The sequence below is a fragment of the Atractosteus spatula genome, chromosome 6 (assembly GCF_055471065.1).
Source record: "Atractosteus spatula isolate fAtrSpa1 chromosome 6, fAtrSpa1.hap1, whole genome shotgun sequence".
Classification (NCBI taxonomy): Eukaryota; Metazoa; Chordata; class Actinopteri; order Semionotiformes; family Lepisosteidae; genus Atractosteus; species Atractosteus spatula.
In genome coordinates, this window is record NC_142711.1 from 10630241 (window position 1) to 10702329 (window position 72089).

The 72089-nt window shown below is 37.7% G+C and overlaps 1 protein-coding gene across 1 annotated transcript; it reads left to right on the plus strand.

Annotated features, from left to right (window-relative positions):
* The first annotated feature begins 18161 nt into the window (after positions 1 to 18161).
* Positions 18162 to 46657, plus strand: ca8 (carbonic anhydrase 8 (inactive)). The gene is made up of 9 exons (XM_088918635.1): positions 18162 to 18687; positions 26025 to 26216; positions 28045 to 28169; positions 35847 to 35942; positions 36949 to 37011; positions 38535 to 38583; positions 38836 to 38948; positions 41260 to 41428; positions 45242 to 46657. The coding sequence occupies exons 1-8, from the start codon at positions 18615 to 18617 to the stop codon at positions 41392 to 41394; spliced, it is 846 nt and encodes a 281-aa protein (XP_088774761.1). The 5' UTR covers positions 18162 to 18614; the 3' UTR covers positions 41395 to 41428; positions 45242 to 46657.
* The last annotated feature ends 25432 nt before the right edge of the window (positions 46658 to 72089 follow it).

Sequence of the window (72089 nt, forward strand, 5' to 3'; positions counted from 1 at the left end):
TAAAAATAATTCTGTGATATTTGATCAAACGCTTCAAACTTTTAAAGAAGTTTCATAGGCTGACTGTCCTTAAGGGTGAGATTTACAGCTCCAAAGTGTGAGATTCTGTAGAAAAAGCTAGTGTTGAAAGCTATTCACCTCCTGGGGTGAAACAATGATTTCCTGTTCCAGTGCCCTGAGTATTAATGATTTTTTTAATATTCACTTTAATTTCACTTTACTTGCAGGAAATGTGTATATGAGTGCAATTTATGAAATTTAAAGTGCCAGCACTCTCATTTTTCATATATCCAGAATGAAACACACATTCTGATGTCATCTCACTATCACAGGCATAGGTCCTTAAGCTGTGCTTCTAGAGAAAATGGTAAACACATCCAGAACATGTATCTTATCTTATCTAAAGATGTAAGTTAGGATTTATTTGGGTTTTGAACCAGATACAAAGCGTTTGACCAGGAGATAAATGGTTTCACACACAAATGTAACTAAATAATTTAACCCAACTGCATTGCTGAAAAGCCTTTTATCACTCCAAATTTAGACACAATTTGACTATGCCTCTGATTCTCCACTGGTTTTCAGACTATACTAGCTTATCCTGCCCTGCTATGTTCTCGGGAACTTGGCAAAAACTGATCAAGTGCCTCACATATGTTTATCTCAGTTCAAAAATACCGAGAGCATGGCACACACGGACCATGTAAAACTTCTAATCAAGCTTGGCAGGCACAATATCATGTCATGGCACACATTATTCCATAAGCCTGTCTTACTATAAAAGTTTCCTCGGACCCCCATCCCCGTCCACCATTTTTCTGGGTGCTGCAACTTCCCAGACACCCTCAATAGCCGATTATCCCATTTTGGCTGCAACCTAAAACTGCCATTACTTGGGATCTTTGGAGTCTTTAATTAAGGCAACTGGAGTGTGATCCCAACTTGGGCACCACTCATTTATTGTGGCTGGGGACCCCGTCCATTGGAAAAAGCATCCCTGCATGCTCTTTATCCCACCCTCTGGCCCAATGCAGCCCATGTCCTGCCTGCCAGGGCTGTAGCTAATCCCTGTCATTGTAGCTCTGGCTGTTAGAGTTTGCACTGAGTCTCTGCACAACGAGCCTATCATGCGGGCTGCTTTGTTATATTACATGCCATTGCAATCAGTGTAGCAGCTGCTGTTTCGCCATGACTTCTCCTCACCCGTGGGCTACCATGTCTGATGCATCAGAAAGTGAAATGCTTGTAGTTCTCACAGGATACACCTTTAGCTGTATCCTTCTGTGGTATTGATCATGGCTGTCTGTACTATTCCTCTTTCCCTGAATCTCAGTTCTCTTTCAAAAGGATCTCTACTAGACTTTCTAATTTGTCTGTTTTTTTCATTTTTCTCGTCTTGGCTTGTAGTTCTTGACCCTGCCATTGGTCACCAGGGAGACGGAGGAAATGTAAGCAGACTCCTGTGACCCCGCCACCTTCGAGCCACTTGTCTTGTAGCACATCACAGGCTACACACAGACCCATACCAGATATCAACGCTATTCAGATGAGAGGTTCTGTCACGATTGTAGTCCCTCCTCCTTAAGGGCACTGCGGCTCTTTCACTTCTGAGTTGATTTTGTGCACCTGCCTCCTATTCAGCCCACCTTAAAAGCCAGACGCTCACTCTGTTCCGGGCTCTGCATTGGTCCCTGTACAAGGAGAGTCCAGGACCTGTAGCGCCTGGTCCCGTTCCCCACTTTTTCCCCCCGACCCTCCACCGGATCCCGTTCCGGTTTTTAATCTCGTTTGTCTCTGTCTCGGATGGACCGCCCAGCTCTGGACATTTGCTTCATCTTGGATTTCCCTTTGGACTCCCTTTTGAACGGTTTGCCTTGGATACACCCCCTAGAACACCTGCGCACCATGGACACGCCCCCTGTTTTCATTCCCGACTCCTGCATGCTTTTTTCCTTGTGTTTTCCTCACTCTTCCCCAGATTGTGTCGTCTGCATAGGGTCCTGAAAGAACGCTTTCGTTACAGGTTCATTCCTCATCAACAGTAGAGAGCTGAAAAAGCCCTGGCCAGCTAATCTCACCCTACTGTCATGGTCACACAGCTCCATGTGCATCACGCCTTGCAGAATCCCAGTTACAGTCCAGCCAGCAAGATAGAGAGAGTGACAGCCAATAAGGCCAACCGGAAGTGTAAGGCCTAATGTGATGGAGTTAGCAAACACAGTCTGGGCTGAGGCAGTCATGAGGAGTGAAGGGGACGGAAAGGGGATTGGCTTGGCACCTGTCCCAGCAGCGCTAAAAGTAGTGGGAAAGGCCATTGACGCCACAACCCTTCTCTTCACAAACCCCGAGGAGGAAGCCATTGCTCTGTCATTGATGACACCTGTCCCAGAGACTCCATAATGAAGTAAGTCACCTGCACAATGACACCATATTCCCCGTATTCTCTGTTTTACTGTGTATTACTCTATTCTCTGTATTGTTCTGTATTACTCTGTACATGCCAGCAGCCATATCACCCTGCAATTCACATCTGGCAACTCAGCAAGTGTAAACCTGGATGGGAGACTTCCTGGGAAAAACTAAGGTTGCTGCAGGAAGAGGTGTTAGTGGGGCCAGCAGGGAGCGCTCATCCTGCGGTTTACGTGGGTCTTAATGCCCCAGTATAGTGATGGGGAAAAGGCACCGTCCTTCGGATGAGATGTAAAACCGAGGTCCTGACTCTCTGTGGTCATTAAAAATCCCAGGGCGTTTCTTGAAAAGAGTAGGGGTGTAACCCCGGCGTTCTGGCCAAATTTCCCATTGGCCTTTAGCAATCATGGCCTCTTAATAATCCCCATCTATGAACTGGCTTCATCACACTATTCTCCTCAGTGTGTGGTGAGTGTTCTGGCACACTATGGCTGCCGTCGCATCATCTAGGCAGGGCTGGACATTGGTGGTGGTGGTTGAGGAGAGTACCCATTACCTGTAAAGCGCTTTGAGTGGAGTGTCAAGAAAAGTGCTATATAAGTGCAAGCAATTATTATTATAATTAAAGTCGGCTAGTGACACGACCCCGAACTGAATCCATGATCACAGAGCTCAGCTGTATTAAAAATAATGGAATTTCTTAGTGCCTTAAAAAGATTGTGTTGATTGGGAATGTACACGCATATTTGTATGTATTTCTGTTTCTATAGTATATTTTGTAATGTCTGTAATCACAGATAATCAGAGACCCAAAATAGAATTCTGGGTCACATTTTGCAGGGACCAAAATAGCAGGAAATACAGAATCAGTCTGCATGTGTGAGAAAAAAACACAAATGTGTTCCACGTTCCAGGACTAAGAGAAAATTCCAAAGCTGTAAAATGCAAATGGTATCAGAGAAAGCCTTCAGAGGACTTCCTCTCTTAACCTTAAGCTGTGGGTTAGTAGAGGAATGAGAAAATACAGGAAAGTAAGTGAAACATAAAAGGAAGATTTGAAAAGATGAAAGGACTCATAAAGTTAAAAGGAAAGTAAAGAAGCAGGTATAAGAGGAAACAGAAAAGGAAAGAAGAGGTATGATAACCAAACCATATAACAGTTATCTATTTATCATATTTTGGATACTGTATATTCAGAAGAAGAGACTTTTGATGTGTTAAAATCATTTAAGTAGTTAAATATGGACGTAAATGTAACTCAAATGTATTGTTCCGTGTTGTGTTGAACTAACACGTAAAGAATGTTTTGTGTTAATTGATATGAAAGTGTTAGGGCAGTTTTCAGAATGCCTGCCACTGGCTGTTAACAGAAGAAGGACACTAATCTTCAGCTAACACATCCAGAAATAGAAATTGGGGAATTTTCAGAATGAAGTAGACTTTGTATACAACATACACAGTAATGCTGGGATATGTGTTATGTTGTTTTTTTTTGCTGAACCCCAGATATTAACAAACTTCGATGCATCTATCAATCAGGAAATATAGATTACAAATGAAACATCCAGTGCTTCCGTTCCAAGGAAGACACCTCTAGCAAACTAACAGCTGTCGTGAAAACTGGGGTTTGTAATTTGAGATATTTGACTGGGCTGATATTTTGAAGTGAATGCAGGGATAACAGTTTTTTTTTTCTAATTTGCAATCAAATACAATTTCAGTTTAAGGTGGTGCTTCTCTCTCCCTAAAGGATTTTGCGAGTATTGTAGCCTTTTTTTATTGTATAGATTGTGTTATTTAAGGGGCTTACACGGATAACATTGCATAAAACACAAAATTTGCCTTTGCTTTTAAAAGCATCCTTGCTGTTGCATTTGATTGTGACATTTAAAAACTCATTATACAATATGCAAGTACACAAGGGAGAAAAATAACTCAGAACAGCTTTATTAAATTCTGGTGGCCACAGATGTTTCAGTCCTCTGAGCTACTGAAATGAGCGTCACGTGTTCGCATGCACAGATGTGCATTTCAGTATTAAGTGTGCTAAATGTTATCAGAATTGTTTTTAGGGAATTTCTGCATGCTTACCAGTTTAAATGTTCAAATGGTTCTGCAAGTCAAAAAGACTGCTGCACGACAGTAACGTTAGTAAATCAAAATCACCTGAAGCTACAGATTTTTTTGCAAAACATCAATGTTGCATTTTGTGCATAAAGTCTTGGATTTACTGATAACCTCTCTTGTTGCATTGCCTTGCTATATTAGTATTTTTGGTGCTGTATATACAGTATATTTATATCTTTGATCTATCATCAGCAGCAGATTCTAAGCAATAAATAAAATTATCAATAAAATGATTTTCATTTTGCAGTTTGACAACTTCCTGTAGCATACTGTACAGCAACATGACAATGCAGTCTCTGAGGTGTTAATCCAGAGTAGTATACAGTATAAAGAGATACTTCCCATCTGTCTATATAATACAGAGATTAAAAAATTGAGTGATCCATCCATTCATTTTCTAATCACTCTATCCAGTACAGGGTCACAGGGGAGCCCTAGGCTGTTGGATCCACCAGAGTCACCAGTGCACCCACAGACCAGCACAAGACAGTAAGATTACATAGTTACAGCTGTTATTCTGGTACTATAAATTACTGTAAGGTATCACTCTCTACTTCAAGAAAGGAACTTGAAAAAGAAACATATTCACAAGGGGCACACACACACACAAATTAACTCTACATTTCCAAGTAACCAAAAAGAAAGATTCCATGGGAATTCCGTCCAGGTCTCATACTCTCTCTGTAACGTTCCAAAACTTCCAACAGACCACTCTTCCGAATCAGACATAAACAAAAGGAGTTCAAGTAGGTAGCTGCGTCAGCATGCGCAGACTGCAAAGGAACAAGTAAAGGTTTATTCCATGCTGAAATGAGAAGAAAAGAAACACAACGTTTTGGCTGTGGAGCCTTCTTCAGGTACCTTGTCTCAGTCCCCAAGACGCTGGACAACCCAAGTTGACCTCAACTGCTTTTACTGCAGGATCTGGCTCGGAGCACATTTTACTGATGACTCTTCTTCAGTGGCAGCTGATAACAACCTGGTTAACAATGCCATTAAAATCAATCCTAAACAGAGCTGTTGGACTCCCCCCTCAGGCCGTTTTCTGTCAGTTGATTATTTCATTGATCAATGGAACAATCAAGCTCCCAAGACCCTTTCCACACCCAGAAATCACAGGTCTAACACCTGAAGAAGGGTCCACAGCTGAAACATTGTGTTACGTTTCTTCTCTTTTCAGCCTGGAATAAACCTTTACTTGCTCCTTCACAAACAAACGGGGCTCCACTTGAGTAACGGACTATATGCAAGTTAATCACTGTCCCTGCTTCCCTTTCTACTTTGTCTTTCCTGTCTGTCCCTTTGTTCCAGGCTCGGTTCCAGGCTCACCCACACATCTAAGGTATGACCTCTGATCGGCGGGTGTCTGGGCAAATAGTGTGTCTCTCAATCTCTGTTGTACTGTTTGTACTAGAAAGGCAGGAAGGAGAGGGAAGCAGACACACACACACACAAAAATCACCATACCTGACAAAAGCTCTGGCCAATGCATGCATACTGTAATGGATTGAACAGCCCCCAAGCCACTGCCCTACACCCTCCTTTGTCTCCCTTGAAGCACAGAACAGATTTGTCCTGTGAGTCAGTAAAGCAAAACAGGACCCTGAATGGTTGAACAAGACATTAACTGCCAATACAAGATAAAAGAACTTGAAATGAAATGATTAAAAATAGCACTTGTAACACGTTTCAGTTCAGCTCAGTTTGTCTGTCATTTGTACAAGTGCAATGCAATACTTACTTGCATCATTGTATTTGGATTGCTTTCCAATACAAAGACATTAAGGAAACACCATCTTAAACACAGAACAACAGCAGTAGCAACAACAAAGTAAAAAAAAAAAAACACTCAACTTAAATAAAACTCAGCACAAGCAGTAAATACTGTCTCTGAACGTTATGTGGGGGTTATGCAACTATTGTCCAAAAATTGGACAGTGGAAATGAACTTGAAATAAACAATGAAAAGTTTTTTCAGTACCAGAACAGCATAAAAACTGTAAAGGACAAATTACAGTGTGTCCTGGACAATAATGGAAATAGTCTAAAAACAATGAAAAGGAAAAGATCGAAGTACTAAATGAGTATTTCGCTCAGGATTCACTAAGAAAAAAAAGCATGTTATAGACTTTTTTTTAGAAAAAAGTCTATAACATGCTTCAGGCAGTGGAAGATCAACATTCTTCATTAAAGAGTATCAACATGGAAGAGACAGCAGTGTTTTAGGCACTAGAAGTACTCAAGATTAATAAATATCCAGAGTACATCAGTATCCTACTTATTGGACTTAAAGTAATAAGACATGTTACACAGTACATACTGCAGGCCATTTATGCAATGTTTCCATCGGTAAAGCGGAGCTCGTCCATAAATTGATTGACAAAACTAAACTTAGTAATTTTTTACCTATAGGCCATGCCAGCAGCCATAGTGCGCCAGTACTCTCCCCACACACCAGCTCTCATTGGGGAGGAGAACAGAGTGATGAAGCCAGTTCAGAGATGGGGATTATTAGGAGGGCATGATTGGTAAAAATTGGGAAATTTGGCCAGGACACCAGGGTGACACCCCAACTCTTTTCGAGAAATGCCCTGGGATTTTTAATGACCTCAAACAGTCAGGTCTCATCCGAAGGACAGCGCCTTTTTAAAGTATAGACTCTTAGGAAACGAGGAGCTAAAAGAGATGTTTATATTGATGCATCGTTTACATTTTCTTGACAATGTGGGGAAGCAATACAACAGGCAATGTTGAAATATATAGTAAAAAGTGTAATGTTTGAATCAGTGAACTGTTTGTTATGCTAAAATGGTAGAATGCACTAGTAAGCTCTTGTAATGGAGAAACTGTCTGAGTTGTCTTTGTCAGTTTACACCACTGGTGGGCAATTTAGACAGAAAAAAAGTGTGGGAATTTGCATGCAGGGTGAACAAGGGGATTTGATTGGATTAGTTAAGAGAAGAGCAACCAGTTAAATGCTGGGGCTCAGTGGAATGCCAACACTACACTGAACTGTATCGAGTCTAGTCTTTAGGGCCTGTGCCCAAAGATGACCTTTGTTGTTTCAATTTTGTCACTTTAGAGAGTGTATTGCATTATGCAGGCGAGCTTGGAATTCTTCTTTTATGCAGCATTAAATGATTATGCTGTCTGCTTTTCACAAAAAGACTTGTGCAATGTTTTCAGATATACTGTAAATGTAATTTTAGCTAAGTAAGTTGCATTCCAGAACACATTTGTACACACCTGGTTAAATTAAGAGAATGATCTTTTAATTGTCTTTGAGTGATGGGACTCATGTGCAGATCCAAGTCGATGATTTGATTGAGCACTTTTACAGTAATGGAATACACATGGAAATCAATTACTTGCTATAGAAATGAGTATCACATGGGAGTGAAACAATGAAAATAAATGATCACCCATTATGATATACATGCTTTGATAATAAAGTTACTTTATAATCCATGCCCCTGACAGCACTCGGCAATAAATTGTTCCATTATTCACCGTGGTTAATTGGCATCTTAAAAAATAGTTAATCTAAGGACTATCATTATTGATAGTCTTTATAGAGCAGATGATCAGCTGGTTGCCTTTTACTATGTATTACATTCTGTCTAATTTTCTTGATGCATAGCCCTACATTATTTTTTCTCTTTCAGTAAACTGTCAATGCTGCCTGTTTAAGGGCTTCTGTTTTTCTTTTTTTCAGAGGCTTAAAATTATCACAGAATAACTTTTTGAATTTTTGACACCTGAAGAAGGCTTCACAGCCGAAACGTTGTGTTTTCTCTCTTCTCTTTTCAGCATGGAATTAATTTATTACCTGTTCCTTTGCAGACTACGCATGCTGACGCAGCTACCCATCTGAACTTTTGAATGACGTATGGCTATGATTTCCCTAATCATTGCACCAGCAGACACACAACAAAAGTCAGCTGAAATTGATATTTAAACAGACTGAAAAAGAAAACTAAAAGCTATCCGAAAGCCTAATTGTCACAATGAAGAAGCATCCTGTGTAATCAATTCATCAATTTCATTTCGGGATCAATAAAGTCTTATCTATCTAATATAGCTATAGTTTCTAAAACGAGACGTAGACCCGGGATCTGTGAGTTCTAACTCTGGTTCTGGAGAGCTGCAGTCCAGCAGTTTGTTTATAAAGACAGCTTTAAAAGATCGACAAGCAGAGAGATGGAAATTACAGTATGTGTTTTCGCTAAATAAGAATAATACATAGTATCGATTACAATATAATTAATGCAAACAACGGGATATAAACACTCTAGCTCTTCTGTAAATTAATTGCTTTGAAGAAAAGGACATTTTTTTTATCAGCAACAAAAACTTTATATATGTCTCAATTTTCAGTAACGTTTTTGTTACCTTGAGAATGGGGTTTTGTCTTTGTCCCTGCTGGTACAGTGAAGCTAGCTTGCGGAAATGCACGGAAGCGTCACTAGGGGGAGCAATCTACCGAGAAGACAGAAATTTCCTCTAGCATTATTCAGTATTTCGCCAGGTGCCTAATTTCCCACAGCTCCCGATGTAACCGGTGCCAAGTGGCGGGCCTTCTGCTGAAAATAAAGACAAACAGCTTTACTGAAGTCAAATTAGCTCGCCATATATGGAACATAATTTCAACATACACAATTGTGTGCGTGTGTATTTACTCCAATATAAATACTTGCCAATGAACATAAAAAAAATAGTTTTGAAAAAGTCTTTTTCATAGCCGAGAACAGAGCAGATCTCTCATTGTTCAAATGCTCCTGTAATTATATACATTTTATTGTTTCGATTTCAGCTTTTCCCCCACCAATTCTTTTGCCAACGATTACCTACCCAGTTTGGAAATGCCAGTTTTGTTTTTTCAAGTCTTGGCTCAGAGGTTTAGACTCTTTGTTACCTTTGAGCCAATTATCTTTCCTAACAGGCCACAGGCAAGCACCTTTACTGTTAAGCCACCTGGAAGCCCCAGTTACTACTGCACTGGTTTGATCATGCTGCTCAGGTTGCTTTGAAACAAGAGACTTGTCTCATTCCAGCTCACCAACAATGGCAAATCTTAAATAAGTTTTGAAGAACTTCATCACAGTTTCGTACACTCACATACTTGGTATCCAGGTGGTGCTGTTATCCTTGGATGAGAATTTCCTATCAATATCCCACTATGATGTCAGGGGAAGCTGTAGGAAGTGCTGCCTTTTAAAAACGAATTGGATAATTTCTTATCCAATTCAGGGTCATTGTGGCATGGAGCCTATCCCAACAAGCACTGGGTGCAAAGCAGGATACACCCTGGATGGGACGCCAGTCTGTCACAGGACACACACAGACAGAAACGCACACACAATCACACCAGCGCAAATTTCCCAGAAGCCAGTTAACCTACCAGCATGTCTTTGGACTTTGGTGGTCTTTGGAGGATACCTAAGCACCCAGAAGAAACCCACCTGAACACGGGGAGAACATACAAACTCCACACAGATAGCACTCCACAAATGGAACCCAGGGCCGCAGTATTGTGAGGCAGCAATGCTAACCATTGTGCCACCCTGCCAACTGCTCTGTTACTATATTAAATCTTCCAGAACTTTACTAAAGTTATTTTAAATTGATAAAACTGTCCAACAGTATTACCATCCTTCAAAAGACAGGAAAGGAATGATTTTAAGTACTGACGATTGCTCATTGCTTGCTCAAAGGAACAAATGTGCTGCCGGCTTTGATGACTGTGGGAATAAAATAAATCTGAGAATGATTACATGTGATGTTTTCTTCTAGAATTATTCTCTCCATGTTCAGCTTCTTTTTTTTCCTGCCAGGAAAAATTTGCTCTCGAAAAACTACCAGGTTTATTAGTCCATAACAATAAAGATGCTTCCGTAAAGTTACCTTTTAGAACTTGTCTGTGTAATACAAAACTCAGAGTTGACCTACAAAACACTATCCATTGATTATATGATTTTTGTGTATTAAATATAATGCCTTTCCTTGTCCATGTTCAAAGCATCAGCATCTGATAAGCTGGGAGAAATTGTCAAATTAGTCCAGTTAATTTAATAATTAATGGGGCTTGCCAGATTTCATTGCAGGAATAGAAAAAGGTGTAGACAAGGATGTAGGCTGGAGACCCCTGTTTTTTGATGACATTCGGTTGCCAATGGTATGGCAGTTAGCGCTGCTGTCTCACTGCTCCAGACTCCTGGGTGTGATTCTGTCGGTCCGGGTTGTGTGGAGGCTGCATGTTCCTCCCAAGTTCACATGGTTTTATGATAGATGCTCCAGTGTCCTGCTTCTGCGAACACCTGCTGGCCCTGCTACAGCAGACTAGACGTCTGTGCATAGACAGGCCTTCTGTAAGCTGTCAGTCCTTCTGGGTTAAGCCCCGGCTTGATGATATTCTGAGTGTGTGATGATGGATGAGTGTGTGAGGATTTTGGAAAAAGCGAGACATCATCTTGCAAGATTGAAACTTATCAGTCTGTGTTTCATCAGTTTCATCTATGATAAAACCCATTTTATTCAATTGAGGACTAAACAAACCTTCCAAGCCTATTTGCTAAGTTCAACTCCAGTTTTGGAAAGGCCAAGCTTTTAATTGGTTAATTGATTGTAATGCGCTGGACCAATTTAACACTTTTTCACTATTCCCTCGGTATTGAGAATGCTATAAAAAGACAGTTAAAGCCTGGCCAGTTGTGGCCTAAGACTAGATCTGGGCTCCCACGTGCTCTGCTCTAGCTTAAATGTCATGATTTTTCATCCTATCATTTCATTTTTAAAGCCATAAGATATAGAGTACCTGACTTGCACTGTATAATCAAGATAAACCATATGATAGCACTACTGAATAAATGCCTTGAGTAAAAAGCAATGGAAACACTCTTTAAGCTCTGTATTATTACCATTACCACTTGGGGTTCTCCGCTGCAAAATCAATTACAAGTAAATTGTGTTTAAAGACTTTAATTAAACAACATTTGAAAAGATGTGGGTGAAAATTGACACTATATGCATAAAACCCACCAGAACACAGCCACATTGCAGTGATGCAGCCTCTGGAGAATGATAAACAATAACACTCAAAACATACATATACAGATAGATGCGAATGCTAGTAGAATTTTTAAAAAGCAAAGGGCTTAATTAGTAGAAGCAAAGATAAAAGCCATTTACAGGGGCTGTTTTAATGTGCCAGTGCCTTTCAAACAGCCTTGCACTTTCAATACCGCTGTTGAAATGCTGAGAATCTGAAATGCTGCTCTCTTATTTGCTTATACAGTAATTCATAGTAATAAAGCTTGGTATAGTCATATTAGCTTACAGAAGACAGAAAGAAATGGATGCAATCCTTACTGATGAAAATAATCCAATCTAATATTTTATACCCACTAAGATATGCATTTACTTTTGGAATAAATATGTGCATTTGTGACTATTATACATATAACACTGTACTCTATGTCTTACATTGGAAGATTCATATGGCCATTATTTAAAGTTGCCAACTCTGTCCATAGCCATGTATACATGTTCCTAATTAGGGTTAGAGTGGTTGAATTAACAATGTGAAACTGCCTTGGCCTGAAATCTGATATTCCTGGAAGACTTACATTGATGAGATGTGACTTCTTGTTTGATTTGTAAATTATGATAGAACAGTGATATTTATGCACTTGTACCAGTGAGTAGACATTTCATTTCATGGTGCTTATCAGGGCCATAAAACCCACAAGCAAAATTTACTATCACATTATAGTTTGAGTCCGATACCTTAAATAACACAATCTAGGTCTCTTCATCATGTCCAGAAAACAGCTCACTAAGTATATAAATGTAAAATCTGTGCACTGGGTTTTATTCTAAGAAGTGCAGTTCTCACAGTTTATCAAAATAGTCTCTTGTTGGTTGTTCTGGTTTTATTGTGGTTTGGTCTATTAAATATAGAAGTCTATGATATATGGAAGCATTACTGATTTTCTAATAATAAGTACGAATCATTACAGGTCTATTAGTAATATTGTAGTGTGCAGTAGAGAAATATTGAATCTGTGTCTTAAAGGAATTGACACAGAACCCCAGCACTAAATCATACAGAACAGGGAAAAGTTTTGTCTGATGTTTTTTTCTGGTCTTGGTATTTGCCAAGAAGAAACAAGTAAAATATAAATATTTTGTAATCAGACATAGAAAAAAGCTTTTAGAAGATGAAAAATAACAATATTTTAAGTAAAGAATAATATAATTGTATACCAGAGAAAATAGCACAATCCCAAAAACACATTAATATATGTCACAAAGAGCAAAGGTCAGGTCATTTTGAAACCGAATGTCCTTAGGATTGCTCCTATTTTTAGTGAACAGAGAGTCGAGAACAATGTGACCTAATTAAAACTATTTCAGCAGAGATTAAGCTTTTTAATATGCTTTCCTGTTTAAATTAACAAGATAACAGACTAAGAATGGCACATTTTAATTTCTTTCTGGGGTATTATTAGTCACTTCCTTGACTTTTAAACATTGAAAAGTTGACTTTTACACTTTTTCAGTAAAGCAGTTTGTATTCCAGGAATTGCATTTGAAAACAAAATCCAGTATTTTACACATACAGTCAATTAATGTTTATCTGTTCTCTGTCTTTTATTATAGTTTTATGACTTCATTGTTAATGGTACAGTTTCATACTTTTTCATACTTCATTAACTATTATCTATATAACAATTGATTTGCATACTCCTTGTCACCTGAGACAACATTGGTCTCTGTAACCAGGTTATAACATTTTTAAAAGTAATTTGAGTTAGTAAGTAATCTATTTTCTAACCACTTTATCCAGTACAGGGTCACGGAGCCTATCAGCAACAGTAACAAGGCAGGATACACCCTGGATGGGACACCAGTCCATCTCAGGGCATATGTAGACACACACCTACTCACACCATGGCCAGTTTTCCCAGAAGTCAATTATCCTACCAGTATGTCATTGGACTGTGAGAGGAATCTGCAGCATCCTGTATCATTTTAATAAAATATTATTATAATATTAAACTTAATTCAGATCAAGTATCGTTTTCTTTACATAATCCAGAGTCTTGTTCTTTCACGTGCCTTGGCATGGTTGTTACTGGTAAAAATCGGCATGAATTGTTTTCATTTCCTCTGGGAAAGGAGGGAATTTGGGAGGACCTGCTATGCACCCATTTGGCTTAAGCTACAAAGTCAGAGCATGCACCAACTGGGACTTGGTTTGGCAGCAGTCACTGAGTTATTCTGATGGCAGCAAATAGTGTCTCAGAAAAAATCAAAGGGCACTCATTGACTCAAGCCCTCCTCAACAGGCCAGTTTTGTAGGGATAATGCAAAGTGGAATTGGATTTGTGGAGAAAAACGAAACCAGCACAGGGAGGACCTGGAAGCAAAAAATCCCAAGGAGGAGGAGAAAACCGCAGCACTCAAAGGACACCCACGTGATCATGGGGGAAAACATACAAACTCCAAGTAGATAGCACTGCAGGTCTGGAATTGAACTCAGGGCTATAGCAATGCTAACCACTGTGCCACTGTGTCACCCTTGTTCCTAGTTCCTTGCTTTTCCATTAATTCTGTATTGTTTATTTACTCAATTTGTAATCAGCAGTTATTCTAAGACCCATCAATGACTCCTATGATGCTCAGGAGTGAATGAGACTCGCTGCAAATTCTATGGTGCCTGACTGGCGAGACAGTGCCAAGTGTAAGAGTGGCACCTCGGCTAGTGGTGTCACTGTTAGTCACAGTGGTCTGTTTGCTGAAAAGTCGAGAGAGACAATGAATCCCTCTCTTGCCCATGGAAGCACTCTGCTCGTTGTGTGCCGGTGAGTGGAGGATCCCTGTCAAAGTCAATGAGTAACACGGCCCCTGCTCAGACTTCTAACATACCCTGGCTCCAACTCACTATGTCTGGGCCATAGGGTTCAGGCTCTACTCTGAGTGGGCACTGTAATGGAGGCCAGTCCTGACTCCCGTGAAGCGCGTAGTTTAGGATGCTATGCAGATGGTATTATCCAGAACCGACTGGAGTAGGACACTGGGGAAAAAACGGCAGGATCAGGACGGGATGACAGGGATCCGGTGCTCAAGGGGCGTGGCGCAGACGAACAAGTCCAGAACAGTCCAAATAAGGAATCCAGGGCACAGTCCAGTATCCAAAACCGGGAGCTCCATCCAAGACCACGACAAGAATAAAAACAAGGAACGGGGACATGGAAACAGGAACATGGAAGCTAAAAGAAGAGTAACGAGGCCAGGTGCTCCGAGCCTCGGATTCAGCTGGTCAGGATGCCGTTCTGAAGCCTATGACCTCAAGCCATGGTCGTGGGGCGACTTGATGCTAGGTGGGCCTCCAGGCATCCGTCTTCCAATGCAGAGCCCCGAGCTTCGGAGGAACCAATAACAGATGGAACAAGGGGCAGGTAAATGTGATAATGAAACTAAAATACAAAAGGGTCGGAGCACCCTCTGGAGGAGGGATGACGATTGTGACAGGCACCTTTGCTCAATGCACATTTTGGTTTAATTCACTTTTCAGTGAGGAATGGCATGTGATGGCAACGTGCAGTTTGTATCTGGCTGGGATTCGTTCTGCCATCTCTTGGGCACCTTCCCTGGCGCGGGACTGACAGGCAGGCTAAGAAACCCAGTGAGCTGAAAGACGGACAGTGACATGTGGCCTGGCGAGTTGCACCACCTAACAAACTCCAGAGGATCACATCACTGTAACGGGTTAAAACTGAATGAGCCCTGTTACACAGTACCTCTGCTTACCTAGGCTACTTCAAAGATGAAGCTTAACTAGTGAGTTGACTGGTAAACGCTTTTGTTCAAATGGACTCTATATTTCAGTCATAACTGAGTACGGGCTATACCTTTATCTGACTGTGACCAGGTCGGCTCTAGTAGGAGCACCACTGAGGTTGGGTGTACTGAAAGCAGCCAGGGTTTTAATGCTGCTCCATGGAGACGTGTGGGATGTGCTAAACTCCTAGATGGCGTCCTGCAATACAGTGAGCGAGAGCTGACACTCTTCCAGTTTCTGCAATAGGCAAAATAGAAAAAGGCTGCAACATGTCAATAGGTTGGTCTTTAAACAGGCTCAAAATAGACTTGTACAAAGCAGTTTGTTTTTTGCTAATTGCATCTAAATAAAAAAGCATTTTGCAGATAGGTTGAAGAAGTAGGTAGCTGCATCAGCATGCGTAGGCTGCAACTTAACAGGTAAAAGTTTATTCCATACTGAAATGCAGAGAAAAGAGACACAACGTTTCGGCTGTAGTGCCTTCTGTAACATGGCACACCTGAAGAAGGCTCCACAGCTGAAACGTTGTGTCTCTTCTTTGCCTTTCAGCATGGAATAAACCTTCACCTGTTAATTTGCAGGCAGGAGCAACTGAAGAGAAGTATTAGCGATGACCGTCTGTTCTCTGATGAATGTGACTTTGGAGACAGAGGAAGTACTGAGGAAAAAAGGCTATGATTGTATGGTAAGCTGGGTTTGTTTTCTTAGAAGCTGGTTTGTTTTTTGGTTATTAGTTCTGCATAACAGTACATAGTTAATTAATGCATTTGTAATGGACTGGTTCATTATTCTCTGTTGTCCCACATCAGTTTTGAAGGTCTCTCAGCTTCTTCTGCATGCTATTTATCTTTTTCTGTCCTGTTCTATCATGGACCTGCAAACATAATGATTTCAAGTTGCTGTCTTCCTGGAGGACTTTCTCTTGATGACTTTCTGTGCCTTGGGATCCAGTTCAGACAGTTTAGTACCTTTTGGTCCAACAATAACCCATTCTTCTTGCTGCATTTGATGTCCATTGTTGTGTAAGTGCCCATATCAGCCTTCAGCCCATTCATTGTCTGCCGCCTGTTAATCTGTTATTCTTACATCATTTCATGCTTCTTTCGGTGCTTCAGATAAACAGTGTTTTTCAAAAGCTAGGAAGCAACATATACAGAGAGGCTGAGGCAATATTGCTGATTTTGTCCCTAGATTGACAAATATCTTCGTATCCCACAGCAGACATGACGATATTAGTCATATCTGTTTTTGTCTTTTGCAGAACTGCAGCAGTTGACTTTCCCAGGGACAGGAGCTGGGAGGAAGAATCCTTGTGCTTAGGCTGGCTTCTTGCCCAAGATGGTGGGGCAGAAGGGTGAGCCAGGGAGTCCCCATTGTATGTGACTGTTCCCCTGGCCCTCAAACTACAGGGAGGTAGTGGGCTGGTTTTCTTCTTTCTACCTGAGACTGCTTTAAGTCAGGTTGTTTCTCTGCTATATTGTCTGGAGCTATGACTGTTTTGGTTTGTCTGCTCTAATACCTCACAACACATCTGGTCCATATTAAAATGGAGTGAGTGCCAGACTCCAGTCAGCTTTAATGCTGCAATATACTGACCCCATTGCTGTTTCTTGTGATAGCAGCCGAATAAGTATTTGTACATGTGCACTTATACTGCACATGTACTGTTAATTCTGACGTTAAAAACCACTGCCCTGTCAAGCACACAGGTTTTTATTTCTCCTGACAGCATGTGCTGGGGTTTTTCATCTCCTCCCCAGATGGCTTACATTGCTGTAGTTTTTTACAGCCGTTTATTTCTCTTCCAGATGCATGCACCATGTGTGTTCTGTTCCACCTGTGGTGTGATGCGGAGACTGATGAATTGTGCGCCACTCTGCACTCATCACTTAACTAATAATTCAGGACTAATTAATACAATTACATAAATAATCAGGACTCTACTGAGAAACAATTTGTAGTGTTTTATTCCATGTAATTTTTGCATTACAGTAAATACAACAGTCAATGTGTTAAAATGTTAATGCTGTGTTTAACATACCCACTTTTTTGAGGCATTAACACATATTCCTATCTCTAGGCAATTTGAGGTACTGCATGTCCTTGGTGGTTTGGTGTTGTGAGCTGTGATAGTAGTGTCAGGTTATAGTTAGTTAAAGTAACAAATTACACCAGTTTAATATGTTTCCACAGTACATTTCCTAAATACAGACTGTCATCTTCTTTTTCTTTGTCTCACAAATGAGATAATAATTTAAAAAACACTAGAAGTCAGTGTTGAAAATGTCTGGTTTGAAAAATTACAAATATCTTCTGATAGTCTCGTCTTGAAACATAATTTTAATATCTTATTGAAGTGTATTTAATCAGAACTTGAGTGATTGTAGGTATTGATGTCAATACATAATTTCACCTTAACTTGGTCAAATTCCTATAATATTCAAGCATAAAGCATTAATTTGCTAATCTGAAGTAATCTAATGCGAGACATGCTAGGGTATCAAGACTAGCAATTGTTTTGAAGATTAACTCTAAATGCTTCTTTCATGAATACAGTATGACACATTTCCCCTTTACATGAGTACTTTAAGTTTTCCTGCTAGCAGGATAAAACCCAAACAAAATTGTGATAATCGACGTGTTTTTAAAAGGCATCATTTTACATGTGAATGTACGTAGTTAAGGATATCCACGAGTTATTTTAAACGACCGATTTTGTTTTCTTCAGAAGTAGATCTGCGAACGAGCCAATCAGAGCGAAGCCCCGGTCACAGCCTCTAGTGACAGAGTGCAGGCGATCGCCTCTGCTGCAGCCTCAAACTCTCAGCACAGGTTGTATGCTGTGTCTTCACTAACCAGAGAGGAGCTTGCGTAGCAGCCTTGACTCAACTTTAGACACTGCGATAGAGGTGGCGAGACACACTTGCAGGCGATCGTTGTTACATTGTCAGCATCTCTGCATTCTCTCGTCACTCTCTGGACTGAGTAATACTTGCACAGGTTTATATGACGGGCACCTGAACCGAAGCCGGCACACACTAGCTCATTCTTTGTTAGGATATCTGCACTCAGGAAGACAGAATCCTTGCATGAATTATAAAGCGTGTAGCTGTTCTATAGACTTCTAGAGAGATTTTAAGGTCCTGTTACCCTTAGTTAAATAAGAGAAACTGAATTTAAGTTTTCAGGTTCAGACTTGCACATAAAATAATCCGAAACGCCTTTTTCCCCAATGGCTGATAATATGATTGAAGACTCTGATTACTATCCCGAGAAAGACGATCTGGAGTGGGGATATGAAGAAGGTGAGTTTGTGTTTTCCATTACATTTTTTCAACTGCTCTCTGGAAAAGATATGTTCCATGCTCTGCTCCTTGAAGAGTAAAATAACTGTACAACAGTGACACCCACCAATTCGTTTACCATAGAGTTATATAGCTTGATTTTCTATCCTGCTTTGTTTGTTAAAGTTCATAGTAGTGCTACCACACGATTGCAGTAAAATCTCTGGCTTCAATAAAGCAGATAGTTCTATTAATAGCTAAATGTTCTGTGCTTTATCTGTGATTAAATACTCATCTTAATCCCCTGGAGTAATGAGTTCAAGACACTAGTCTTGTTTATTTTTTATTTACTACTTATTAAAATCTAATTTGTAAATTAGCTTTACTTTTCTTTAGTGCATTAAAGGTTATTCAATAGGTTATTTAAGGAAGTGTGAACAAAAGTTAACTGTACTTCAAAAACGTGAATTTATAAGCATTATGTCTGTAAAACCTGCCTTATTTTGAACAGAAATTAAAAGGGAAGTTATCTGCTCAGTGAGAAGTGTAAGTTTATAATTGTAAAGTGCATGCTTTTTTAAACTGATTTGTTTCTTGTATACTACACTCAGTCTTAACATAGATGTATAGGAGGTGTCATTTTGGGAAACATGCCATCCTATTAAATGTAATAAAGTTAAGATTTTGAAGAAGGCTGTCTGTGCTAAAAATAGCATTGTCTAACAATGATCATCTTACTGAAAATTGAGTCACTTCAAATTTTGGTGACAGATACAACATATCACTTTAGTAATTTCCTTTGAACAAATACAGAAAAATAAACTATATTATAGCTGTCAGTCTGTTTTTGTGTATCATCTTTGTTGATATTTTACGCAGTATCTTCACACTTAATCAGGAACTGCTATGTAGTGACAGTCTGTCACAACACATCTTAAGCAAATGTCTATCTTTGTCTTGTTATTGCTTCTACTCTGATGTGGCCTCAGGCTGCCAGACAATTCCTTGAATCGTGACACTGTTAACCGACTGTTTGTTACAGAGATTGTGATGTGTGGAGATTCAACATCAAATATCAAATTTCTTCTTTCTATCTAGTTACAGTATAGTGTTATGAGTAATATTATTAGGGACAATTTATGGCAATATAATATAGTTATAAATAGTGAATGTGGGGTAGAATAACAGGAAAGCATAATGAAAGCAAGGTAAAAGCAAGGTTGGAGTAAACTGAAGGTAAGTGTGGAGAGTGAAATATTTAATATACCTTATTAAGTATCATAGTCTAAGTGCCTGTGTAAGTGAAATTATAGACTTGTATGATATAGTATTTAGTTATTAATTGTTTACCTAAGTTGATTAGATACAATTAAGGACTTGCCTTTGAGATGTGGGGTGATCATGCTAATTTTTAAAATATGTACATTTACAGTATAATAATAAGTACCAAGAGGTTCCTTAAGCAAAATGTATTGCCTTAGGAATTTGTGGCTTATTTCAAGGCACAACATAATTTTTTTGGAGAGTGCTGAAATCCAGAATTCTGCTTTATTTCCTTTTACCGAGATGCACTCCAAGTGTTGACACAATTGATACGAACCTTACAACCCCAGAGACATTTTTAGAGAAAAGAGGGTAATAAGTCTATTTTCATAGTCCGTTACCATACCCAGATTTCTTCGGGCAGAGAGGCATACAAAAGCTAAATAATAAAATCAGATTGACAAGTTACTGTATATAATAAGCACTACATATCATTATATGTTAAAATTTGAGAACCCTGTTTTCAAAGAATTACAGCCTCACAGCACACCTCAATGCTAAATGACATGCTTTCATTTCTTATCTAGCTCCATAGATAAGAGTCTCTGGCTCCATTTTAACAGGTAAGTGAGAGACCATGCAGAGAAACTGTGATCCATGGCTGTTTCTTGTGGTGGAAATTAAGCTATTGATTTATTTACACCCTCTTTCTCTCTCTTCCATTAACAAATCTAAACAAAAGTGATATCTTCTTACACTAATGGGCTTTAACATTGGTTTCAGTGTTGTTTGCACATATAAAGACATACAGCGCTCTGAATCAACAAAAGATTTTCAGTAGCAAATAGAGGGTATCTACTGAAGGTGATAGGTAAACAGAATATAGACAGAGTGAATTCTGTATACTGTTAAACTTCATGGGAGTGGAAACACCATGGACGGAACAAAGTTAAAAATGGAAAAAAAGAAAAGGCTCATAATGTATTCCGTATGTTATATGAAATATCAGTGTGAATGGAAAAGTTTATTATTCTTTAATAATAGTAATAATACTAATAATGGTGGTGGGATGGAGGTGCAGTTCTTAGCATTGCTGCACTGGGGCTTTAGGGGTGCTATTTGCTTGGAGTTTTAGATTTTTCCTGTGTTCACATGGGTTTTCCCCAATTGGTTATTTCCCAAAGTCCAAACACTTGCTGGTAGGTCAATTGGCTTCTGGGAAAATTGGCCCTGCTGTGAGTGTGGGTGTGTTTGTATAAGACACAATGTGATGGACTGGCATCCTGCACAGGGCTTATCCTGCCTCACCACCGCAGCTGGCTGGGATAGGCTCCGGCTCCCCCATGACCCTGTATTGGATAGGCAGTTTGATAATGTATGGATGGATAACAACACAATGCATTTTGTGTGCAATATGAGTCCCTTGTCTTTGTATACAGTTACACAGCAATAGGGGAGTTGGTTCGCAGAAGATGGAGATCAGATCCTTGTCTGAACATTGTCTGAACTATGTTCCCCAGAATGCTGTGGGAAATGACTGGCTGCCCTCATTACACATGAATTGGTTAGTTCGTTATTTAAAAACCCACAATCTGAGGCTTCCAGTTGTTGGCATGAACTGCTATTTTTGTGATTTCTGCAAAGGGAGAAGGAAGTGATCAAGGGAGTGCCAGCATTTTGGATACTGTAACCTTTTGACTTTCATGCACATGAGTTTTTCTAAAGAGTGTTGGAGGGAGACTGAGTTCTTTTGGACGAGTGGAGGTTTTGAGAAGCAGCATTTGGAAGCTGGTAAGCAGCTTAGCTGCTTAGTGAGGGAACAGAAGAAGTCTAGTTTGTAGCTCAAAGGTTTTTGTTTTGTGTTTGAGATTTTGATTATTTTCCTCACACTGTTCAATACGCTGTAAATACAAAGCACTGGTTTTGTTCCTTTCAGCTGTGTTTGTCTGTTTACCGGGACCCACCTATAAAAAGATCGCTACGGCACGCCACTCCTGGGTGTGTCACAATACACAGAATGATATGTCATATGCAAACACTCACCAGTTATTCTACTAATCTACAGCTCTGGGTTGCAGGAGAAATCTTATGTCATCCTCTCTTTCATCCATCCATCCATTTTTATATCCTTTTTATCTAATACAGGCCTTCAGGGGAGCTAGGATCTACCCCAGCAAGTAATGAGCGCAAGGCAGGCTACACCACCGGAAGGGACGCCAGTCCATCACACAAACACACACAAGTGGACCAGTTTTCCCAGAAGCAAATGAACCTACCAGTATATTTTTAGAGGAAACGCGCAAACACAGGGAAAACATACAAACTCCATGCAGATGGCACCCCAGGAATTGAACCCAGGGCTGCTAGAGACAGAGACGAGACACAAACACAGACACTTTTCAGTTCACTCAGACCAGGGCCAATTCTCACATAAGCCAGTTAACCTACCAGTATGTCAGTTTTGTGAGGAAACTGGAGCACCAAGAGGAAACCCACATGAACGCGAGGAGAACATACAAACTCCACACAGATAGCACTCCAAATCTGGAATTGAACACAGGGCCCCAGTGCTGCAAGGCAGCAGTCCTTACCACTGTTCCATTTCATGTCATTGCTATTTCATGCATATAGCTAGTAGCAAACTAAATGGGGATCATTAACCAGGACACAAGTCAGAAGCACTGATCAAGAAATAACTGTAAGAAAAACAATAAAAGCCTTGCATTACAACAACAGTTGATTTGTGCCAAACAAACCAAAGAACATGCTTGATTTCTAATCCTTTTCAATTACCATAGTATCTACTGTATGTGAAGAAAAATAAAATCATTACATTTCCCATTGTTTGAAATTAATCAAATTAAACAATTCTGTCGGGGAAATTGTTTTACTGGAAAAATGATATGCATGCCATTATGTTTTTTTATTGGTTTTAATGTGTAGCTCACTCATGAGGGTTCTGTCTTATTTATCAGGAGTGACATTTTTACATTTCAATCCTTATGGGACCCCTAGAACTTCCAAACTAGTAGACCCTACCTAAAGACAATGTGGACTTTAACCTTGGCCATCCTCAGCACAGGAATCAGCAGGCTCAGAAGTTAAAGACAGATGAAAACACACAAAGAGATCAGGAACTGTAATATTTGTGTTAGTTCATTGTGCAGGATTATAAAAATTTGATAAAAATGAATGTTGTGCTTTTACTATCCAAAGTAGTAGGGGTGTTCTCATTTAAGTCTGTATTGATGTAGACAATCTCTGATTAAAGAGGTTTGAGTAGGAAGCTACATTAATCTCGAATCAATTGTTTCTCTATACATTCTAACATTGTAAGCTGGGAAGAATTCCTTTAGAGAGAATAAATGAAAACATAATTTTAAAATAGTTTGTGTATTTCTTTCTAAATACTAATACTATTTTGTACTATAAGATGAATATCTTTGTTTTATCTACACTGAACAACATTAACAATGTTTTCTTTTTTGGAGGATAGTCAGTATTAAGGGGTAAAGGACTGTAACTGATAGTGTCTGTAACCGAAGACATTTCTGAATGAATGTCTCAAGCGTTGTGTTCAACTCCTGGCCTTCTAGTCAAAGAGATTGTGTTGTGGAGGAAGAAACTAGAAAGAGATGCCAACAAACACAGCAACTGAAAGATTATAAAACAATTACTTGTTGTGCTGTAATTCAGTTATAACAGGGTTATATTCAGGTGGTTTTATACAAATAAAACCTTTTAAAAATCATATTTACTTTATAACAATTTTTAAACAGGAAAAGTATGTCTTCAAAATGAAATCCCAGCATTTTAACAGTAATAAAGAGCTGATCTCTTTATCAAATTATTCGTTATAGTAGTACCTTAAAATCTGCAACAATTTGACTGATGTGCTTTAGTTGTTTTGTGATGTGCAATTTATTTATATGGTTTTTAATCTCAGTTGTTTTCCTTGTTTGAGTCCAATCTTAGCTGAGATACAATTACACTGTGAGAAATAGTACTGTGTGTTAAACAATTGCCAGGCCTTTCTCTGTAGTGGGGGCAGATGTTTTTGTTTTTTTTTTTACGGGTAGTGGCTGTTTTAAAAAAGATATCAGGTGAAGTCTGTATTACACCAATTTTGTTACTTGACTTTGTAAGAATAGAATTGCATGGAAGAAAAAAATCTCCTTGGCTTGAAGTGTTTCTTCGCCAGTTTTTTTTCTCTATTTTAAATTACTCAATGTCTCCCAAAGTGAAACCAGGCATGTCCCTCCTGCAAACAAAGCGAGAGAGGGAAAGAAATATATCACCTAAAAAGTAATATGACATCCAGTCCGGGCTAGGAGGGATGATTTTATAAAATTCCACGAGGAACTACCTTGTCTACAATTGTTTTAATTCTCTTTATATGAGCTTATTGAGAGCCATGAACACTTTTTTTTTTCTAAGGCTTTTTCTATATCATGACTGAGACCTTCTTCTTTACCCTTGAACCAGGCAGGTTCAGTGTGTTCATTGGCTCTTAAAAATAAATAAAAGAGGTCAGTCACCCTTGAGAGTCAGCCTTGGTGTTTTATCACTCTACTAAAAAGTAATTCGGCCCTTTATCATAATATCAACATAGCAACAGTTAGCTGTAGATAGTTGCTTCAAGCTGTGGAAAAACGCTTGCACAGGCAGAATGCAAATGTTTCTTTTTCAGAAACCTTGGATTGTGTAAAATACCATTGTTGGTTCAATTTTCATAAACCTTGATAATTTGCTTCAATAGCAGTTTCATACCTCTTAGTTTAGACTTTTTCCCTGTCAGTTTTATGATTTATCACAACTGCTGTATTTTAAGGTTAACCTGATGGATTTGCACTGCAAATCATTTTTGTACAACAAAGGGATAATGAACCATGGGTAGCACTTGTTCTGTATTATGTAAGACCTTTGCTCAGTGCTGCATCATTATGTAATAGGCCATTGCTGACCTCTGGGAGCATTGTTAATTGTTTCTTGTTAATTCTGACTTTTTAATGGTAAAATTGTGACAACAAAAAACAACCGCAAAAGCATATTGCATTGACTCAAAATGGGAAGATATGCCCAAAAGGTAATACTGCCCTTTCTGCAGAAATGCAGGAAAACCCATTTCTGCTTCAGGATACTCTGAAGTATGTGTAGAAAAATAAAAATAGAAAGCCATTTCAGGCCCTGTCACAACCTATGAGGAGAACAGTTGCCTGTCCTTATTTGCCTAAATGCATATTTATTTAATTTCTACAGCATTACATACATTTATAGCTCCTGCAGACAGGCTGACGTCTGGGATCAAAGAGGTAGAAGTAGTGTTACTCATAAATTCAATCCGGTTAACAAGAGATAAGCTGATCCCTCAAAATATCTAACACTTTTTTTATACATAGTTGTTTACCAGTCCAGAAAACAGGTCAAACTAATTTTTTAAGTCCGATCTTGCATTCGAAATTTGTGAAAATTAATCCATGACATATTAATTTTGCAATACTTTGCAAAAAGGTTAAGATATTGATAATGTTTAGATGCTGTCGTAAGTAGTTGATAAACATCTGAATGCATCTTATAAATCTGTTGTGTGAAGGAAACATTTTTCTGGTGATTGAATAAAATAACAGCAGATAGGCCCTGGGGCCAGGGATTATGTGACTGATGTAATATGTTTTTCTTAATCAGATAGCTCAATGCCTTGTCTTTTTTTTTAATTACCAGCCAATGTCAAAACACACACACACATTCTAGGAGAGCCATTGGGGGGGTTCCATCCATGCATACATTTTCTGTGGATGTGCCACACACGAAAGGGCCAGTGTTCCCAGGAGCCAGTTATCCCACCAGTATGTCTTTGAACTGTGGGAGTAAATGGAAGCACCTGAAGGAAACTCAGGTGAATACAGGGAGAACATACAAACTCCACACAGATGGCACTCCAGAAATTGAACCAAGGACCCTAGCACCACGAGGCAACGATGCAAACAATGTACCATGCCTCTCTCTCTGGAGGATGATGAAATTGAAATTGATTTTGGAAAGATCAAGAATCGTTTTTGGCAGCTTTATTAACTTAAACATGCTATCTTTTTCAGGTGTGGAATGGGGTTTGCTCTTCCCCGAAGCTAATGGGGAATACCAGTCTCCCATAAACCTCAACTCAAGGGAGGCCAGATATGACGCCAAGCTCCTAGAGAGGCGATTGAACCCAAACTACGTGGTGTGCCGCGACTGTGAGGTCATCAATGACGGCCACACCGTTCGGATACTTCTCCGATCAAAATCAGGTAGGCTTAGCTTTTCTGAATGTAATCACTTTTTTGATAGAAAAAATTAGAGAATAAAGGATTCAAGTTCTGTAGATCCCTGAAGAGAAGATTAATAGCCAACATCTTGTAGCGTTTACCTGCACATTCGAATCACTAATGACATATTTAAAGAAAATTGTTATGCCTAATTACTGTGTGTGAAAATTTAAACCTGGCAATACTGATCCATCTAGAATTATATTACTACATATTATATTAATTATATATACAGAATTGTTACATATGCTCCAATGTAGTATTAGCAATTCTTTCAAAATGTATGTTCAACATTATTTAAAAAAATAATCTTACCAAAGCCTAAAGCCCTCGTGATTGTTTCTAGTATATTTCTTAGCAAGACAAGATTATATTTTCACTTGAATAAGTGAGATCCTAAGTAAAGGGTTTTGTGATTTACTATATCTGCCAAAAACTATTTTTATTTTGTCTGAACTCCCATCAGTACAGGTGGTTATCAAATGAGATCAGTGTGAGAGGACAGAATCAGAAGTTCAGGTAATTTGCAGAAACTGGAAAGAGCACTTTATTTCCCTTTAGGTCTCACAAAATAGCATAATTAAAATTTGCACCTACCTGTATTGAGTTTTCAATGACATTATGTGTTTCACAAATGTGAAATGACCAAATATTTTCCCTTTTGTACTTCAGCTTCATTTATGAAGCACCAATTGCCTGTCCCCTTGTCCCACAGCCGTCACCTTTGGTTAAATTGAAAGCATGCATGTCTTTCCAAAACATTTCATGGCTGTCTGCCATATTTATAACAACTAAGCACTTACAGCACTCACTTGAGCTGAGGGCTGATGCTGCTCTCACTGCTGTAGCTGAAAGGTCACAAGATTGAGTCCAGCTAGCCATGACACAGCAAATGTCCAGCTCTGTGTTACTCCAGCCCGCAGGTGAAAGAAAAAAGGGCACGGCGAAGTAATTGTTCACAGAGTCTGATTAGCGGTGAAGATTACAGAGTTTATTATGTGATAGGGTGATATTAATGCAGTAATGGGAAGCAGAAGGAGAACGGTAGGCAGCTGAGATGCGCAGGGGAAGCAGAACAGATAACAGCTGGCAGATGAGATGCGCAGGGGAAGCTGAACAGAGAACAGCTGGCAGCTGAGATGCGCAGGGGAAGCTGAACAGAGACCAGCTGGCAGCTGAGATGCGCAGGGGAAGCAGAAAAGAACAGCTGGCATCTGAGATGCGCAGGGGAAGCAGAAAGGAGAATGGCAGGCAGGTGAGATGTACTGGGGAAGCAGTCGGTTCTAGGCTGGAGACAAGAGGGGATGATAGATAGTGAGTGAGCGAGTGAGTGGTAGTGTTGCAAACAGGAATCAGAAGGCTGTGAACACGAAAATCTGAAACAAAGAACATATACACACTGTTGTTAGTCAACTCCATGTCAGAGCCCTGAAGATTGGTTCCTCAGGGTTTAAATAGTGTGCGAGGTCTTTAACGAGGTTGATAAGCCCGGCCTGATCTCATTAGAGCTCCATTTATGGCCAGGATTTACAGTAGACATCAACAGAGTTTTGTAAAATATTACTGTGAGGTCTATCACTGTATTACAGAGGCTCCTGAAATGTCTTCAACCTCTTCTGAGATGGTTGTGGAACTGGCATTGTGACATATGTTTTTAAATTTGTTACCAGATTACCAGTTTTAATTTGCGTCGTATAATTCAGATTTTTTTCTTTAGTACGTACTTGTATGCGTTTCTCACTGGAAGGCCATGATGTGTGTTCTGTCTGTGTGTATCCCTTCAGTTTGTATCCCTGTGTCACTGTTTCAGTTGTGACAGGAGGCCCTTTACCCAGCGACCATGAGTATGAGCTGCATGAGGTTCGCTTTCACTGGGGCAGAGAGAACCAGCGTGGCTCTGAGCACACAGTGAATTTCAAAGCCTTTCCAATGGAGGTACAGTGTGTGGCGCTTTCTTTCTCTCAAAATCGGATTTTCTTTTCTCCCCTCATTAATTGAGCACATTATACCCCAGCATTAGGAAGAGTCAGTTTGAAATCTTTGAAAAAAGTAATGATTCACATGTCAAATATATCATTAACTTCAAAGCATGAAAAAAATCTCTGAAGCAGGACAGACTCAGAATGTTATGATTCTGAAGTGATTTATTATTCTTTTAAATCTTTCGGTGTTATCGGAAATATACTTCCTAGTTCACCACATCTTGGTATCTGAGCATGATCTTTTTTATGAAAGTCTTTGGATTTTTAATCAATACCTGCATGAATCCCCCCCCAGAAAACCCTTCCAATTTCTTGTATTTTTGGGTGAGTTAATTAAACCCTGGATATTCTGAGGACAATGTTTACCATTTGAATAAAGGTTGCCAATAGTACTTTCTGCTATCTTATTGCAGGCAATACTGTTGATAGGTACAGTAATTTGAGAGAAGAGCAGGTGAAAAGCTTCTGTGGTCTGCAAGTGAGGCCCAAGAAAGTATGTCTGTAAAAGCTAATGTGTCTTAATGTATTCAACCAAATGTTTCATGTAAGAAGGGAGAGAATTCAAATATATTTTTAAGTTTTTTTTTTGCATTTTTATCGAATGTGAAAATGTTAAGGTATTTTTAATTTCCTGATTTTTATATTGTGGTGGACTCCACTCTGATGAAAAAGTCCCTAATTGAAGCACAAAGAACTGCATTCAAATCTCTGTTTGGTCCAATTTACTCTTTTGTGTAAGTGCCCTTTAGCTCTTTCATTAAACCTGACGCAGATTTCAATCACAATGCAAACAACTGTACAAACAAAGCCTAGCTTTTTGTAATATTGCAAGCAGGAATACCCCTTCTTGACTTGGGACAGAACATTCTTTTGTTCCCGTCAGCCTGAGATGAGATTTAACAACTCAAACCAAGACACAAGTCTAAACTTTTCTGTACCTGTTGACAACAGTGCCCAGGCCCTTAAAGGGGAACTACAATGCTATTTTTACATTTCGGGGTTATAGTGAATCGTCAATGATGAGTGCATTTCAAACCACAATGAAGCTACCAAGTACATGGTAAAGTGTACAACCTCCAATTTACAGTACATCACAAAAGAGAGGAAGTTTCAATGTATGCATAGCACTATATTGCCGTCATTGTCTGCGATTCAGAACGAGGCAACAAAACTTGTGGTGACATGAAAGTGGCCGTATTAAATTGTAAACATGCTTTACACCAAGTGAATTTTGCCAATAAAATGTATATTTCTACTGAAAATTTTACTTTCAGCACCTTTTTTTCCAGATTGTGCTGTTGTACTGGTATGGCTCTTTAGAGCATACCAGAAGTCCCCCCCTTAAATAGCATATAGTTTCATCTGGAACTGTCAAAGAAATTGCAAGAAATGACTGTGCTGCCCTGGGATGTTTTTTGATATTACCTGATGTAGAAATATATATATATGTAAAGTCATTTAAGGCCTTTTGCGTGTTGGAATACAAACCACAAGAGTGCATGCTTTTTAAAGCACCTATTAAGGTAACCACAGTGGAATTCTTTTCTTTGGTGGGAAAAGTATTGTCATCAGCTTACACCACTAGAAAGGATTTTTGTGAAGTGAGTTTATTATACTAGTGAAGCCAAGTGATTTTACTGTAGTTATAATGTTTTTGTGTGTAAGAGGGAGATATGCCATAGACAGTATCATTGTGGTAGGGGGAGTTACAACCCTGTTGTGCTTTCTGTAGATACATAAACTGGGTTCATGGCCGTGGTAGTTGAAATTAATATGACAAAACCCATACACGGTCACTGAAACATAAAACATTTTGATAAGGACAAATAGCTTGTGATGCTTTAAGAGAATTATGATTGACTGCACTTGATTCAATCCAAATTCTGATTTGTTTCTGCAAATCTTTGGTGGGAAGTGCATGACTGAGACTTTATGTTTTTTTTTTCATGTTTTAGGTCATGGAAGCAGGGTGGTGTAAGTGAGATTTTAGCTCAGTGAATCCCTAAACCTACTAAACCAGTCTTCAGTAAGAGATGTCTGTGGCTACAGGGAGCTCTGGAAGCCCTTTGAGAGTGACATCACATTAATGATGAAAAGAGTTTGAAATGACCCGTCTTTTTGCACCTTTTTCCAGGGCCACACGGTTTTGCTTTTGAGTAGATACAATCCCCCACAGCGTTACAAAGTTATAATGATTTTTATTGAGGTAAATTACAAGCCTAGAACATGAGCCCTCACTTTTTTCTTGTCCAGAGGCATTGTAACCACAAGTTACAGTACCTGGTATATCAAAGTTTTGACTCAAACCATGGTTTTTATGCAGCTAGGTCATTTAGAAGTTAAACTCTTATACTCCAAGAGTTAAAGGGAGTTAAATTGTGGTTGTGTCTTCGGTCATACCACAATGCTACAAGGAGTTGCAAGATGTGTTATGTCTTGTAAACTTAAGCACTTACTGGATTAACCTGCATTTTTTTACATACTCTTAAACTGGACATACAACACTGAAACAAAGACCAGAATGCTCACTACAGTTGGCAGGAGTTTAACTGTGGATATGTGCTGCACATTTTTGCAGTCCAAGAGTATTTACAGTACATATTCTGTTTCCAGTGATATCTGTGCATGTCATCTCTAGACTATCTCATTTTGTTTTATGAATATGAAAAATATAGAAGGATATGAAACTGTTGGGTGGAAAATGTTTGTTTCCTTTGCTTTTCTTTCACAGTTAATTGTTTTCCCTAAGCCAGTCTGCCTGCTGATACTTCCACTCTCCCAGATAAGTTTGGCCATTGCACCCCAGAATAAACTCTATCTTAAGAATTTTGGAAATATCAGAACTGAATGTTAGTTTGGTCCGCTTAACTAATTCATCAGGAACTTTGTATTATCTTTCTTCCACAATAAATATACTATTAATTGTATTGGTAAAATAGGTCTGTCGCTTTATTTAGTCTTTATGCTGTGTTTCTTGGAAAGAAGCAGTTAAAAAAGGAATGTCTTAGCTAGTTTGGAAATGTCATCTATGACTCTTATGGAAAAACTGCAGAAAATGGGACGGTGTGATGTCAGTTACGGAAATTGAAACAAGCAGTAAAATTGAATGAAGAAAAACCGAGTTACTGCATGAGTGGGCTCATGCGTCACAAAAATCGCACGAAAGTTACATTTCATGTGAAGCCTAGCAAGCTGGCAGCAGCAATTGTTATCTCAAATCTAATACTGAAGATACTGACTCATTACTGGAATTTCATAGAATGTGTACATTGCAATAGTGCTCAGGTTACGTGATGATTTATTCACTCTGTCACTTGCATTTTTTTAGAAAGTATTTTTAAATTGTCAAAAAAGATGAACAAGTACGTTCAGACATGTTTTACCTGGGCTGCTTTTATAACATTCTGGGTAACAGGGTTCTGTAGATGGTTTGTATAGCAGCTGCATTGCAAGAGCAAAGTTAGCCATCCCACGCTTAAGAGGCATTTCTCAAATAGAAATGAAAAGTCATAAGGTGCTTCAGCAGGGGTGCAGCTTAAGTCTTTGGGAATTAGAAGCTGGCAATTGTAAATTACGGTAAATTCACTTGCTGGTATTTTTTGAAGGCCTCATACTCTTCACAAAATTTACAGTACAATAAAATGTACTGTATTTCTGCGTATCAGCAGGGGTGAACCGTCTGAAAAATGATTTTACAGCTGCCTTTGAGCTGTAGGAGCAAATCAAGTGCATCATTGGTCTTTTTATTTCGCATTTTCAAGATAGGTCTGTACCAAGGCAAAGACAAATCTGCCTTCAGCAGATGCTTTTAAGTATGAAAACACTACCTAAAGCTGTCTAAAGCAGACTGCTTACCCTAGGTCTTTGATAACAGCTTTTAGTTCATCACTAATTCAAAACACATGTAAATACCTGATATTACAAAATGAACTGTGATTTTGACAGTGAGGAGTCCATATTAAAGCAAATATTTTAAGAACCTATTACTGGTACTCTACTGGGATCTACTGTGTTTTTATGTAACTTCTGCTCTATTGTTCTACGAATAAATCTCCTTTCATCCTTGTAAATTCTCTTGAAATAAAAACAAAATCATAACCTTTAAAAACAAATTGAATGTGCAGAAAATCTGCACAAAAGACATAACCCAGGTTTTAACAGCAGTTAAAGGCAGCATATTTACCCTCATGAAGACAAAATTAGAACTCTTATTTGTGCTTTCCCATCAGATAGTTTCCCAATACAGGTTTGGAAAACTACTAGGAAGACAGATTGATAACAATAGAGATCAGCAGATAGAGTTACTTTCATTACTTAGTCCAAAAATTGCCAACTACTAGCTATACAAAATACACGCAGTATATACCCTTTTATTCGCTGTGTATGAGTATCATTTAAAATGTAAAGCTGGTTTTATGTGCAATATGGCAGAATCACATTTGTCCGTAGGCACAAAGCTCAAAGCTACCAAGTACAGTACATACGTTTGTATACCACTTTTATCTCAATGATCTCAAAGAAAACATATGAGGGAACCCACTTTGTTCATCACTTAAGTGCAACACCTGGGTGACATGTGGAGGACATTCTGCACCATCGGTTCCATTACACAGCAGATCAAGTGGGAAAGTGAGAAATTACTTTAGCAGTTGAAGTAGGGAGGATGTTTAGAGAGACCACATTGTATGAGGCAAGAATGGAATTTAACCTTGACATCGGGGTTAACACCCACTAGCTTAACGAACAGCCCCATGGGAACTTTAGTGACCAAGTAGTAACTTTTAATTAAAATCTCACCTTGAACTGTTATCTGGAGGGGAAAGAGACTCCTCACTGGTTTACCAACACCATTTTTAGAAGCAAACAGGTTTTCCTAAGAGGTTGTCCATCCCAAAACTGACTAGATCCAACCATGCTTAACTTATAAGATCTAGCTACAAGGTTGAAATGCTGATGACAATATATGCCAGGTTTAATATACAGTATATTATACTTATAAAACAATGTTATTTCTAGTGATAAGCACTGCATATTATTAGACTATATCTAGTTTGAATTCCAAAGTTTATTTGCAAATAGTAATAACGATTTCAAGTAAATTAAAGTGTATGTAGAATTCTTCCTATAAATAATTGGAGACTTCTTCTTTTAATTTGAGATGAATTGTAGCTTCGCAAAATACTTTGTGCTCGGATATTTAATTCAGAACAACAGTATTATAATAAATCAACTGGCGCACAGGAAAAAAAGCTTATATTTACAGAGCACAAAAAAATATTGTTCTGCTCGTTTCACAGTATAATAAAACAGATGTGTGTTAGCCTGAAGTGGTGACCTTGGCCGTGAAGTTTATATCAAGGCACCATAAATCATAAGCAATAAAAGATATTGCAATTGAAAGAGCATTGTGTTCTTCCTGGTTCATTTGTTATCAGGAGTCCTCAGACGAATGCATTCTTTAGATTTGTTTTTAAGTTTAAAGTTTAGCTGAGCTCTGCCAATTGGAATTTAGAGTTTATGCTTTTGCCAGATATTGTCTGAAAATATGTGGAGGAAAAAAATCAATCTAATATACAAATGAAGACACACATACGGTACACGATTAACAGACACTTTATTCATATAAAATTTAGATGTTTGGGGGTGACATTGAAGGTGCTGTTGTGACTAAGGAAGTTCTCTTCATGACTGCAACAGCCTGTCACACATAAGAAGAGGACAACTAAGGAAGTACAATCAAAAAAACAAGCAGACTCACCATAACAAAGAGCACAGATTAAATAGACGCTCAGAAGCACACCTAGACAGTGCAGTCTTAGGACCATATAATACATACAGCTCCAATAAAGGACAACCCCTAGACCTCTGAGATCCAAAGAGTTTTTTATAGCGAAACTAGGCCAGTTCACACCAAGCACGTCCCTGCTCACAGCTTTCTATATGCATTCGTGTGGAAGCTTCAATGCAGCGAGTAGGAATTAATCTCTGCTTGTTCCTCTACATACTGTATGCACATATGGGAATACCTGTAATGTGTACCATACATTGTTGTAATTAATTGGAATTATTTAGTCATTGTGGTTACTACCTCAAAGTTCTTTAGGTCTATACTGGGGTGTTTGGAGTTTGTATGGTGATTAAAATTATATAATATAATTAAAATAAGACAAAATACTTGCTTGAAGCCTCACATTCATCTTAAATGAACGTACACATGCTGGTAGTTTTAAGAAGTCATTAAGCATGGAGTAGAAGAAACAATTGATCATTATGGGCTGAACGGCCTTGTCTCATTTGCAAACTTTGTGTTCTTACGACAGCACTTTCTATAGCACTAATGCCTCTGACTATACTGAGGCATTCGTAAGGAAATTGTGGTCCAGAGCAAAGGTGACCAGCTGCTGGTCTACTGTCTACTGCAACTTCGTTTCCTTTGAAGTCTCCTTTCCCGGTATTAACAAGGCACATCGTTAGCTTTTGATTTGATGAACAAATTATGTTGCTATTCTTATGTTGTTAATCAGTCGCTCACCGAAAAATGTACTTATAAAGCCTCAAGAGACACATTTCGTTTTTGTTTGGAAGGCTACCCTGGTAAAATAACTAAAATCTTCCAAGTTCTTCGAGGATTTCAAGGATTATGAACCTTCAATTACTTATGTGGCTCGTCTTGTAAGTCTCAGTATCAGTAGCCACAATTCACGATATTATAACGACCGCGGGGTTTGGTACGGAATGGAGCAGGCGTAGGATTCAGGAAAAGGGGTAGAACAACACATTTATTAACCAGAACCGGGGACAGGGGTTACAGCGCTGCACCTACATTAATACAGACACGGAAAGGAACAGGCTGTCTCCCAGCCTCCGTCCACTCTGCACAGTCCGATAGTCCCGCCCCTCGGGCGCTGTTCTCAGCCCGCCTTGCGTACGCACGGCTAAAGCGCTCCGTGTGGCGCTACACTGTAAAACATTAGTATAAATTCAATAAAGGTTTTTCAGTATTGTAAAGTGTAGATTTTGTCACAAGGCAATTATGGAGATGCGTGTACAGAGAGCTAAAAGTGAAATTTTGAAAAACAATTGTCAGCTGTAGAAATGAATTTAAACAAGCCTATACATGTATCTAATGACAGTATCAATAACTCCTTTTGGGTCTTTCGTTATTGTGAAGCTAATAGTAATTTTCCATGTATTTCTAAAACCCAGATTGTTTCATATTTTTGTTCGCAACCGCAATATACAATAGATTCTGAATCAATACGGTGCATTTTGGTTGGAATGTAAAAGAAAATATAATAATAATTTTAAATTTACTTTAGCTCAGTTACTGAATTAGAACCTATTAAAAGACTGTGGAAGGTTGCAGAAGGTTCAGTCAACTCATTGATTGATGCTCTTGGTTATTGCTTGTTTTTGGCAGAATGTAAAAGAAAAAATCTCTTGTCAGGGAATGCTTTAAAAAACTACAGGTGCTTTTGGGGTTGAAAACATTTGCAGTATGATTTTTAGTAGAATATAAAAAAAACTTGCACACATTTACAATTTAATTTATAGTAATGAAACATTAAAAACATTGTATATTCCTAAGTAAAACAATAATTTTAAAATTGATTTTAAACTTGTTTTTCAGCTTCATCTAATTCATTGGAATTCTACTCTGTTCAGCAGCATTGATGAAGCTCTGGGAAAAAGAAGTGGGATACTAATTATTGCTTTATTTGTACAGGTATTGTTTGTTTTTCTGTGTAGAAAGTATTTATTACTGATTTGGTTATGTATAAATTACATATGACAAATTCAAACAAATTACAAATTCAAACCAAATGAAAAAATATTAAATACCCTTTTCATAAGCCTCTTTCATCAGTTCTCTTAAGTACATACAGTTATTAGGCAGAAACTTAATTGCTGATGATCACATCTCAAACATACTTTGGAAGGTTTTAAAAAATCAGCTCTTATTTCATCTTAGTTTAATAGTAGAGACCATGGAGTTTCTCCACTGATTACACATTTGTTTTGTAACAATGGCTTGGGGGGAATTTTCACACTAGGTCAAAAAGAGCCATCAAAGATGCTGACATTGCAGATCTTGATAGTGTCCAGAAAAGGCCATCCTAGTCATCACAACAGTGAGACGGTTGTTCATCCTCTGAAGGCTGGAAATGGCCGACGATGTTGTCCCACATTGTCCCACATAATTACTCCCTCTACCTCAACTCTCAGTTCAAAGCCAAGATGAAGTGTGGGACCCAATACTGTCAGCCTGTTTGTAAACCGTAAAATCTTTATGTTAGTTAGTATAAACCCTTGTTAATTCTTGCAAGGTGAGCCTTGGCACGTTCTAACCTGATAACCATCCTCCAAACAAAGTGATGTAAAAAATGAGACTAGGCATCATGCTCGGACATCAATACAAAGAACAGAAGTAATCATGAGAGTGTTGACCTATCAGATGATTCTTCAATCTGTTGGAGATTCTTTTTTGTTGTAATGTATGACTCTTCTATAGAGAAACTTAATTTGGGTATTGATATAATAAAATAATATTACAATAAACTGAACACAGCCTTTGAGTGGTACAGCTAATGTTGGTCACTATGAACTGAAATACAATACTTACAACCACTATTCAGAATTAGTGGACGTATCTAATTGGTTGAGTGTTGTATTAGGCTACTGTGCTATTGTGTGCTCATATTTATGTTTTTCCTTGATTGACTTTATTGCAGATTGGTAAGGAACATCTAGGACTGAAGGCAATTACAGAGGTCCTCCAGGACATACAATACAAGGTGACCTACTGCTTCCCTTGATTGTTACAGCAGATGATCTGTGGGAAAGTTGTCCAGATTTTAAGAAAAGCAACCGTAGCAGCCCACAGCAAGGAGTCTGTGATCTTTAAATGTGTATGCTGTTTGATTACAGTAAAAATACAATAGCCGTGTGGCTAATATGGAAAATGGCAATTCCTTGAAAAGAAAAAAAAAGTATATAAAAAGTAGTATGGTAAAAAAGTAGGTGTAGTGTCAGATCCTGGGGTGCCATCTGAATGTAATGATATTCATAAATATGATACAACAGAAACATTTCAAGAGAAAGATACCTTATTTTAATTGTTATGCAATGATTAGAAATACTACCTGCATGTTATTCAAATACTAAAGGAAAATAAGGAAACGCATACTGTTCCAAATACAGCCATTAATCGTTCAATTGCAGTTCTGAAAATAGTATAGAGTACTGTATAGTTAAAACCCGAGATGAGTAGATGAATCATAGAAACTAAATTAAATGAGACAGTTACTTTGCAATGTAGTATTGAGGTCTAAAAGATGTAAACCTTTATAAATTTACTGCAGTAAATCATGGTATATTCATGGTCCTGTATTTCATTGCACAGGGAAGGGTTGTTAAACGAAGAGAGACCATCTGCATGAAGCACGTACAGTGACAAACTGGGGAAAGGATGAGACTGAAAGTCCCTTTTAAAAATAACTAGTTCTATAGCACTGTAGTTCCCTTTATACTGTATTCTTAGGAAAAACAAAAATAGAAGAATTCTGTCTTTTCTAGTGTGGTTCAGTAGTCTTTTTCTACTACACAGCCATCAGCATCTCGGCCACATTCTTGAGCTGCTTTTCACTGGCTCTCCTGGTCTCAGCTTCCAGACCAGAACCTGTGGTTTTGTAGAAAATCCCATCTGTTGTCTGTGAAGGCCGTAACTGGAGCAGCTGTGAATTGCCAAGTGAATAATATCTGACACCTTGTCACACTCACAAATACAAAAGAAAATAACTTTATAAACAATTCTGAATGTAGAAATTAGAATTCTTTATGTGTGATTTATTTGAAGGTGGAGTCAAAGTGGTAAAACCTATAGTTTTATAATGTGGCAACTGGATCTGTGTATGGATGTTTTTATAGATTGGTTATGCTCTTATCTCCACTTCAGAAAATGTGTGATAATTCATGCAAAAAATCCACAGATATTTCCTTAAGAATCACTGATATTTTTTCACTGGGCATCCTTCCAGCCTTGATTATTAATGGCTTATTAAGATGAAAATGGAGAATTTAATTTCTCAGTTAAACTTGTATCAAGGAACAGTCTGAACTAGCTTATGTACCTGTAATTTTGTAACCACCCATGAAAAAAATACAATGTTAAATCTACGGTTTCTGACTGTTCTGAAGGTACACCTGAAAAGGTAATTTCAAGATCTACTTTCAACACAAGATAGTTTTGCCTTTAACTCAGCTGATCTTCGTTGGTAAAAGTGTTTATATTTCGGTCTTTCTTTCTTTTATTTTGCAGGGGAAGTCAAAAATCATACCATGTTTTAATCCCAACACATTGCTGCCTGGTTAGTGATTTATGGAGCATAAATGTCTGTATTTTCTAACTATAATGTCGATGTCGTCATTTCTAAAGCTAAAATGCACCCAATACTGCTGCAATTTTATCTTCTTATTCTTTTGATCATGTGCAGAAGTACAATAACGATCACAGAATAGTCTCAACATTTGCATGTTCGTTACAGTAATAAAGATCAAAATATCAAAGGCAAGGATACCCCAGGGATTTCCTTTTGAACTGCCTGTGTGTTGTTCCCCAGACCCTCTCCTTCGAGATTACTGGGTTTACGAGGGCTCTCTCACCATGCCTCCTTGCAGTGAAAATGTCACTTGGATATTATACCGATATCCATTGACAGTGTCACAGATGCAGGTAAGTTCACAGCCAGATCCCCAAGATCTGTCGCTGTAACTCAAAGGTGACGCGATACTGGGCACATGCACGTCTTGCTAATGAGAAGTCTCTTTAAAACACTTCACAGCCTTCCTCCTCTTTCAAGTAAAGGTTACAGGCAGCCCTTTGAGCTGCCCAGCTGTAGGAGAAAACAGCACAAAGGTCACACATAAAATAAACGCCAGGTACTTTTTTTCATGTATATTTTAAACAGTTCATTGGAGAAGCCCAGAAAAGGGGTCAATGAACAGCTCTAGACACCAAAACACCAAAATAGCAGATCAGGAAAAATATTGTAGATCTGTTATTGTGAGGATGGCAGAACAACATCTCCGATTCCCCTTGAAAAAAGCTCAAAGCAGAAACCATAGAGTCACATACGGTAATGCATCACAAGATTTCATGTAGGAATTAATAAAAACTTGATATGAGTTTTCTAGGCTATGGCCTGGACTAAATTAAACAGCCGATTTGAAATGAAAAATGCAGTACTTGATATCTGTTTTATGTTGGGTTGTAGTATAAGAAACTTTGGTAGTATTAGGGTCACAGACTGACATATTCCAGGCCAGAATCCCACTCTGTTGGTGGCATTTATGACAACAGACAGCTCAGTCTTATCTGGTTAAATAATTATGGAATTAAACTGAATTTCAGCTGAAGTGCAGGTTCATCATCACAGGAAATCAGGAGGATATCACATGTATAATGAAAACATATACTGCTAGGACAATAATGCTGTCTTAAAGAGTCAATATAAAAGCCATTTGCTTTCCCAATCCAAGACGTGAGATAATGGATTATTAAAGTAATTGTTTATATTATCTCATTTTTTGTTTATTTTTCTCTTCCTGCAGCTGTCATTATAATGTCCTGTATGGTTCTTTACATTTAGTACCATAAGAATTATTTGCTAGAATCGTTCTGTATTCCACATCAGTTATATTCTAAACATGCTTTTCAATGTTAGTTGCCAGGAAATCTGCAGCATAGTTAAATTACAATGACGCTAAGGCTTTTTGGCTCCAGAGTTCCTTCAATTCACCTCTGAGAGATCCTTTAAGAAGATATCTTTGACATAATACTTACAGTTGTTTTTCTAAATAACAAGGAATGAAAGGAGCTGATAATCATTAGAATCTGAGTAACAAGCTTGGGAACAAGACAAATGGAAATCCTGGTGAAATACACAACGTTTTTAACTTTGCTGTTACTGTCCTTCTATTTCCCTGCTGAAAACAAAGGGACTTCAGTGTTTTATAGTGACTGACACTGCAAGTGTAAGATGCCAATAGACACACAGGTGCAGCCAGTAAAATTTGTCACAGTTTAAGAGTTTACCTTGGAGATGATTTTATTGGCTGGTTACTATGAACATTAGCATTCATAAAGATTCTGTCTTTACCTTTCCATCTGATCAGGTTGACTGTTCTCTTTGTTAAATATTAGCCTTCAAACTATCTTGTGTCAACAGAATGTCACACCTACTGTTTGAAAATATTTTATTGTTGAATTGCAGGATATTGCAGAGAATGATTTTTTTTTTGCTGTTTGTGGAATACTGTATATCCCATTCTATGGTTCAAAATCTATGGTCTGTAACAGAAACAACCTTATAAAGTGACTCGTATGTTTATAGTCTTACCATGGTGTACTACTAAATAACAGTTATAGATTAATTGAGATTAGATTATTGTAGTGTATATAATATCATAGACAATCCTATATCCATTTACCAGTTTAAATTGACCAATTTAATGATTGACAGGGATGACTGAATGATTCAGCCATTAAAGATTTGAACAGCAACTTGTTCAAGTATCATGTTCCTCTAACTTTGCAGAAATCCAGCATAATGGAAATAAAATTTAAAATAATCATTTTATCATTCATGCTGTTTTGTACAATTTGTAAAAGTCTTGAGAAAACAGATTGTAAATATTATTCAAAGATTTAATGCACAGGGCTTTGTAACTATTTTTATTACGCTCAGACACTTGGTTTTTCTGAACCATGCTTTCTATGATAAAGTAAGTACACTAGTTTTTATTATAAGTATAGGTTCCTAGTAACTTCCCTTATCCAGGGTGATTGATAATGCATACATTATTTGCATTAAGTGTACCTGTACAGTAGGTATAGGTGATAACAACCAAGCACAGTAAAATAAAAATAAATTAAATAATCATTAAATGGAAGCATGGCTGTGCTACAAAGCTAGAACACCGATCCTGAAATGCACAGTGACATGGCCAGACTGAAGTGGTTTTTGTTATTTGTGTTGTTTCAGATAGAGGAGTTTCGAAGGCTGAGATCCCACATTAAAGGCGCCGAGCTGCCGGAGGGCAGCGATGGGATGTTGGGGGATAACTTCAGGCCCACACAGCCCCTCAGCGACAGAGTCGTTAGAGCTGCTTTCCAATAGTGTCACTGCCAGTGTGGAGTCTTACTGTCTACAGGTATGTCAATTTCCAAAACCTAGACAGTTGAAGCTTCCAGCATTAGCTTTTAATAACAAGAAACTGTATTTAAAACACATTTGTTATCAAATCAGTTGCTGTACAAACAAGAGAAATAAAGCACCACATCACATCCACTTAGTAGATAGGTGCTACTGAAAAGCTAAAGGTAAATAATAATAATAATAATTTTAAATTTCTTTGAGTTCAGTTACTGAATTAGAACCTATTAAATGACTGTGGAAGGGGGTTCCTCAAATGCGAAGCCACAATGCAGAAGGTTCAATCAACTCATTGATTGATGCTCTTGATTATAGTTTTTAGTTGTCCTCTTAATTATTGCTCTCGCTTTGGTAATTCATGGCCTCGAAATCCTCAAAAGCATCGACACAGGCAACCCATTGGACTTCAGAATCAAGAGTGAAACACAGACCAGGGGAAAGTAAGGGAAACGCCTTCAAAACTGGGAACAGGGAGCACTTTGTGTACAAAAGCTAGCTGGAATCTGGAACGTGCTACACAGCCATGGTGCTGAAGATGGTACCCAGGTGTCTTTTAATAAACGGCTGGAAGAGATTCTTGGAACCGTTGGCTCTTAGCAGCCAAACAAACTGGAACACCTGTACTGGCTTCTCAAGGTATGACGTGCTCTTTGTAAAAACATATCTACAGTATATTAAAAATACAAAAAATGCTTCTGGGTTTCTTGGAAAGATCATTCGAAATATACCAGAGGTACCAGATTTCTGGGACAAATACAGTATGATTTACTATTGACATAATTTACTTTTTCCTACAGAACAGGTTCTAAAAAAAGAGAGAAATGGGGCATGAGAGCCCTGTGGTCTTTTAGACTTCAACACAATGTATCACGGTCAGCTAGTGAATTAAAGAATAACCCATTTTTTAAATATAGGACATTGTTTGAATTGCCTGTGTGCTATATTAAGAGCTATTTTAGTGATCATGTGGGAATATGTAAAATCTATGTACAGTGTAAGATTTCAACTGTTAAATTATAGTAAAACAGGGCATAAAGCAACATGACATCAATAAAAAACACTTAACTTCACAAAATGGGGAAGGTATTATTTTTTATGCAGTGGTAGATAATTAGCAGTTAATAAATCAAGAGCATAAGGAGTATTTAATTGTTCTCTAAACAATTGACTCTAAAAAGGAATGAATAACAAGGAAAAGGCAACTCAGGGTACTATAGCGTCTGAGATTCGGTCTGCTGACTCCTTTTGGGGCTTCTGGCTGGAAATGCACATTTTCTTCAAGGAGGTAGATTGAGTGCCAGTGTTAAAGATTTCTGTACCCGTGTTAGAAGGATGAGACTGGGCATCCATTTTCCTGCAGTGGTACTGCCGATTGTCTGGTTTAAAAACCACAATAAAAAGACCAGGTATTATTTGTTTTTGTCTTCTGAATGAAAATATCTTGGATCGGAGGAGGCGTATGAGGCCGTGCTTTCCCAGCAAATGCCAGATGTCTTTAAACCTGTTGGCAGCATGAATAAATCATCTATTGTCTTTGGCGGGTGTATAAGATAGACTTTTAAATATATACACTCTTTTAACTGAATGCCTATAGATCTGTTACAAAATTACTTCAATTTAAATCAATTGTGAAATTTATAATCAACTTTATAGTAATTCAATTAAAATGATAGAATACTGTATTTCCCTTATTTTCAGTTCATATGCTGTTAAAATAATTCAAATAATGTATGCTATTTTATTGCACAGTATTGCATATACTCACCAGAGAAAAGGTTTTATTAGAAATCACAGCTTCTGTCTCACACTGTAAAGTGGAATTTTCACAATGATTTTGTGCCATATATCAGACTTATATCGGATAATATATCAGACTTTTTCTGATATATTGCATTTAATTGTGTTTAAAATTCTGAAGGGTAGTAACATGATCTAGCAGTTTATATATTTACAGAAATGGTAGGCTAGTAGTTATTAGCCTCTGTATTAAGTTACATTGCCTTCTTATTTGGAAACAGAGGACTTTCTGCATTCAATATTCAATTTACAATATATAGTTATATACATTATTTAGATTTCATATATAGTATATAAATATACTATGTATATTTGTTTAAAATGCATGTTAAAATGCAGCATATGAAATGCAATTTAATTTATATTACTTTCCATACAGTAAAATCAAATAAAAGGTGTTCACATTTAATCCACTTGTAAGACTATTGCTGAAACCATTTTACTTACAATCAAAATAATAGCAATATCCTATTGATAACTGTGGTCATCTTTCATTAGAAAGTGAAAAATAAGGGTGAGGTATACATGCATTGCTCCTTTGGGCCTTTCTAGTACCCATGCCTGAGAAACTTTGTGCACAATAAAAGAAGTCCACCTGTGTCAATCAAGACATAATTAAGCAATGTAACCAGTTCAAACTTACATACTTGTTGTGCATTCCTATTCCCACCACTGTATTTCTGTCCTTTTGGATCTGTTTTGAAAAATGCATTTACAATATTCCAATAATATGCAATAGATCTTCTTGAGTATTTGTAAAGATTATTTTCCAACTAATTTTTCCAATAAGGAACTAGTGTCTGACTGAAACTTCAGTTTGAAAAGAAATGGAGCAGTTTCACTATCAATAAGATGGTTTGGTTTCTATTTGGCTACCAGGAGCAAAATATTAATATACATGTAACTGGGGTTATATTCTTAGGCTCCCAACATCAATTTGCTAAGTTGCTGACTGCTAAATTGTTAATGGTGCTTAAATCAAATCCTTGAACAAAAGTTCAAAAGCTTGGTGCTACTGTTGTCTCCGTGAAAGTTTTGAAGCACATGCATGAAACCTCATGATGGATATCTTTCTTCTATGTACTTTACATTTCTCAGACTCTTACTCTGACAGTGAAACAATAATACATAGTTTTGTTTATTTGTGATGAGACTGCAGTAACATCTTACTTATCATATCTTCTAAGCTACTAAATAGACTTCTGTCCAGAATTCAGCTGCCTGTGTACTAGCTACAAAGTACTCTGCATCAACACATAACTCCTGTCCTTTGCAAATCGCAATGGTTCCTTGTGATATCTGTTAAGTTCATGATAGGGAAACACTTCAATATGAAAACTCGTCGTTTTGTCTCATATTTTTTAGTAGTGAATGTTTTCGCATGGGCTGCCAAAGGATGTTTATGGTAAATTTCCAAACACTGATAACGTCAGAACATCAGAAAAGGTTTTAAGGAGTTTATTTAAAACCCAGCTCGCTGCCCTAGTGTCAGATCATAGGAAACCTATAACAATGAAGGAACTGCCAGGTGCATCCTGAACTGTGAGACTGGTTTGTTTTTTCTTAAAATGAAAAAATGTGTAGAGAGCAGTAGTGAAGTATGCGTGGATAACGTCCAACAATGAACAGTTCTCTTTGAATTTATCTGTTAAGACTGCATAAGAAAGTATCAATAAAAATGTAAGACTACAGGCCCAGGATTGAAATGCATATGTGTTATGTACAAGAGCTCAATTTTAGTGGTTTTGTAAAACTCTTTTCTAAAACTCTGGTCATGATCGAAACAGTACAGATACAGTGAATGGGTGTGTCTTGCTGATATCTTAGGGTGTCTCAGGAATCTGCAAAGACAGTCCTCTTGCTCAAGCTAATGTGCCAGGATGAATCACAAAACAACACTGACTGTAAATCCTCTAGTGGTGTTTCTGTAGCTGTCGACATTGCTGGCCATAAATCGAGAGAATACTGCATTCCTGAAGGTCTCCAATATCAGCATGCCTTTCTCTTTTCTCAGAGGTTGGAGACAATGGTCCTACAGTGCCCTGCTGGATGTGAAATGGATCTCTCTGAATTGCTGCTCGGCTCCCTGTACAAAGACCGCATTGTATTGTTTAAGCTAATTAATACAGTCTTGAAAGACAGCTGTGGCAGAGGCCTTGATCCATGACCCAGTGAAATGAGATCTGCGGCCTGGTCACCCACTGCCAGACACCTAGAACTGGCAACACACCTTCCATTACACTAGATTTTGTTAGATACTAATCATGTATTTAGAAGAGTTATTATTGCAGGTTATAAGGTGCTTGAATTATGCGTAAGATATTTTACAGTTTACTGGTGTTTCTATTTGTATTGTTTAGTACACAATGTACTTCATATTGTGGATTTAAAAAAAAAGTTTTAGAGGTTGCGATGACATTAGTGTGGTTTCATCAGGAAAGTCTGCTTTTATGTAAACATTTAGCATTGGAAGGATCTCAATTTGTATATTTAAATAAAAGGATTTTCATATACAAATACACTCCAGAGACAGCTGCTAATTTAGCTAAAATGTACAAAATGTTACTGAGATAATTAAGTATAAGCACTAGTGTTTTTTTACAAGATGAATTTAATGTGCAACCTGTACAAATTCATCCAAAATGTAGCCTCAATTTTTCCATCATTTCAAAAATGCTGCCTTTTCTTTTGAAAACAGTTTCACGTGATGATCTTTCTACAAACGATGCTAATGTCCGTATGAAGTCATAAAGGTACTTTGCTCTACATTACATGAAAAGAAATGGACATTTGTTGTTATTATTATCTTTTAGGTAAATGTAAACCCTGATTCTATACTTATAGAAAATGTGTAATAAGAAAATCAATATTCTTAGGGTGGATTATTCTGTTATGACTATGGAATTTTTTAAAGGATTTAGAAAATATTAATTTGAGAAAGCTAAATGTAAGCTATAGTCTTGAGTAAAATGTATGAGCTATAGAATTATAAGATTAAATACTGTATGCACTGTATTTATTTTAAAAGATATATACTTGCCCTTCCTTTGTGCTTCCTGTGTTTATTAATATTTCCTGTGTTAAAGATATTTTCTTTGCTCTCAGTGGGTAGTCTTGTCATTTCAGCTGACTATACCGTACCCTGCCTTGTCTTGAGAAACAGGAGGCTGACTAGAAAAACAGAATAAGAGTTGCTTACCGGGAACTACATTTGAAGAAAAAAAGACTGGCATGTCTCTTGACGTGCATCCTATTGCCTGTAATCACCTCAGTTTGCATGAAAGGGATGAGGGCTCTTTATTACACAACTGTATACTTGAAACTAGCTTTCAGCTAAAGCTATCATTGCAGGAGACAGAAGAGCTGGGCTTTGACTGGATGAATATATACCCTAAAGAATCTAATAAATTATTATTAATGTCATAAAAAAGTCTCAAATGTCTTTTGATAAAAAGTTTTTTTCATAATTAAATGAACCTGTTTATAACACTTTTAAGCAAGAAAACCCTTCCATTACGAATTCAGAATAAGACATCTATAAACCCAAAATAAAGCCAAATGCCCAACTTATTTTAGGTATTAATAATAATAATTCCTTACACTTATATAGCACTTTTCTGGACACTCCACTCAAAGCATTTTATAGGTAATGGGGACTCCCCTCCACCACCATCAATGTGCAGCCCCACCTGGATGATGTGATGGCAGCCATAGTGCACCAGTACACTCACCACACATCAGCTATCAGTGGGGAGGAGATCAGGGTGATGAAGCCAGTTCATAGTGTAGTGGAGCTAGTTCGGACACAGTGACGTCATCGCCCTCCCTGTGCGTAGCAGGGACCTCAGCTGCCTGGGCTGAGGGAGGTCTCCTTTAGCTCACGCTGCTGGTTCCCTGTTGCGTTACGCCAGAAAACCCGGGTTCATGCCCCAGGTGCTGTGGGACGTAACGGGCGGCAGGGGGCACAACACTGCGCGGAACCGCGACAACCACAATAGATGGGGATTATTAGGAGCCTATGATCAGTAAAGGCCAATGGGAAATTTGGCCTGAAAACCTGGGTTACAACCTGACTCTTTTCGAGAAATGCCTGGGATTTTTAATGATCACAGAGAGTCAGGACCTCAGTTTACCGTCTCATCCAAAGGACGGCGCCTTTTTACAGTATGGTGTCCCTGTCACTATACTGGGGCATAAGGACCCACGCTGACTGCAGGGTGAGCGCCCCCTGCTGGTCCTACTAACACCTCTTCCAGCAACAACCTTAGTTTTTCCAGGAGGTCTTCCATCCAGGTACTGACAGGGCTCACACCTGCTGAGTTTCAGTGGGCTGGCAGTTGTGAGTTAAAGGGTGATATGACTGCTGGCTTAAGGCACAGTATGTGTTATTCTGTGTACAATGTGCATTACTGGAACAGCATCATGGCTGAGAAAAAAACGTTTTATTTTAAACAGACAACTTCAACAAGACAATTGAACACGGTACAGGTGAGGCCAACACTTCCTCTGGCTAAACATTGCTTAAACACAGGAACAAGTTCAACTCGAAACAATTCCAACAGACTTGCCAGCAGTGAATCATCATTCTTATATGGACCAAACTCATGAATGTCTGTGAGCTTGGTGTAGATACAGTGTGTAGAACGTTCTTATACGTGATGTGGCAACAGTGTGTAGTGCAGAACATCTATTTAAGTGATTGATGTCAACCTGACTGCAGGGTACTACATTGATCATACCCTTCCTGTGGACACATTCTGGGGTGACAACATTCCAGCAGGTCAACACATCCTCATGGTGCTTATATAACAACAGCTTTCTTGCAAGATGGCAATGTTACAGTTATGTTATGGATGCCCTACTCCACAGACTTAAGCTCCGTTCTACATTTGTCGGATGACCTTGGATGACATCTAGAACTCGGATACCAGAAAAAAAACAAATGCTTGATCCTGTGTGGGTTGATTCTCAGAGTGTGCCAGTCACACAGACCACCTACCAGCGGGATCTGTGGGATGTCACACTTGACAGGCAGCTTAATGACTTAATGACTCATAGTGTAGATAAACTTCAAGAATTTGCCCAGATGGGAAGCGTAGTTTGTACGGGCAATGCAGTGTTTCTGAGCTATACTGGCCAGTTTTCTGTACCAGCTCTCCACAGTTGTGTAAACCCCTGTGTCCTGGCAGGCAGAGTATTCTAGCCACTACAGCCTGCTATGGGGATTGGGTTACAGAAACATGTGCAGGATTATAAACAAGAATCACAATAATGTAACCACAACTAATACATTTTTTATGCATACACAATGCATTTTTAAATAAATAAGTACTGTACAACATGAGTAAGCAGTAGAGTTCCTTAGTATTTTGCCTTGCATAGAGCATGACATCTAGTCTTTACGTTTCATCACACTTTGTTAACATACAGTATTATCACATTTTATGGAGTATTGTGCCAAATACTGTATACTGTGCTGTCTACATTTCATCCACAGAGCGGATTGCTGTCAAACTTAGTAAATATTACATAACTGCCAAGCACTTCAATGATCTCCATTTGATGGTCTAAAAGTTCTACGCGCTTCAAAGGTGATAGTTTCTTCCCAGATGTTGCAACATTCACTACACATTGACCACACTGCACTGGAAATCTAGTGTGTTGGTTCACTACTTTTACAGGTTTTGTGCTAGTGTGGCACATTGTATGTTGCACAATTTTAACAGAACATCTCTTGATTTTGAGTCTACACTCTCAGTTTTAAAGCCTAGCTATCCATTTGCTATGTATTGGTTCCTCACAGTTTCTAATTTTCAATTTTTTGATGATGATGTTATGATGTCAGATTATATCGTAAGCAGGCTCTTCAAACATGGTGTTTTGTATCTTGTATTTTTCCTATGCAGCTTCTGCCTTGTTTACTTATCCACTTTATCCACTTATTCTGGTAGAATCCGTAATCTTGACTTTTTTTTGCTAACCATGCATGTTGTAGATGTACTGTAGATTGTTCATGTTTGGAAAAGCAGAGGTCCCAATACAAATCACAGTGTTACTCCATAAATTAAATCACACCAATCTGAGCATTTACCTTGAACTATTGAAGTATTACCTTGAATAACATCTGTATGCCATTTAAGAATTGTGCTTTAATGAGAAACTTTATCTAAAATTTTCTAAAACATGTAAATATGCCACATTTTGCCTGTATTAATGAATAGAATCCAACCCCATCCAACAGGTTTCTGAATTCTTTAGGATATGATATGATCACCTAGTCTCAAAATGCCATGATTTAGGACACAGACATAAAACATTCGCACTTTATTAAAACATTGCCACATTATTAGATTGTGACAACGGAATAGTACTCCAGTAGCTCATATTAACATTTAGAAGCTCATCAATTTAATTAATTTTGTATCTGTTTGCTACTAATACTAAGAAAACATGTGAGTTTTTTATTAGTAAGGAAATTATGATGTATTTGTCATTCAAATCTGAAGAGACCCATGTTTTTCTCTTTCCTAGAGCCTTTCCCTCTAAAACATCACATGGCAAAGGAATTTTATTAAGTAAACATTTACTCATTTGCATTTCTGTGTGTATCCATTTCTGTCAGACTCATGTGGTGTTTTTATTATGAATGTCCTAGCACAGATGATAGCACAAGTATAGGTTTATGCTTCTCTAGAAACGTAACTGCACTAACATCACTTGGGTGAACTCAGATGTACAGAATAAAGGAAATGGTAGCAAAAAAGATTTTTACCATTCAGCTTTGACATGATTAAATCAGCCATTTGGGTATACCATGAAGATAATGAGTATACATTTGCCAATTTAAGTTTTAAGATTTTCATCTAATGTAAAACATAAATTTTAAAAGTCGTAATGCATGTTTATGTGTTTCAGTGATTATGAACTCAAAGCAAGTTCAAGATTTTTTGTACTGGACTGAAATCAGTTCTGAACATTTAAGGAGAAACATTTATACAAGAAAACTCCTCTCTAAGCCTTTCAATGTACCACAACAGTTAAAAAAACAAATGTGCCTTCTCTTAGCACATAATCCTGATTAGGTAGGGTATTTTGAGTTGAACTGTGTTAACCATTTATTCTTGTGAGTTGATCCTCTCCAGGATAAGGAAAAAATCAGCACATTTAAGAGGTTAATAAACATTCACACAGTACATGCACGTTTTGGTGTCCGCATATACAGAACTATGTAAATGTGATCTGTGTCAGTAATTGACTTCAGTCCTGTGACAGTGAGTAATAACTGTGCAACAGTGTTGGCAGTGTACACGAAAAGCCATTAAAATAAGTAATGATATTGGGAAAAATACAGAGAGGGAGGAAAAGAAAAGATGGCCGCTTCCTAAATTATTTTTCATCACGCAAGGTTGTAATGTTGACGGTTAAAGGAAAAATAACATATTGAATCTTGAGATACAGTGAGAAATGAATTATACATGGTTATTTATTGAATGGTAGGTGTACATGGGAGTCTATAATGTCACCTACAAAACATTCACAAACACTCCTGAACAAGAGTAAAACAAAACATGGCAAATCTAGTATTTGCATTTGTGGGAGGGGATCCTGTTCATGTGAAATGTATGTGTGCCTGTGATGATTGAATCTGATTCTCCTCTTCTTTCCACATGCCTGGCCTGTTGGTAATGAATCATGTGACAGTGAAGTGGGGTGCAGGCGAGGCTGGTTGTGTGTGTTTCTGTCTTGTTTGCGAGGTCTCTGTGACTCCTCTGTCTTCAGAAGTTGATTTAGAGAGTGATTTGATGCTTGCTGGAATCTAGGCAATCGCACCACATGGCCGTCTGTTGTTGCAATTGAACTTCTGGTGTCTGCTACGGTCAAAGCTTGTATACACATTGAATATACACATTGAATCAAATCTAATCGGATCGAAAATGCAGGCTTCCTAAGGCAAATTTCTTTCCATGAGCAAGAACAAAGAAATCAGTACTGCTGTTGAACTGTTCATATCCCTGTTTTGGAAAGGTGAATTTTTAGGAACACAGAGAGAAAAAAAATGATTGTTTTAGATACACTGTATATTTCAGCTTCTCAATAAAAAGACAATTAAGAATCTGTCACTTTTTTGCCCTCTGGTGGTTAACATCAGACACAAAATACTATCCATCAATTTTCTAACCACTTTCTCCTAAACAGGGTTGCAGGGGAGGCAGAGCCTTAATGTGCAAGGGAGGATACATCCTGGATGGGACGCCATTTCATCGCAGGGCACAGACAGACACACTCACACATTTTTGTTTTATATCACTAGTCATAGAATTGGTCAGATCTGAAGCAGTTCTTGAAAGGGCACTGGCTTAACTTGCAGTTCACTTAGAAAGTTTACAGTACATAACTGATCATTCAAGACAATTAGTAACAAAGACAGCTAGACGAGTGATTTTTCATGGCTGAATTTGAGAACGTCAAGACAGTGAAATGAGTCAAATTTAAGTGGTTTAACAATATAGCAAATCTGCCATTGCAGCAAATCATGCAGGGCTTTTTATTTAATGCACCAATCCATGCAGCAGGGCTTTATCACAAAGATGAATTACGATATTAAATGAAAATAAAACTAGAGGTATAATCTATATCAAATTGGGTGTGTGTTGCTTCTTTTTTGCCTTGTCTTTACCTTATCAAACTTTTCTTTTGATAAGCAGGGTTTTCAAAAGAAAGCCAGAGGTTTTCTGTCCCCAGGCACAGGTTTTATTTCACGTGTGTGAGGAATTAATATTCCACAATGATTTCACTCTTCAATGATAATGATGCTTTTATGATGAGGAACACTTTTACAGCAGTGCTGCAGTATCTGGGAAATGTATGTCAATAGAGTGAACATATGTTCATGCGTTATGAGAATATTGAAACAAACCTTTTTGTTTACTGAATCTGTGGGTTAATATATATTGTACAAAATTTAATTAAAAAAAACAAACACTGGAACTCAATTAAGTCTTAAAGCTGCAGTAAAGCTGTACATAGGACATCATTCACAAGGTGATACAAGCTTCAAATTAAAATATGTATTATCATCATATGAAGGCTGTGATTAAGTATTTTCTTTCCATGTATTTTAATTAACCACACCTTTCACAGAATTTTCTGATTTCACAGGTTTTAGCTTCCTGTGGCACAAGAGTTAGTCTCCCACGCTGCATTTCAATGTAACTTGAGGGAGTATATGAAATGACTTGTACAGTAGTCGAATTGAGAAAGCCAAATGGCTTTATTCATGAATGTCTTCTGTAAATACACCTATCATAAACATTTATGAACACTAGAGGGCAGTTTATGCCTGCTCTTCAGCATCTGCAACAGGCTCTACTTGATTAAAAAAATGATTCTGTGGATGAAACAAGGAAAAGGGATCTTGACTAAATCCATTTCTTAAACCGACAGATTTGTTTAGAACTTTCAGTTCTTAAAATAGTTATTCTTTGAAAGTTTTCAATTCACATGTAAACCATCATATTCACTCTATTCTGAAATTAATCTAAAACAGTAACAAAAAACAGTATGTTAACTGTGAACAGAAACACACAATGAACATGGTATTCCTCACTAAGAGAAATCATTATGACAAATGAGCCTATCAGACAAAGATTATGAAATGAGGAATATTTAAAACATTATTTGTGGTGCCAAGAATGGTCCAACAGATTTAATCTGTAGGATAGCACTTCATAGCTAAGGTTATATGACAGCAGTAAATATGCGTTCAATAGCACATCTTGATATGAGCCTGATTTTTTCTAGTAATACAAATTGCCTGTTGTATTTGTCTTTAGATGATTCACAAGTTCCATTGGGAATCATTCCATTCATGATGTTTGAAAGTGCCCTCCACCTTCAAAGGGTAACTCTGGGCTGTCAACAAATGAGGCAACCCAGGTTAGACTGCTCAGAGTTAGCACTGGAACAAGAGGGCAATTTGTTTGTGATCACAGAACTACCAGTCTGTGTAGTTTTTATATCTGAATAAGATCTACCTGGGTCTGGCATAAACTCATACATAAGGAAACAGAACATTATCCATGATAACATTCATCGGGCCACATTTCATTTCATTTGGCAAGTACATCCATTTCATTAAAGGATACAGTATATTCAAATAATAACCACAATAATATATTACTTTACTGCATGGCTGTAACACTGACCAGTCTGTTAATTGCATAAACAGATGTACTGATATGAACTGAGATGTAAAGCAAATAAAAGAAAACTTACAATGCCATCAGCTGCCGGTGATATACAGCAACATGTACAGTATATCAGAAGACACTTCTAAAGAAGATGTTATACTACATTATCATTTAATGATTATGATTTACTTTTGAAAAATAAGAATTAAATGAAAATAACCTATATAGCCTATATAACTGCCCCTCTCCCAATGAGTTTGTATTAATTTTGAAGATAATTTATTATTCTAGTAATTAATCTTTTACTAAGTCTGCTACTACTTTTATTACCGCTATTGTACTTTGCTGTAAAAGATAATTGAACCTATACTTATTAACAGCAATTCATGTTACTGGAGTTCTGCTACACCTCAAGCATTTACAAACATTTGCATTTCCAATTGAATGTTGTGTACCTGGAGAAAGCAGGATGAAAAAGCTCATCTCATACAGGAATGACCACCTTAATTCACACTATCATTGAGCTAGCCAGATCCAAAATTGGACTCTGAGGAATGACATTCCATACTCTGATGAGTTCTACTGAGGTTTGGGAAAGAGTGAAATGGAAGAATCACATGACTGGTGTGCTGGAAGGGTAGGCTAAATTTAAGGATCCCATAGCCACCCCAATATTGTGTTTGTTATCCTTCTTGTCTTTATTTTATTGGTCTTTTCATGATCCATCTGAGATGAGAAGAAAGGCTGATTCTTCTCATGTTTGATCAATTAAGGAGAAGCTGAACTAATTGGATTCCCTTGAACTCAATGGAAGAGCATGCTTGCTGTTGCAGCTTGTAAAAACCAGTGACCTTCAGGTTTGCTGCAACAGGGGAAGACCTAAATGCTCAAATGTTGAAACTGGATTTGGTCTTGAGGAGCACACACAGAACACCAATACACACCAAATATTCCTGCAGAAAAACTGTAGAGTTTGGAATGCAAAGTTTCTGGGCTGAAAGGCTGCTTCCAGTGCCGTGGATAACAATCACATCCACGTCGTGTGTCTGCCAGAAAGACGTGAGTGCTCCAGTGATGATACAGTTGGATTCTTGGAAAAAACAAACAAACTCAGCGTGCTTTCTTATACAGTCTGTACAGTCTGACTGATGGACAGCCTGGTTGAAGTGAAGAAAGGCCCACAATAGAGGGAGATGGCTCTTCTAGAAACCACGACAAGCCCTGAGTTGCTGAGCTGAGGATCTGTCCTGAGCTTTTACCCAGTTCACAGTCCAGTAGAGATACATCTTTCCTAGAAGTGAAGAAGTTACTGTCAGTAACTGTTTACCTTGGTGCAGGAAGCAGAGTAGGTGGTGTGACCACATCTAACCAAACCAACTGAAGGACCCAGACTTTTGGCCTCTAAGGAAGGACACCAAGCAAAAAGCGAAAAAGCATATGATTCAATAAAAATTACAACTGATGTTTCTTTGTTCAATCACACTAACAATAATGCATGTACTGCCTGTAGTTTTATTTAAAAGTATTAATGACAGCTAGTGTCCTGCAGTTTTATTTAATACTTTTGATTTTGCTTTATATTATAAGGGAGCATTGAGTTGGCCTGGAACACCGATCAGATGTTACCTGTACTAAATTCAGCACATTATTGTTTGACTCTTGTTCAGATCTTTACATATTCAACAACATTCTGTAATATCATCAGAATGTGAAGCAGGCATGCATACAATTGCCACAGAAATATAAAATGCATGGTTTCTGACATACCATTATGTTAAAATAGCCTCCTAATCATCAAGAGAGCTTAATCCTTACCCAATTTAAATTTTGCTTGTACTTCTTTCTGGGTCAGTCAGGTTCCAGCAGTGCCTCTCCTTGCATATGTGAGTATAGAAAACTTGGTAGCTGAGTCTATATAGTAGTTCACCTCACTTTGGATTTCACTTTTAACGAGAGCCACTCTGCTCTGGCTCGGTTGTTCATTCTGTGCACCAGTTGTTCAAACTGTTCAAAGTTCAAACTTTCAATGAAAACATTACTGACTGGGATGCTTAAAACAAAACAGCAGTTGTTGTTCTTGTGTCTTGTACAGTAAAATTGCCTTGTTTGTTGTGACAGCGTGTATTTGTCGTGACTATTTCTTAGAAATTGGGAAAATGACAAAGAAACAACATAAAGTGCATTCATGTCCAGTTTGTCTTAAGTGCTAAGCATGGCAGCTGCTTTATGTACTTATCATCAGCATGAGAGAAATCAATCCACTTAGGCAAATAAGTTGAAGCATCTAGACAGAATGTTAAAAAATTATCTTCAGTTGCTGCCACCTGTGGTTAGAGAAATTGTTTGAGCAAAGTGCTTGTCTCAAAAGCAAGAAAAAAGTCAGTTTTTCTCTGCAGGAGTTTATGTCTCAGTGTAAACATGAACTTGTAAAGATCACAGGCCGTTACCTGACTTCCTTCAATATTGAGCACAACATCACAGGAGAGCTTCAGTAGATTTTGTTGGAATGTCAAGTACATCTTAATCTCACATGGCACTCCCTCACCATCCTTGTCATTTTTCAAATATTTCCACAGTAATTTCGGCTCTGCTCCTCTCCGCTTGACAGACAGTAGCTCTTGAGAGCTGGCCAGTAATCATTTAGCCTTTTGACAGCTGGCCACAAATGTAGCTTGTCGGAGAGCCAAGTAATCTTCCTTCACAAAATCAAAAAAAGATTATGGAAAAAAGGAACTGTGTTTACCATAGTTTACACAAACTTTGTCAGCTGTGTAGGCAGAAATCTTCAGTGAGTGAAGACTATCTTCTTGTAGCCTTGTAGTAATTCATCATATACAGTAAATCCAACAACGTCTTTTGTAGACCATGATAAGACATCCCGTATCACAAATCCAGAGGAAAAAGTGTTGTAAGGCCATGATTTGAAGCATTGGGAGCAATGGAACAGAAAGGCACTGGTTCACTTTCATCTGGAACCATCTGGGTTTTTAAATCATGCACACACTTCTTCGTGGAGGCAGGCACTAGCATGTCTATGACAGTCGCTGCATGTTTTGCATGACCACATGTCATTATCCTAGCTCTGTCCACATCTGATTCGCCAAGGGGCGGGGTCATCTCATTGAGGCGAGCCACACTCGTCAGATTCTCACGAGGAAGTCACTGAATTGGGTGCACCTGGAATCTCAAGCTCCCTACAAAAGCAGTTCCAGAGGCATTCAGAGGTAGCCTTTTGCACAGACCCTCATGGTTAAGGAGAACGATGAGAATTTAAAGGAAGAGAGGGTGGTTAGAGTAATCTTTTACAACTAATCGCAGAAAGGTTATAGCTGGCTAATATTGGTAGCTGCCTCGGTTGTTTTCCGGGTTTGGACGTTGAGAAGTGTGAAGGCATTTTATGAGCCTACCTGGCAACTGGAATCAACCGAGTGAGGTGCTTGCCACTGCTATTACAGGAATGATACAGTTACAGGTCATGTGGGATAATCCTCTTGCCACGTTATCAGAAAGGGGGATCTTCCACATCTGGTGGCAGTGGAGGGACGTTCTTGTTTTTTCTTTTTTTCTTTTACTTCTGGATCAGTTGACGACTTTCACATTTGAGACTCAAAGGCTTCAAAAAGGTTCATCCTAATGTGTTTGCTTCACAGCTGCATAAATCTCACATTAGTAAAACCATTGAATTGAAAAACAAGGTGGTGTTTTTTAGAGCATGCTCAACAGCTTGCTTTTTCATGAGTCATGACATTGGAAACTGACCTTATTACTCAATCACCAAACATGACGATTAAATATCAGATGGAATTTAGCTTATGCACATCCGCCATTCCAACCATGTAATAGCTCTGAGATTCCACAGCACAGATATTGCTTTGCAGACATTCCTAACAACTATGCCAGCACAGACCCCCCTTTTAGATGAAGACCTTAATTCAAAATTATACGGTTTAGAATTGTATCATACACTCAGTATGATCAGGAAAATTGTGTGAGTGTTCTCCATTCTGTTAATTTAACTAGGATTTCTCCTGCAGAGGCAGCTGTAGTCAAGGTGCCAATAGGTTGGGCCTAGACACTACTGGGATGGGTGGTCTGTAAAAAAACAATGGAGCACAGGGATTATTTTTAGATCCGCTAGGGCACACTGGAAGATGAAGAAATGCTTTTAGTGCACCCATAGCCGAGTGGGAGTTTTCCCTCAATGAAATCAGTGACAACTATGCCTCCTAATGGAGACAACTATAAAGGAAACTCACACGGCTATCTCAGCGTTCCATTCAGAACTCTGTCTCAGCCCATAGACGAAATGTTTCCTTACCGGGAAGGAAAAAAAAATTTAGTCTGATCTACTTTTCCTCTCACCTTTGCGTATAATACAAGATTACCTGCGCGATCTCGCCCTTACCAGGCTGAAACAGAAGATCCACAAAGACTCCCTCCGCTGGTCCTGTATTTCTCTCCAGAGAAAGGGATTGATCAGCCTTGAATGCAAGAACTCCAGTATTATAGTGACAGCACTGTTGCAATCAGAAATTCCAAACTAGTGCCATCTTCAGATGGGATGTTAAACTGACATCCTGACTACTTCACTATGAAAGACTGTCGAGCAGTGCCATAGGAAAGGGGTGTTAATCCCAGTGTCATGGTCAACTCCATTTTGGACTTGTAAATTGTGGCCTCCCTAAAGATTCCTATTAATGCAACAGATGAAGTCATTTTTCACTTTATCTCATCTGCTGTGTAATGGGGCTGATGGACTGTGTTGATTCTTCTTTATATGTGATCACAGTAAAGAACTTTAATAATATCTTATATGGATAGACTGAAATGAAAAGGTGAGACCCATTTTTGCAATTCTCTTCAAGATCATGGTTCCATATTAAAAATGAATTTGCTTTCTTGCTTGAACTGTTTAAGTTGTATGATTCTATTGTCTTACCCTTTTGGGCAATGAGAGAGAGTACATACCAGAGTTTACAAATTCACAAAGAAGTGGTAGCAATTGTGTATTATAAATTCCCCCTTCTGGAATGTGAAACATCTGCAGGGGTATTAATTATTTAAAACTGTCAATGTTATTTCTACTCCTTTGTTATGTGATCATTGTCTGGTTTAATCGTGACACTCCTATAAATTGACACCCACCTGAAGAATGTCTTGTCTCCCCATAAAAAGGCCTGATTTATACTAGAGCTCCCCCTAGACATTATATTGATTGCATTTAGGCAGCAAGTACAATTCATGAAGTCCCAGTAAACACAATATTCTCCTATTTTCCATAATCATAAACTCCTTTCAGGTAACTTTCCCTTCTTTGCTTTACTTTATAGCAATAAAGTAACCATTTGGTTATATACTTTTAATGATCTTTGTAATTTGAACACTTTGATCTTAATATAAGGTAATAATATATAGTATAATATATGGCTCTTTTAGCTCTTTCTCTTTCTAATTGCAATAACATTGATCAATGAGATTTAAATCTTGATGAATGTGACTAAAGAACAGTATTAGTCCATTGAATCTGATTCCAGCAATATGTTAATCCAATATGTTGAGCTTTGAAATGTCTGAGAGTAAGATGTGGTCATTGAACAGGATGACAAGCATGGAATCATTCTTTATGCAGACGTTTAGCTCTGTAATGACACTAATTACTTTGTGCAAGTAAAGGTAGCTTGATTCTGCTCTAAGGGAATGCATTTGTGGTGTTAATGCATGAATTACTTTGCCAGCATCATATGATGTCATTCTTCACTCAACAGAATGCTGTAGTAGAGAATGGGAAACTGAAGAAGCTGTCTGTAGGTGTCCTAGCATTTGATTCTCCTGAACATGACATTGTAATAACACATAAACACTAGGCTTTAAACTGTTTTCACATCTTGAAGATGTGTAATCCAATGGGAAATAACGAACTCTAAAGCTGTAAGAGACTTCATCAGATCGAGGAGTGTCTAATAAGACATTCTGTACATTAAACTCCACCGGGGGATGTGTGATCTCTGAGAAATTTCTATCATAGGTATTCATAAGCTTTCTAACACATTTATCAAAACATAATGAGTATTATACCAATACAGTCGTAAAAACAAGTGTACAACCACAATAACCAATAATCACCTTACAAATGAAAAAAATAGAATGTCTTATTTATGCGGTGTTTCTAAAATACTCCCCTTTTATTGCCATGCTTCATTTTGTTGAAAAAAAAAATACAATTACTTTAACCTGCCCTTTCACCGTATTACTTGTTTAATGAGAGCCTTTTTATTAGCCTGCCTTTATAGAGAGTGCTTAATTGGGTACCCATATTAATGTGACCTCGTATGTCATGCTAAATTAAGTACTTCATTCATATATCACCATGAGCATTTATGCTATGTTCATTTCATAACTAATTCCTCTCTCCTCTTATCATTGTAAAGTCTTAATTATAAAGAAATTAGGGGAAATACAAAAATGCTTTTGTAGTAGGCAGAATAAGAGTTACATGAAGCATTAGTGCCAATAATTCACTTTTTACCTCCAATCACATAATTACAGTAGGATTCTTATTCAGCACAGTAACACCACACAGCAAACATAAATATATACAGTATAAAAAAAATGTCATTAACCATCTCCATGGATACCCAAACCTACTGAAATCTCCCTCAGAATTATTCTGAAAACGAAACATTCTGTACATTATGTTATATCATATCTGTTGATATTATGGATTAGAAAAATTACTGAATGTGTTGTTATGTACACATAACAATGCATGGTGTCTTATATTCAGTGATATGATTTTATCCTACAGTACATCAATATGTATTACATTTTTAAACACCATGTTAATGCATATTTCTATTTATAGGTCAAAGGCCTGTCTAGTGAGGGATGTGGTTAGCCAAGCTGACGATATAGATTATAAAATATATTTTAAAAAGGTTTTATTAAAGTGCAAAAATTCATACATTGAAAAATCCTTGCTTACTTAATGCAAAATTAAATACTAAATAAAAGAATGACAGAACATTATATTCAAAACATGAGTGTAGTTTAGAAAAGGCAGCAGGTCAGGGCAGAACTTGTCGGAAAAACAGAGTCCGAAATTATTAAAAAAAACATACACCCTTTCTTCATATTTAAAACCTAAAGTTACAGACATAACTCAAGCTCAACCTATTTGGATTAACTAACAGATTCAGTAAGTAGGAATAAGGTCAAATGGGCTAATGCTACTACACTCATCAAGATTTTAATCCTGTAAACATCTTGGGCACATCATGATGAACCTTTTTCAAGGATAAAACTGAGAGTATGTAAGTTAGCTCTCATGTTTTAGGTTCTTTCTGAAGTGTGAGCATTCCCCACCTGCCTAGGAATCAATACCATGATTCCATGAAAGTATTCTGGACTGTGGAAGAGAGGAAGAGAGCAGCATCAGTCCATCCATTTTCCCTTTACTCCTGCCTCATATACCTGGCACTAGTGCAGCAGACCCCATACCACTGCAGTCCTTATGAGAGCTGCAGCAGTGAGTCCAGGGAGGAAGACAAACACCACCAAAGACACCATTCATCCTGCCACAGTGCCCTGCGCTATTTTCCAGATTTCTTTTTTTTTTCCATTTTGCAATTCATATTGAACGGGGAAGTAGTTCCAGAGGAATTCTTTTTACGGAGGGCGATTCAGACAAAATCAATTAGGAACCCAACGAAAGGAGCATGGATGAATGATCAGATTAAGAGTCAAATTGCTGACAACCCGCGAGTGAGGAAGAGGCTTGTCTCTTCAGTGGTTCCTTGAATTCCTAATCTTTTCCCGTGGCTTGGTGTTCAACTATGGGTGCTTGTTTTAGATGTGCTTCATAACATCTCTGGAAATATCTGCCAATAGAAAATAGAGATGCTACCTTTTTGTCTTGTGCACTGTGCTCTTATCTGCTGTTGACACCAGCCTAAAGGGCATGACTCATATCGTTGCCTGACAGTGAGTCCAGGATGATTTTTTTTAAGAAACATGGGAACCTTTCAATGCTATCTTTTTCCTACAACTTACTGATATCATGACTAGAGAGAATAATGACAAATGATGAAAACAAATATGACTTTGAAATATGTTAGCTAACTGTTCTACAGACCTAGACCTGTCCACAATCATTTTGATCAAAATTTCCCAATCCCTTATTTGTTCATGACTAAAAAGGTTGATCTCTATTATCCTATTGCCCTGGGAATGATTTGGTTATACACATCTGGACTCACTCATATGCCTCATGTTCCTTTTTTTTGAAGAGTGATAAGCCATATTTAATACACCCTCTTCTAAAATATGAATTTCTATGACGTGATGTATAAATAAACTGTTGAACTGATATTTTTCATTTTTTTGGATACCCAGGTGAAGGAAATGAAGGCTGTCAATTCTTTAATCTTATTATTCACAAAGTAGGGAATATATATCTAAACACGGTGAAAGACAACAAGTCATAAAAAAATCTGTTCAATTCATTTTCTTCCCAGAGAAAGATGAAGTTAATTTTGTATCAGAAAGATGTTCTTTTTTCTGACATCAATGGAATTTTCTGATCACTTATAATAAAATACCTAGTCTTTTTTCACACATTGGCATTGGGTGGTACAGTGTAGTAGCAAGCTAGTGTTTGCCACAATATCTCATTCCACAAAAGTGTCCATGGACAATTAATGAGAATAGCTGTTTTTACATGATCAATAATTGACATTCTAGTATAGTTAGCAAAATAGTTCAGTTTGCAAAAGGCATAAAAGCACAGGGAAGGGGTGGAAAACTGAGGAAGCAGCAAAAGAAATAAAAATAGCCATAATTTCAAACAAGGGAATAATTAATATCAAGCAAGAAAATAATATAAAAAGAAAGGTTTGGCTCCTGTAGATGAGCTTCAGTTGCAACATTTTTGTAGTAGGCGCTTGAGAGGATACACAGCCAAGTGTAGAATTAAAGGAAAGCATTTTAAGATTGTATAATCCATTAAAAATACCCCTTTTACAATACTGTGTACAGTTACCATTGTGCTAAAAGGGACATTCTGCTCTGAAATTAGTACAAAGATTGACCAGATTAATTTTTTAATTGTTAATTATTTTCACAAATTGGTGAGAAGAAGTGAAACTCTTTAGCCCTCAATAGAGGAAATGTAAGAGAAATGAAATAAATAAATTCAAAATGCATCTGAAAGGCACTATTAAAAACAACCAAGGAGATTGCTTCAGGAGCAACAGCGACAGAGGAACATGTGGACACAAGGGGCAATTAAGAGGGAGAACATTTCTAAATTAAAATGTATCTGGGACAAGGTAATAAGCCATGTTGTTCACACAGATTTCCCAGGACCCTCCAAAAATATTAATTTGACTGGAAATACTGATTTTCTGATCAGTACCTTGTTGGCATTCATTTACAAATCTTTGTAAATTCTTAATGAGTTAATTGAGTTTTGCCTAAGGAATTAGGTCTAATTTATTTTCAAATTGCTTTTAGAAGGTACATATACCACATTTTCCCTTGGAAGTATAAGTAGGTGCCTGGTTCTAGTCTATAGCAAAGAGGTCACTACAGCTAAGAGCAGTAATGTATAGTACAATCTAGGCCATTGTATTATTGATACAATAATTTATTTCAGTGAACAGTAGTGGCATTATCATCTTGTAACCCCATCTCATCAGATCTGTAAAGGTAAGCAAAGCTTTGTCTGGCTGAGATTGGAATGAGAAACCAATGAAAACTACTGGTGCAAATGGTATTATTGAACCAGTAGGTGGCACTCTTCCCCATTCTAGCCCTGAATTTCCACACCAATGCCCCAATATAGTGGCTGGAGACTGGGTTGTGGGAAGTGCTGTTCTTTGAATGAGATGTTAAAGGTCCTGATTTATGAAAGACCCTACAATGCTTTTTGAATAAGAAGAGGCATTTAGATTCCACAGTGCAGTCTTGCCAACCTAACATTCCCTATTCATTCAGTTGGTGAAGCAATTCCTGAATTGAACAGGGTCCCCAGATGTGTGCAATGCTTTCAGTTCCTTTGGGATGAAAAGCTCTGTAATAAAAGCAAGAAATTGTTGTTAATTGTGGTTAATGCAGGCTAGGCTGGATTAGGCTCTGACATAAAATTTGAAAAGCTGTTTTCTTTGTTGTGTTGTTCACCTTAAGAGGTCTATTAAAATGCTACAGAGAACAACTGTTCCTGTGTGGATATGCCATCCCTGGAATAACTTAGTGCAGTGGATTTGTAGATCCACTACTTGAATCCACTGCAAATTAGAGGAGAGAAAACCAAAAAAAAGGTCAAAATCAATGTGATATTTGATCTGATTGTGACAGTGAGATTTTAAAATCTCACTGTAAATTCCAAAGAACTCAGGTAGAAAGGGGGAAATATGTCAGTATATCTCATAAGTAGAGGAATATAATACAACAAAAAGCATTAGATTTGTTTTACTATATAAATACACTACTGCACTCCATTAATAGGGCAATAAGAACAAGACAAAATAGAAAAGCTTAAACAATAGTGGAATGACAGATTTAACGACATGACATCTCATTGAAGATTAGGTTTTTACTATGACAGGCTTAGAGAATGTATTTTTGAAAAGAGAAGACCAAGATGGGACCTGATTAAAGTATTCAAAATCCTCAAATTGACAAGGTCTACCCAATATACATTTTTTTAGAATTATTGAAATGCAAACAAGAGAAGACAAAAAGAAATGAAGGAGAAGTGCATTTAAAATAGAATAGGAGGCACGACTAAAATTAAAGCCTGCTAAAAAATCAATTAGAATCAAACTAGAAGGCGTAGGATGTGAAACAAATCTATCACATGCTAAAAATCCTTAAAACATCTTTTTGAGCTTGCCAAGATAATGACAGACTGGTCCCTAATTTTTGAAGTTATGTCTTGAAATGTTACGTATTATGTCACAATGAAAGAAAAATTCAGAGTCAAGACTTGGCTAGATAAGGCAATCTAGCAGCTGGTTCTCTAACTCAATAGTCAAACTAAAGAATACGTTGTGTTGCTTTGGTGGTCAGCTTGAAGAAAGAGGACTGAAATATCAAATTACACTGGTAGTGACTTTTAACCTAATTTAACATCCAACCTAATGGAAATGCTGATAATGTCAACGGCTTTGTTGCTTTCTCTGTGCTCTTTTAAAGTAGCTGTAGCAGTGAATGATCTTCTGCGAATTATCTTTATTTAATCAGTTGCACTTTTAAAAAATATAAATACGTGATAAATGTGCCAACATTGCTACAGGAACATAAAAAGTCTCGTTGCCGATTATAAATTGTAGCTCCCCTTTTCTCACGCTAGAGGGCGGAATGAACACACTCCGCGTTTCTAGCTGAAACAGTTGAAGAGTAAAATCGCTACCGCCTGGAGGGCATCTTATTTTCTGATCAGGCATGGCCTTTCATGGACGGAAAGCAAATATCAGCAACAATAGACTGTGTCTCATTTGACATTTCTATTATTACATTTCTCCTGATTTTCAGAAGTAGATTAGTATTTGTTTAAAAGAGCATGTTTCTCGTGCCTAAACATAATGTGACCCACCTGATGTATTTATTTTTGTATAAAACAAAAAAATATTTCTTAAAAAATGCGAAGGAAGAACACCATTACAGTACAATTTTCAAGTAATCAATAAAAATGTTCATATAAAAGTTCCTCTTACAGCCTTGATAATTTAAGAATTCTAGAAAGCACTTTGAAAAACAAAGGGCAAAAACAGATTCATAATATACAACAAAAGCGCATTATCTCTGTAAAAGCCATAGATATACGATGAGCTTGATGTTGCCTGTGGGCAAATTGTCCAGCAAATTAATTTACTTTTGCAAGATCCAGTTTGTCCATAGGGTAAGATAGACCAATGCGTTCAAATTACATGCTAGTATTAAGTTAGAAGAACATGATGGAAGTTTGAATGTCCTACAATGCATTTTATGCGATTTCAGCACTTATGCAAAGTCATGTAATATAAATATTACTTGACAATCAGTGTCTTGCAGCCCAGTTTAATGCATTTTCTTTGACATTTGTTGGATAAACGTTTATTTTACAAATTAAGCAGCTTATTGTTGCCATTGTTAACATGACCTATATTGCCACCTCTGATCCATTAGTATGGTTGTAAGCAACTGCAGATGGTCAGAGCAGGGAAGGCCAACTATGGTCCAACAGTCAACAAGTTCTGTGAGTAACCCTTAAATCATTATTTTCAAAATATTTGTAGCGATTCCATGTCGAGTGCTTAAACAACTTACATGATAAATCTGGTAGTTTATAGACCATCCAACCATTTTTGGTAACCACTTAGTCCAATAGTAGGTTGCAGTGAACATGGGCTTAAACTGGCAGAGAGTGGGATCACAGATACAACCCACATAGGTTTCCAGTCCATTGCAGGCAACACTCACATATTTAAAGCTGTCATTTAAACATGTCTTTGGATTGCAGCAGGAAACCGGGGCACCAGAGGAAAGCCCAAAAAAAGTCCATAGGGACAACATGAACTCCTAAACCCCACACAGAAGGAGCTCCAGACCACAATCAAACCCAAGACCCAAGAGTAATTGAGGCAACAGCACTGACAGGCTGTTCCACTGAGCCACCCATACAGAGATTGTTTGAAATGAAAATGCTGATGCAATTTACTGTAGCTGTCAAATACCACAGCAGGAACAAGGACCATATCTAGATTAACTGAACCGATTAATTTATAAATTGATCAGAACTCACACGTCTCAGGTCTTCACAAAATGATTTAGGGGTGACATATAAGAGTAGATTTGGCTGCTAGTGGGTTAGTGCATTAATCCTAGAAGGCTTACACTTTAAAGAGGTGACATGGGGGCCTAAGTATTTCATAGAATTAATTTAACAGATAAAATGAAGAAACTGAGACATATAAATATGCAGGAAATTACGTTTCAAGAAACTAAGATTTTCTACATAAAACTGCTAAAATTTAACTCTTTGAAAACATTTTTAAGACTGTCGTGTCTGTAATACTTTGTTATGAAGTCTTAAGCACAGTATAAAAATATTCTAAAGGATACCTAGATATTTAGATAACGTATTTGGACTCTTAGTGTAATGCTCCAGACAGCAACTCACGATCCCATTAAATAATATAATTGTAGTACCAAGGGAGCTCATCTAATTTAACAGTTCTGAGGTTTTAATAAAGATTTATGGGAAATGGGATAACTACAAGGGAAATATGAGATGCTTGACTATTGATTTTACAGTTCTGGTCAAAGTGCCTAAATAAGATCTTCCTTTTATATTTGTGTATTTTATACAGAGGGGATATTACAGAAGGTGGAAAGTGTGTAGGCGGCTGGGTAATGTTTTGTTCTTGTTTATTTTTTTACAAAATTTTAAATGAATGAATAATGTATTTAATTTTACCCTTTACTCCATAGATTTTTTTAAAGCGAACATGTTGACCTTATCTGTACTGGTGCTGTGTATAACATAATATGCATATAATATAATAGGCATTATACTGTATATCTCAGATTACGTGAAGGTGGGTTTCTATTTGAAATTATTAATTGCTGTTTCATGCACCAGTTATTTATGTATTGTGACAGGTTGCCGGTCACTGCAGTGAACCTCTTTCATGATATACTGTAGAGAGGTCTGGATGTATTTAACTTTCAGCAATAAATAATGCACAATCATTATTAATCTGGAATGAATGGAGTCTCCTGATCAGCAAGAAATCCGTAGGGAATTCCAACACCACTGAAGGGCAATATTAGTTTTGACAATAGTTTTTAGGGTGTAATCTGATTTTACTAGAATAACTTACACTTAGCAGACTTCACCAACAGGCCTACCCAATACATCACTGTCCTCTCAAAAGGGAACTCAACTACAGGGAGTGGAACCAAAGACCCTCTAAGTGCTAGAAAAGAGCAGGATTTTGACTTTTGCAGCATGATGCCCAGTTATTTGTGCAACTACTGCATGCTGGACCAAAAGAACATTCTGAAAATCCCATTTTTATGGGACATGGACATGGCTGTGAGCTAAATCTTGCTCCGTGTCTTTAAGGCTGGGCTAGTGGCAGCAAAGCAATTTCGTCAGCACCCATCCTTTCCATATCATGCAAAAGATCATTTAAGAACTTAAAATCAGGATAAATCTGATTTATGGGGCTTGAGCTGGGCTGATCCAAAAATTTCTGTGGTTACACCCATTTCTGAGAATCCTAGTAGTCCCCCTGAGATATCCTGAGTGGAGGATCCGCTTTCCTCAGTGTTCAGCTCATCACCCAATACTGCAGATACTGGCGAGCATCTAAACTCTCCTGACAAGCTCCAAGCTTTGTTGTTTGACTTTGACCATCCAGAGAGAAACATCTAAGTCTTGAGAAGGGAAATATCATCCTCACATTCCCTTCCTGTGTCTTGGTGTCTGGTATCAAAACCTGCACACGATGAGTCAATTCACAATTTTAGAAAGTCAAGAACAGCTCTGTCCCAGCTCTGATTTTGATTTGCGCTTTGGCAGTATGATGCTGGTTGTTATCTCTGTGAATACAAACTATACTGATAACTTGAGACTCTTCAATTTCTGAGGACTTCACTAGCTCTTTGACACTAATCTCCCCTAAACCTGATTAATTTGAATTAATGTCTTCTTCTGTCTACTGTTGCAGAGCAAAAATGTTTTATTCTCATTATATAGGCTAGGTAATATAGAAACGCCTGTGCATGAACATAAGCATTCTTGCCTTTCACTCTTTCCCATGTTGCATATAAGGGAGAAAAATGTATTTATGTCCTTTAGATACCCAATGGATGTCCCACCTCAGAAACAAGACTCCTTGGGTTGCGATCCATGGTAACAAGTTTGAAAATCTTGAACATCAGGCTGAAGCCACTTCCACACCAAGTGGATGAAGTGGAACATATGCAATTGGATCTCAAGGTTGGGTCGGAAGGCCCAGGCGAGGGGCCTTGAAGTATGGACTCCTGGTGTGACTTTAAGATGGACCGGTATTTCTGCAATCAACTTTGTGTAGTCACTGATCTGGGAAGACGTGGCCTTTTCAGCTTCCTTGGTTAGAATTGGGGTCAAAAGTCCCAGGCACGTTGGCAGAGAGTGAGGACACCCTATCTTCAGGGCAGTATCAGTGCCATGTTTAAAACCAGCTAGCCAGACCCCACACCTCACACAACTTGACATTAGTCATCTGTAGTGTGCACCAAATAGTGTGCTATCATCTACCCTGAGTCAGCCATGGATTTAGAAATCCATATAAAATGCAGTTGTAAAATACATGTTTGGGTAATGTTAAATAAATAATAGATGTTATAAACATTTATGAGTACCATTTTTAACATCTGGTTTGTTTTGCTAGCTTAGAGAATGATTTTTTCTAAATAATTCATAACAGTGTAACTGGAGGAAATCTATGTTCCATTTTGAACTAAATTTCAAAATGATACTATCAAAGCAGTGCTGCTGACAATAAGAAATGACTTGCTGGCTGTCTTCTCTCTGCAGCTCAGTGCCTTTTAATACAGAGTCTAAGATGAACAGGCTTTGTCATTAACTATAGTAATATTAAAAAAGAAGCCTGCACAGTGTACAAGCGGCGCTTTAGTTACACTTTTAAAAAACAGGCTGAATAAAAAAATTAAATGTAATGAGCCCATAATGAAGCTTTGCATTTGAACACATATTTTTACTTAATGCATATTACAGTTTCCAATTAGTCTCATGTGAACCTCTGCAGCGAGGAAGAGCACTTCTCAAAATGTTAACATGTAACATAATGTATTTCTAAAGAACTGTAACAAGAATTGATGGGTCACCAACCTATGATGTGGTTCAGGCAGCAAACAATAAAATCATGCCAAGAAATCAGCTATCAAGAGCAGCCAGTCTATGGGAGATGAATAAAACTGTCAAAAGCATTTTCATGTTCCCACCTTTTAATGTCATTGGAGCAGTCTTTGGCCATTCCTCATAAGGACTGGCAGTTCGCCCTCCCTCAGCTATTTCTTTTGCCTATCTGAGTTGGATAATGGCCCCTAACTGGACCTCTGTTACCTAATCTGGTACCTAGGCTCAGGACAAATAAGCAAAACAAATCAGTTGCTAAGAACCTGCCTGACCAGGCTGAGACTATGTCTTCTCACACATATGCAATGCATGGGCAGTTCATTTCGAAACCTGAAACAGAACGAGCCTTTGGATTCTCAGTGGCTTACGGCACACAAAAAAGGCATTATCATGATTTGCAACAGCCTTGGAACCAATCTATTTTGAAAAATGCCACCATAAAAAAAGCCACTTTGCAGGCTCAAATGTCGTACTGTTAAAAAACAAGCACAGTGGACGTGATCACTCAGTTGGCAGCCACTGTATTACTGCTGTCTCACAGCCCTAGGGTCCTAGGTTTGATGCAGGGTTGGGATCTTTTTGACTGAAGCTCTTCTTCTCCCAATATTAGTGTGGGTTTTTGGAGACTCTTCCTCTTTAGTATCAGTAATTTATGTGGTTCATGCTTTTATCCAAGGCAGCTTACCTTCATACTCATTTAGAAAGCTGACACACAAACACAAACTTAGACACATTAGGGTCAGCCAGCCATGTAAAGTACTTCTCTCAAGGGTACAGGCAAGGACCCCACCTGGGATTTGAACTTAAAACCTTCTAGCTTTGCTCTGTGTGGCCTGTTTGAATATTGTTATATTTACAAATATCAATTCTGCAATTGTGATTGAACACTGATACAGTATTTCGAAACATGCAATTTCAACAGGGGCAGCTCCAGAACAAGGGTGGCGCCCCAGGTAAGTCATGCAATCAGCGCCCCCCTCCTGTCCCTAGGTAAACTATTTGGTCAAACATTTTTTTCTATGAATTCATAAAGCATTTTTAAAACCCAGGTTTAATTATTCAGTTTGTCCGTCCATCTGTCCAAGCAATGTTTCTGAGATCAATTAAGATAGAGATGAAATTTTCAGCATTGATTTGTACGCAACATCTAGATATTTCAGTCCAAACTCAGATGAAAATGTAACATTAGGAAAAAGATTGTATTTATAAAATACAAAATCAAAATGGAACACTTTTATTTTTTTATGTGCTCATGTTTTATGTGCTCTTAAAACATGATCCTTCTTGTCTTGTTTTGCAAACTCATTCCCTAGTACTTTTAGATATACAGCAGTTTTCCAGTGGTTCTATCGACATTGGGACAAGACCAATAGCTCTCCCTTGACCCATTGTTAAACACAGATATGTTTTTATTAGTTTTAGCTTTGAGAACCTGTGCTCAGATTTCAATATGAATGTGTAAGTGTGCCTTTTCAGCTGCTATTAAAATAAAGTGTATTTCTTTACTAACTTTAAAACAAGGGCATCACCATTATTTTGAAAGCTGTTCCTGCCCCTTAACTCTTCCTATTTTAGAACACTAATGGGGCATAGAGGAGATGTAGTAAAAGCAAAATTACACAGTTTGATCTCTACAGGAGTAAACAATTTAGCAATGCTTAAAACACCCATCATACAATGAAACTACTGAACTGTTGCAGTTCTCTTAAAAAATCCCATCTATCCAATGAAATCCAAATGAAAGAACTTAAATCTTCTTTTTCAAACTTAAGGCCAGATGAAATCAGCTTTCGCACAATGTAGAAAAAATTAAAAATACAGTTACTTTGGTACCATTACTTGATTTCACTTTTTTCTGGTTTTATTTGCCTGCTTCTTTTATTTTTTTCTACTGCTTCCTTATTACAGCTCTGCTGACTATAATAAAAAAAAATCATTATTTGGTTTCAAGAATTTCAACATTTTTGCTTGGAGTCTATAATGTAATGTCCCACACAAGAAACATAAATTACACTGTTCTGTTATGTCACACATGACTAGTGATTGTGATGAGAATTATTTCTGCTTCACCTCTAAGGCAGTGTGATTGTGTAATTATTTGCCTAAAGCTGGGGATTTCAAAACTGAAGAGAAGTACTGTATATTGAATTTGTCATCTGTTCAAACAAAAAAAAAACTTTTAAAAGACAAGTTAATGTTAATTCTGAATCACATTATAACCATTTTACTACATAAAATGTGCTTACAAAACTTGGACAACCTTACAAAAATATGGTAACTTTATTTTTCAGAATACTTCAGCTGTTTTTCCAATTTGCAGTCTTCAGAAATTATCGTCAGTGTAATAGCTATGTTCATAAATTAGCATTAAGGTTTTACAATTTTAAAAGTAATACTGGAGTTTAATAAAACATTTATATGGAGACAGGCCTTCCTCAGATAATAAGCAGAATTGCTTGTGTGACAATCCAAATTATCTATTGTCTTTACAAATAGAGCAAGGATTGACCTAAAATGATTAATCTCACAGCAGAGAATGGAAGGGAGCAGTGTTGAATATTTAAGAGCTGCTTCATAAATATTGTTTGAATAAAATTATATGAGGAGAAGGAAATTCTGTGGTTTAATGAAATATATTTCCAAAGAGTTCATTAAGATGCAAACCAAATGGTTCAAGAAATTAAATATGGACCTTTGATGCAGAGGGTACAATTTTAATCCAAACAATATCGGTGAAATATAACCAGATTCACATAATGGGATGA

Coding starts and splice junctions, on each gene's coding strand:
- ca8 (XM_088918635.1), top strand. CDS start 18,615: ATGGCTGATAATATGATTGAAGACTCTGATTACTATCCCGAGAAAGAC. Junction 26,217..28,044: donor ACTTCTCCGATCAAAATCAG/GTAGGCTTAGCT, acceptor TCACTGTTTCAG/TTGTGACAGGAGGCCCTTTA. Junction 37,012..38,534: donor TCCAGGACATACAATACAAG/GTGACCTACTGC, acceptor TTTATTTTGCAG/GGGAAGTCAAAAATCATACC.